At 41.8% G+C, this 72,089-nt stretch overlaps 1 protein-coding gene across 1 annotated transcript; it reads left to right on the top strand.

Moving 5' to 3' along the window:
* The first annotated feature begins 14,290 nt into the window (after positions 1-14,290).
* Positions 14,291-48,788, top strand: cabp7a (calcium binding protein 7a). The gene is made up of 5 exons (XM_030105138.1): positions 14,291-14,399; positions 43,310-43,453; positions 43,599-43,711; positions 45,769-45,919; positions 48,508-48,788. Exons 1-5 carry the CDS (start codon positions 14,291-14,293, stop codon positions 48,636-48,638), a joined length of 648 nt encoding a protein of 215 aa, XP_029960998.1. The 3' UTR covers positions 48,639-48,788.
* Positions 48,789-72,089: the final 23,301 nt, after the last annotated feature.

Consider the following 72,089-nt stretch of genomic DNA (forward strand, 5'->3'; position numbering starts at 1 on the left):
TCTCTTTGCGCATGCGTAGTTCGAGTATGTATACCAACACACGTCACTCATGACTCCCCGGGTAACCCCGGAACTATATAAATACCGGTTCCCTGACCCGGAATCGGCTCCTACGGAATCTTCTCGCGTACTATGAGGATTCCGAGTGACAGAGCATTCTGGCAGTCATCCGGGATTCATAGAATCGTAGTTACATACGTAACTCTCGTTCTATTTCATCCCTACTGACCGCCAGAGGCGGTGCTGAAAGCACTGGAATGACGAATGCCAACTCAGTCACGAGGAAGCCAGGCACCCACCTTACTAAGACGCCTCTGTAGGGTCCAGCACCACTCGCAGCGGATGTGGAGGCACAACATCCAGCCTGTAAAACCAGGAGAAGGTGCCAGGTGTCGTCCAGGATGCGGCAGCACACAGTTCCTCCAGGGGCACCCCCTTCAGGGCGGCCCACGATGTAGACACCGCCCTGGTGGAGTGGCAGCGTACTCCCTGGGGCACAGACAGGCCCACGGCCTGATAAGCGTGACGTATAGTGTCCACCACCCAGTGGGACAGGCGCTGTTTGGACAGTGCAGAGGCCTTACGACAGCCACCGTAGTAGACAAACAATTGATCTGACACCTGCACATCCGCCGTAGCTGCCATACAGCATCACAGGGCCCTGACTGGGCAGAGGAGTTCTGACCGGCCCCCCGCGTCATCCGAGGGGGGGTCGTATCGAGCGAGCCAAATGGGCTGGCCAGCTCGCCGTGACAACACCTTAGGTAAGAAGGTGGCGTTCCGCCAAAGCGTGATGCCCACCCCATTCCGGGTGCCACCGGAGGCACGTCGGGTGGATAGACAGTGCATGCAGCTCCCCTACACACTTCGCTGTAGCAATGGCCAGCAGAAACGCCGTCTTGCGGGACACCCACTGAAGCTCCGCTGTCACCAAAGGCTCAAAGGGAGGCAGGCACAAAGAGTCCAGCTACCAGATGTAACTCCCAGGCTGGTGCCCGTGGAACCCTAGGGGGCCGAAGCCGCAAGGCCCCCCGGAGGAAGGCCGACACCAACGTGTTGCCCCCAACCGTGCTGCCTGCAACCGGCGCATGGGCAGCCGAAATTGCTGCCACATACAGGGTGGACGGGGAGCGGCTCCTGTCCAAGAGGGACTGCAGAAAGTCCAGAACCACCGGAACCGGGCAAAGCACCGGGTCCGCCCCGCTGCCGTTGCACCGCTGCGCAAATAACCGCCACCTGCAGGGATACAGCAGCCGGGTAGACGGCGCCCATAGCATTGAGAATGGTGCACCGGACTGGCCCCGAACAGCCGCTCAACATCGGCTCGGTCCCCTCAGAAGCCAAGCGCAAAGGCAGAGACGGTGAGGGCAGGGATGCCAGATCCGGCCGCTGTGCTGGGACAGCAGATCCCTCCTGCAGGGAAGGCGCCATGGGCTGCTGCGGGACAGCCTGTGGAGCAGGGGGAACCACGCCCGGCCCAGCCAGAAGGGGGCCACCAGGAGCAGCGTGTGTCCCTCCCATAGCACCCGGAGGAGTGTAGGCCAGATCAGGGGGACCGGAGGAAAAGCATAGAGCAGGGCCCGCGGTCAAGGGTGTGCCAGCGCATCCTGGCCCAAGGGCCCGGGGGGCTCTCCCCGAGAGAACCAGAGTGGGCAATGGAACGCCTCTGAGGAGGCTAAGAGGTCGACCTCGGCCCTGCCAAAATGCTCCCAGAGCGCACACACCACCTGTGGGTGGAGGCGCCACTCCCCGGACGAGAACCCCGGGTGGGAGAGAGAGTCTGCCAGCTGATTGCGAACCCCTGGGAGATACACCGCCCGCAGGCTGGCTAGGCGGGGGGCCGCCCAGCGGAGCAACTGCCGAGCAACCTCCAGCAGGCGGGCAGACCTGGTCCCGCCCTGGTGGTTGATGTAGAACACCACCGAGGTGTTGTCGGACCGCACAACCACATGCCGCCCCTTCAGGAAGGGGAGGAAATGCCTGAGGGCCAGGTGTACAGCCCGCAGCTCCAGCACATTGATGTGGTCCGCACCGTCCTGGGCAGACCACCACCCTCGCACCACCCTGTGGTGCCAGACTGCACCCCAAGCCGTGAGACTGGCATCTGAGGTGACGGTCTTGTGGCGGGCAGGGGCCGCGCCCAGCGGAACGCCCCATAACAACCAAGCCCTGTCCCTCCACAGGGCCAGGGCGACAAGGCACCGCCATGACACTCTGAGCCTGCGGTGGCGATGCCACTGAGCGTCCAGGTGGAAGCCGTTCAACCACCTCTGCTTGGGGCACAACGACAGCAGGCCCAGAGGGACAACTGTCGTAAGGGAAGCGAGCTTCCCCAGCAGCCGAAGAAGTGTGCCGTAACGCACGACAACACCCCTTCAGAACAGGCCGAGAAGGCCGAGAATGTCATCCACCCTGCGAGAGGACGGCCAAGCCCTCATGACCGTAGCGTCCAGTGTCACCCCAAGGAAGTCTATCCTCTGGACAGGAACCAGACAGGACTTCGGGCGGTTGACCCTGAGGCCCAACCGCTCCACGTGGGCAAGAAGCTGTGCAGTGGATCGGGCCACCTGCGCCTGCGACGGTGCACAAACCAGCCAGTCGTCTATATACGGGAGCACCGTCATACCCTGTGCCTGTAAGAGGTACAGAGCCGCCTTCACGACCCAGGTAAAGACCAGCGGCGACAGGGAAAGTCCGAAGGGAAGCACCCGAAACTGCCAGTGGCGGCCCCTGAAGGCGAACCGAAGGAATTGCCGGTGCTGAGGTGCAATGGGGACATGAAAATAGGCGTCCTGTAGATCGACAGATGTGAACCAGTCTCCCGGAGAGACGGCTTGCAGGACCTCCTTTAGCGTCAACATGCGAAACGGCAGTACCCGTAAGCAGCGGTTGAGATGTCTCAGATCCAGTACGGGGCGAAATCCCCCAGTCATCTTGGGCACGAGAAAATACAGTGAGTAGAACCCCCCCAGGTCCACCAGGGGGTCCACAGCCTCGATTGCCCCCTTGGTCAGGAGGGAGGCCAGCTCCTGGTCCAAAGCAAGCGCCTGCGCCGGGTCCCTGATGAAGGTCATGGTGACCCGGCGAAAGGTGGGGGGCCGGCGTCGGAACTGCAGCTTGTACCCCTGGGTCAGGACGGACACTACCCAGGGATCTGCGGCCGTAGCCACCCAGAGGTGAAGCTGCTGACGAGAAAAAGCTCAGACGACCGGCCCCCGGGCATCAGTCCCTGGTCCTCCGGCCCCTAGGGGCGCCAGAGGGGTGACCACTGGGGTCCGCACACCGGGTGCGCCGAGATGCCTGTCTAGGGGGAGGGGGCCGAAAGGCCCCCGCTGCCCCCTGCGACACCCGTCCGGGGGCGTAGTCCACAGCGGGGTGGGGTCCTGGAGGCGGATGAAAACAGGAATGACCAGAGGGACCCCCAGAAGCCCCGCAGGGGGCATGGTCCCTACTGATGCCGACCAACTGTCACCTAATCTCAAGCGCCCGGGCCAACCTCTCCAACACCTCCATGGCGGCTGAGCCAAAGAGCTGTCCGGGCTCCACCGCCAATCCCCGGAGAGCCCGACGACAGGCCTCCGACAAGGGGGACTGCGCCAGCCACACCTGGCAGCGCGCCAAAACCAGCAACAACATCATCCGACCCAGGTCCCGCGTGATGAGGGCAAAGGCCTGCAGCGCCGCATCAGAGAAGCTAACCGTGGCAGCATCAACGACGCCTCCCTACAGGGAGGCCGAGAGTGCAAGCATGAGGTGGGCCAGGGAATTACCCATCCGCCCAGCACACGCACCCGCACTGTAGGCCCATGTAAGGAGGTCGTCCGTGATCCGGCACTGAGGACGGGGGCACCGCACCTCAGACCGGAGGGACTCCTCCGCCGACACAATGAGAGCCGCCATGGCCGGCTCAACATCGGGCATCCGCTCCAAGCCAGCCGCCGCTGCATCATGCATGGCTGCCAAGGCTCGACCATTCGCAGACACTCTGGAGGGTAGTACCGCTACTATCCCTCCAGCAGGAGTGCAGTTCCCTCACAAAGTCCTCAGAGGGAGGGACCATGAACGCAGAGGGAGGGCGCCTGCGTCTATAGAAGGCGCTCACTGCGGCAGGCTGGGTTGGTGGTGGAATCTGTAGCTGAAGACGCTCCAGAGCCGCACGCAGAATAGACCGCATGGAGTCATCCCCCGTCTCACCGGTAGAACTCTGAGACGACCGGGCAGACTCCTGACCCGGCACCACAGAGACTTGGTCACCGCACACCTCACAAAAGTGTGAGGCGGACTCCGCCAAGGACATCACGTCCTCCTCGGAGGGGGGTGCAATCTGCGTGGATGGCCTCGCTGCCCCCTCCTCTGCAGGTGAGGCAGGCGCACGCTCATGCAGGAGAGACCTCATCTCCACCAGCTCCCGGTGCAGCTGAGCCACCTCCGTGGCGAGCTCCTGCTCTGACTTTGGTCTCTTCCCCGGCGGTCAGGTCTCCGTCGAGGTCTCCGCGCGACGTTTAGACCGCCATGGTTGAGGGGCAGGGAGTGGCCCCGGTGAGGAGGACTCCTGGCTTCCTCTGGCCGCCGCAGACACCTGTGCCAGACGAGCAGCTCGCTGGGCATAAGGCATGAAGCTGCAGTTCATACAGGGGTCGTCCGAGAGCGCCTCCCTGAGGTGAACAGGGCCAAGGCACCACGGACAAAGGTCGTGGCCATCATCCGCCTGCAGGGGAACCCCACAGGCCACACAACAGTGGGAGCCGTCCATCACCAGGCACTCGGGTCATCCTCCACCTGAAGCCAAGCCAGAATACGAAGGGTTGTGGGAAGAGGGCGTACGCCGCCTGCACAACCCACCGTGAACACCAGGCACGAAGCACCCACTCCCAGCCAGAAGGGGGAACAGCCACCAGGCGGCCCCACTCGGCTTTGTGCAGCGCAGCTCAAGCACACGCAGCGGGTCAAAAAAGCAACAGTGCAGTAGCCGAGGGAAGGAGGCAGACGCCGCCTGCATGGCCACACACAACTGACAAATGTCTCGTAGTGCAGAAACCGAGGGAAGGAGGCACACGCTGCCTGCACGGCCACCCGCAACTGACCAATGCCTCTTAGTGCAGAAACCGAGGGAAGGAGGCACACACCGCCTGCACGGCCACCCGCAACTGACAAACGCCTCTTAGTGCAGAAACTGAGGGAAGGAGGCATACGCCGCCTGCATGGCCACACACAACTGACAAATGTCACTTAGTGCAGAAAACCGAGAGAAGGAGGCATACGCCGCCTGCACGGCCCGCACCACAGTAGCGAATAACATAGGGGAAGCTAGCTGCCTAGCTGAGCACACACGGGAGAGGGAAGCGGCCGCCTTGCGGCACCCGCTCCCACTGCCGACAGCGGCGCTATCCGCCGGAAACAGCCAGGCTAGAGAGCCGGCATCCCGACCGGCAGGCCAACACACGCCACAACGAGCAACGCAGTCACGGCGTAGCGCCCAGCGCCGCTTCCCCAAGCCCGCAGCACAGCCCCAGTGCTCACGGAGCGGCAGCGGCATGCGTGCGGCAGAGGAGAGCTCTCCGGCTAGTCCTTCAATCCGCTAAGTCCAGACAGAAACAGCAACCTTACCGTGACGGTGATTGCACAGATCCTCCTGCCGAGGAAACGCGGCGCCTGGTAGTCGCCGTGGCGTAGATGGAAGAGGTTAGCATGGTTGCAGCCTTTGGAGGGCGTCCGCAGCTCCGACCAACAGGGTCTCAAGGCTCCCAGCAACCAAGCAATAATATGCCGAAAAAAGGAAAGTTCAATTCTTCAAGCCTCGAACAAACGCAAGAAGAACACAGGAGCCGATTCCGGGTCAGGGAACTGGTATTTATACGGTTCCGGGGTTACCCGGGGAGTCACGAGTGACCTGTGTTGGTATACATACTCAAACTACGCATGCGCAAGGGGAACATTCCAGTGCTTTCAGCACCGCCTCTGGCGGTCAGTAGGGATGAAATAGAACTCTATTGCTTTGCAGATGATACACAAATGAAACCAAGTTATACTGATCAGTTTAAACTAAGTGTAGAAAATTTATCAACATTTTCTGGAATGAGTTTTTCTGCTGCCGAAAATGCATCAGAAAACATTGTTTGGTACTACATATTTTCAGGCATGTTTTGGTAAAGACCTCTAATCCTCACTGAAATCCTTAATCTGTGGGGAAAAAAGGCTAATCACATTTCCATTTAGTCCTTCTTTAGTTCCTCTACAACATTGTATTACTGGATTAATTCATTAGACAGTAACAACAGTCTATGATCCAAGTATGAATCCAGATCTACCTTCTGTAGCATAAAGAATGACTGTGTCTCCTGCAACAGTGAATAATAAATCACACAGAAAATATTTTTACAGATATAAAGTACTTTTTTGGAGCTTCCAGTTTTGGATAGACCAGCTTATGAGAAGATGAAGACAGCAAGCCAAGCTGCAGTTGGTTGATGATTAGTGAAATCCAGCACCTAATGAGAAGAATATTGGACTCATGAATCCAGAGTGCGATCACAGAACTTCAGACCACTTTTGTTGTTCTGCTGAGTTGTGCCAGCTAATTTGCAAGTTATTTTCTTGCATGTTGGGGACTGGAAAAAAAAAAAACATCCTCAGTTCCACTGTATCTGATTCATTTTTAAATTTGCATAGTTAAACTGTGTAAGAAAAAAAAAGCAAAGGCAATAATACATTTAGTGGTTGCACAATGCACTCTCCACACAGAAAGGCGATGATGCAGAATCGAACCTGATCATTGAGGTTGTATTTCTCACATCATCACTGTGCTGTTTAAAAAACATAAAAAATAGAAACAATCAATTTTTCTGTACACTATGCAATCGAATTGAACTGAAACAATAAAGAAGATAATACTTTATTCATCCCATTAGCAGGAGTTTACCCTGCTGCATTTATCTAATGTTACTCATAGTTAACCTCAATTAAACACTCGAAGCAGAGAAGGGCCTTATTCAGGGATCCACAGTGATCACCTGTCAGCTCCAGGATTTGAACCTGCAAATCTCTAAACCTAATCTCACATCTCCAGACTCAAGGTAAGTGGTTCTCAACAAATTAATGACAAGCTGTGACCCACTTTTGAATTGTGAATGAATGAAGATTTCATTCATAACACAAATAAATATGAACAAGCAAAGAAAACTCAACATGTTTGAAAATTAATAGGAGCTGATTGATCCCACCCCTTCTCCAGTCGAACTGTTTACATCATATAATGACAACTCCAAACGCTCCACTTCAGTAACTTTCAGCCTCTATCAAGTAATACAATCCTGATTTCATGCACAAATGCAAAATAATATTGATCTCTATTCACATGTACTTCTGAAAGCTGCTTTAGTTTTTCAGACTCCGTCTGTCCATTAGCAAACCTGACTGCACAAAACACACTGACCTTTTTATTCTCTATCAACAAAATGAAAGATCACGCCTGACTGTCTGCCTGACTGTCTCAGTTAGCAGATACAAATTTTGTGTGTCTTCTATGATGTGAAATGACAGTTTTCAACCCATTGGCAAACCATCTGTTGCAGGACTCCTTGTTCTATTGTAACTGGGGTTTTTTTTTTTTTTTTTTTTTTTTTTTTCTGTTTTTGGTCATGCTCCAGAGAAGATTTGGGCAGATCAGTTGCTTCACTGATGGTAGCATGTGGTGGATAACAAGCTTAAGTGCCAAAAAACCTTATGTTTTATATATAGCTTTTCATCACACATCTCTTCCTCATTTTTTTTTTTTTTTAATTTTTTTATTCACGGATACAGAAGCGTTTAGTGACCAAACAGAGTGTGAAGGCGCAGCAGGATCAGCTGACTGCATCCTCAACACCATATCTCCTAATGCACACATGCACAAGGTGCATAACTGGAGCTCCCCAGACCTCAACCTGTGGGGGGGAATCATTAAACATTTCCAGTGACAAAAGAGCCTGGTGGCACATTGCAGTCTGAACATAGGTCCTATCGGATGTGAAAGTGGTCTGACCTTCAAAGTTTCCTCCTGTTGAGAAGGCCTTCAGTGGATCGTTTTAGTAGAAATAAAAGGTGCCACATGTCACCTGAGGTTACAAAGACGTTGGTGCCCTTTTGTGCCCAGCCAACGGTTTGCCGGACACTGTTAATACTTTTGCACTGACCAGTGGTCTGACGAACATTTGAAAATGCCAGCCAGCACAGTGGATGCTTTTCATGAGTGGAATTGGGCGATGCTGCTGCTCAGTGACCGGTTATTATTGAAAAGTGATACAACAATTTCAGGCAGTTCTTACTTTAAATTGCTGTCGACTAAAAGACAACTTGTCAACTAAACAACAGCAACAACAACAAAAAGTCAAACATTTTGAATATGACTTCTGAGATATACATTTCTGTTTTCACTTGAAATGTGGTCTGATGGTAATTTTTCACCTGTTCAGGTACAAAAATATTGTTTCTCAATGCTTTTTCAGGGTGAAGTGAAGGGAGCTCTTCTGCTGAATTGTTTTTATTTCACGAGGGATAAAATCTCTCCTTTTCTCTGTGATTGAAGCTGCTCTCCCTTTAGACTAGACAAAGGCATCAATAATTTAAACTCTTTTACATTCAAAGCAAAACAGAACTGCCAACTCTCATTCATCAGGAGTCATGCCAATAACTCCAGGATTAGTTTATGTTGGCTTTCATGTGGAAATCCAAATATTTTGTTGGTAAATTCCTAAGAAGAGCTGCCATTAGAGCTCCTTAATATATTTTGCTGATTAGAGGCTTTAAGTCTGTAAAACAAAGCCATTTTGGTGTCACAAGGCACTCAGGTCTATCTCATTGAAGAATTAATAAATAGAGGATTTTAATTCAAAAAAGGAAAACAGGTGGGATGATTCACTCATAAAGGCCTGCAACTGTCAAACTTGGTCCACTTATCGTCATTGTATATCATATGCTATCTTCATATTTTCAATATTTGTTATTATTACAACAGTTACTTTTAAGTACCACTTTTTCCTTCTTTATCATGATATCTCATTACAAATTTCCCCCTTCAGAGTATTTCTCCTTCTGTTTTCTACACAGATTGTCTCCCGAGGTCATCTGATAACTTTTTATTGTTATAAAATTACCAATACCTCTTTCAGACTATTTTTCATTAGCTGGAAACTTCATCGTTCATTAATTTGTAATGTCTGGGGCCATGTCCATTATACTTTAATATCGTGTGAAACTGTTTCTCTGTTATTGTTGCAGTTGCTTTTATAACAGATAGTATTGAAACCAAGCATATGGGAGATGGTGTCCTTTCTCTCTTTCTTTCTTACATGGGAACTGTAATATAGCCCCTGCTGATATGTCCCCTGGCACAGTTCTTTACAGGCACGTCAGTCAGCACAGCCCAAACAGCAGTAGGTGCAGTTTTGCATCACTGCAGTGGTTTCCATGAATAGTAAGCACGTCACAGTCATGGCATTTGGTGTACAGTGAATGAAGAATAGTTTTGACCTCGTCACATGACAGAAAACCAAATTAGGTAGAATTAAATCAAGTGTGTTTTTTTTCTGCTTTTAAACAATAATATGTAACATAAAGAGAAACCGGGTGCTTGAAAGTGTAGTCCCAGAAACGGTGACTCAAACAACTTGAGAAATTCTCAGCATGAAGGAATTATTTAAATTCATTTTCTCTTGCTGTGGTCTGTGTTGCGTCCTCCATGTCTTCTTCTGTATCCATGGTTCTCTGCAGGTGTGTCTGACTGCAGCTGGAAATTCAGAAGACGGAAGTGCCTTTCTGATGACTTGTTGTGTAAATCTATGACAAAAAAAATGTTCTTTCTAGTAGTCTTAATGACCTTTTTCTGCTTTCCCACAGTCTCTCTGTCGAGCTGGAAGTTTCAGATATATGTACATTATGTCAGCTTAAGGTATTTTTTGTTGCTGTTCTCTTGGGTTTCCTATTTTATTGTAACCCCAATCCAGGCAGGTAGAAAGATGCCATCTCTAAATCATCTGTCTTCATTGTCTAAATATGTGGGCATATAGAATACTTATTTTTTTTTGTATGTGTATTTTCATAAAATATAGATTTGTGATTTCATCTTCTGTTCTACGTGTTGGATCAATGGAAAATATAAGTTGGAGCAGTTGGCAAACAATAATATCCAGCCTGTCCATGGTTGCAGACATCCATGCTGATTACTTGACAGTGACTGTCTTTCTCCAGTAGAAACTTTTCTCCCAAATGCAACAACAAGGCAATCTAGAGTTATGCTGATTTTTCTTGAATGACTGAAGAAAGGAAAGTTACGAATGTAACTATGGTTCTATAAATCCTGGATGACCTCCAGATGGTGGTGCTGAAAGCACGGAATGTTCCCTTTGCACATGCGCAGTTTGACTTTATATACCAACAACATCACTTGTGACTCTACAAAGGTTATAAGTTCCGGTATCAACCACAGGTTCGTTTCCTAAAGAGTCATCTTACGTGATCTTAGACAGAAAACTTTGGCCATCACCCCTGAGCAAGGGGTGCATGCAGCACATCAGAAAACAACGGTAGAGCGATAACCTGAGGAAAGGGGGTGTATGGTGCCTACACAGCCGGGGGAGATAGCCCAGTGTGGTCTCACAGGCAGTGGCAGTAACACTAGAAGTGTTGCTAACTGGTCCAGAATAATTTGGTTTTCTTTTTTTCTGATAAACCGGGGGAGAAGTGCACCAAGGGCGCCTCCACTGCATCAGCTAAGCTAATACCAACCGTGTCGCTAGCAGCCGTGACCAGCACATCAACAAGGCCAGGGGAGAGTGAGGCCGCTGTTCTCCACCACTCAACAAGAATAAGAATAATAATAGATTCAGCAACCTTACCGTCTGCCAGGAGGTTACGAATGAATCTTTCACCTGAAGGAGACGCCACAGCAGCATCAATCCGCCTTAGGTGAAGGTGAAAACGAAGTAGCTACCATTGCAGCCTATGGCGGTCAAATTCACTGCTCCGAGCTCTGTACACAATCGCAAAACTTCCAGCAACTGAGCTTTATGATGCCGTATGGGCTCATCCCATAATCCTCAAGCTACGCGAACTGCAAGCGAAAAGAAAAAATAGAACCAAACCTGGGGTTGACACTGGAACTTAGCTTTCTCGGGTCACACAGGAGTCACTACCGTCGTTGTTTGTATGCATACACAAACTGACTGTCTTGTAAAAGACACCTACAATAATTATTTTTAAAAGTTAGATATAGATATAGTTATATATATGACAAGTTAGACATTTTATTGAAAACTGTCTGGCTTGCTCTTCTCTCAAATGATGTGTGAATTTCAAGGTATTCGCTGGCAGGCTACTTGTGCTCATCGAAAATTCAAGTGGTTTCATTGAACATCTCTTTACTACATCTTATCTAGAATGACCTACTGAACTATGTTGACTGAGAAGCTGAAATGTACAAACATCCATTTCAAAGGGTCAGAGCAAACTGCACAGTAGAAGATGATGACACTGAAAGCTACAGGGAATTTCTACTTTGTTTCTCCCATCTCTCTTTCACTGTCTCTTGCATACACACACACACACACACACACACACACACACACATTATAAAGCATATCCCGCTTCAAGTCTCGAAGCTCAATTTCCATACAGACACATCAGTCCAGGCAGCTCAAAAAGAATCTGTTTTGCCCTTGTCACACAAAAGGACCAACAAAATCCAATATTAGGTTAATTTGGATATCTCATAATCTTACATTTTAGCAGAAATTGGCATAATATGGGGTTAACACTGCTAAATCTGGTGGTTTGAAAGATGAACTGTTCTCCCAACTGGACCTGGACACCCAGTCAACAATGTAAATGTTATATGTGGAAGACACATGATTGAAAGATGTGATAATCAAGGCTATTCACTATTTCTTTATAAACAACGCTTGAAAAGATGCAGGGACTCACAATAGACAAGCCAATTAAAAACTTAACCCATGCTGTCCTGTTTTTTTTTATTTGTTAACTTTATGATGAATTGTTCATCACTGATTTCATGAAAGTGGGCATGAAGTGTCACGGCATGAAGTGACCAGTGCAGATGCAGGTACAGATGGAGTCAGTTCTCTCTGTTAAGGTCTTCTTCAACTCTGAAGGCACAAATGCTAGTGTCATCCTCATTCCTAGTAAATGGGAATTACCTGTGTGTTTTTGGATAATGGCAGAGGGTAAATGTGAAAATTATTAAGCAGAACAAAACACATAGACATTAATTTTATTTTTTTAACAGTAAAATCCACTTTCTCATGGTGGGGTCAGCTAACAGCAAACTAAACTACTTACATGACTTCAGGACATTCCTGCAGAGCTTCCAAAAAGTTGCATGTTGAAAAAAAAAATCTCTTTAGATAATCTTGAATATATTAGAAATTTATGGAATGATCCTGATAATGCCTGTACATTTATTAAGAAGAATATTTGGTCAGACTGTATATAAAAGTATGATGAGTCTGACTCCCTTGGTTTGAGTAGGGTGACCTCTCACCTCTGGCAAACACCCATATGCCATCTTCATATTTTGTTTCATTACTTTTTCTTGCACCTGTGTGGTACCTGTGTGGCTCACACAAAAACTGGAATTTAAAATTCAAAACTGACTTAGAAACAAATGGAAAAAAATGCTAAACAATTCCTGATCTGAATTTTGAAGCTCATATTTTGTGCATTTTGTAAAAAGACTGAACTTTTAAGTAGATCCTGTTATCCAATGTAAATTTTCATTTGAAAGGAAAGAACTAACAAGCAAACCTTAGGCAATATTCTTTGGCTTTCCAATCAAAAAAAAAAAAAAATATCCCATGGAACATGTCAGTTCTGAACAAAAAGCACAATAGACCTTTATTCATACAACCACATGTGGAAAGAGCACAGAACATCCTTAATCAAGCCCATGTACTACAAAACTGTACAACTGAAACTGAAAGTGTTGTTGAAAATGTCATACATATAGAAATAATTTCGCTGTTTTGAGGGTGCCATTAGTTTATCAAAGCATACAGCTGAAAGGTTTGAATATCTATTCCAATCGTGGGCGTAAACTGTGGACATTTCCGAATTTAAAAGTATTGAGGGTAGGCTACGTTAAATGTTTCACGACTGTGCTATAAGGCACGAGATATACGACAAAAGAAATGCTCAGTACTCAAAAAAAAAAAAAAAAAGGTACGTAATTACGTTTGTAAGTAGTAAATTTCCAGTCCTGCACCAGTCACATCCATCGGTCTCAACCGGTGGGTTTAAGCGTAATGCGCACGGTGACAGTAATTGAATGTTGGGTTAAAGTGGAGGGTGGGTGTATTTGTGCGCTATGCTGAAGGGATTGCCTATACAGTGTGTATGTATGTGGGAGACAGAGAGACGGGGGTGAGACGAGAGAGAGAGAGAGAGAGAGAGAGAGAGAGAGAGAGAGAGAGAGAGAGAGAGAGAGAGAGAGAGAGAGAGAGAGAAAGCGAGAGAGAGGAGACTGAATCTCTATCTGATCCACAGAGAGCTTCCTGCCTTGGATCTAATGCGCCCCCATGCCCACGACCAATTAAGACCCAGCGAGGATTTGGACATGCGTTCATCTACCGTCTTCTCAAGCTCACAAAAGCCACGTTTAATGTTTGTTACCTCGCTTGTCCTTTAGGTTTCTGTGGATTATCAGACCGCTTGCTTGCGCTTGAGGACCGGGAGTGCGTCAAGTGAGCGCACGGATCCAACAAGTGGATGCGCGAAATATTCTCGCAGCAGACACTTTAGAAACAAGGGGGGAAAAAAGGAAAAAAAAAAAAAAAAAAAAAGGAAACACGCGTAACCAGCGGATCAACCAGATAATTCTGTACCAATCGGTCAGCTCATAACAGAGCGATAAGCAGCTGTAATCAGCTCAGATGTGGAGGCTGTCGGAACTGTCGCTGATGCATATGCGTGCACGTTTTCTCGCCCTCAGGTAGTGTTCCTTTATTCTCTACTTATCATCTTTTTTTTTCCCCCTAACTCACCATTTAAAAAAAAATGCAATGAGGTAGGATACCTCCCACATTTCCTCCCTTGCTCCCGATCCATTGACCAAAAGGGAAGACTGAGACGGACACGCTGCAGAATCCACGCGCCTCACCCCTCTCTCCCCCCCATCACCCACGGACTCTCTTCTCTGCTCCCTTGGCCGTGGTGGCCGTGTGTTTGGGGGGGAAGTTGGGAAGCTCTCTGGAAGACGTTTTCTGCATGACGAGGGCGCAGGTGGCGAGCAAAGGTCGCAGCCATGCCGATGCATCCGGTCACCTCCACGTTGATGTACAGGGGGATCTGCACCATCCCTGACATCCTCTCCTACAGCGCCCCGGTGAACCTGCCCGAAGACGAGGTGGAAGGTGAGATGATCGCCCGACGGTCTGAGCGCACAGCGGGTGTTGATTGGTGCATGTGGCGGTGGATGCGGCTCGTGCAGGGGGAGTCCCTTCAAACAGAGCGCGGTCAGCACCTTGGACAGCGCTCAGAGAGCGCCGATCCAAGCGCTCTGCAAGAAATATCGCCTGGGTTTGGTTAGAGAAAACAGATTGATTTAGGATCACCTACTTTTTTAACGCTTCAAAATCACTTTCACACTTGTCCCTAAGTGTGATGATGATGTGGTCAAAATAGGCACACTTTCTCTGACCGTTTTCTTTCTTGAATCGTAAAAGTTGGATCTGCGCAATTCCTGATTATGACTTGAATAGCTTAAAAAAATTGTCGTTTTCCTGAAAATCTTTGCACAATAGATCCAAGAATAATTCATCCAGAAGTAGAATGTTATTATTCTGCTGGCAAGAAGTCAACAACGACAGTGTTTCAGTTCAGCACCGCATTGGCACCGATAAGAGGAAAGCGTGTCAACCCCCTAAACAAGCATGACAACTATTCTGGGCAATTCCTCTTTTTTATTTTGACAATTTGTGACAATTGTAAGGTGAGTCTGTAACATCTGCATGTAGACCTACAGCAGCACTCACCAAGCCATTACTGAGGTGTGTGTGTGTGTGTGTGTGTGTGTGTGTGTGTGTGTGTGTGTGTGTGTGTGTGCGCGCGCGCGTGTGTGACAGCAAGCTTCACATTATTGTATTGTTTTGGAGCACAGTGGTTTATGAATCTCAGCTCAACCTTGTCACCTTCAACAATGCACACTTTGAATACACACAGATTTCACTGAATAAATTCAAAAACATCGTGCAAGTCTTGATTAAAAAAACAAGGGACTGGATCACATTATTAAAGTCTTGTCTGTGGGTGCTTGTGTGGGATTTCTTTTCTGTCTTTTCCGGAGGAAAATCTAGAAAAGAATTGTCAATTGTTCCTGCAGCTACACACACTCGGCTGTCTCACACAAAGGGGTGTGCATGTGCAGAGCCATACTCACACACATGATAAGGGTGGCAGGGTAGTGCTATTCACCGCTGGGGTTGATATTAATTAGAAAAGCTAAGCGGAAGAAGAGAAATTATGACTTTTTGTGGCTCACAAAAGCAATAAAAGGCAGGCTTTTCTTCTATTTTTCCACACAAAACAACCAAAAAATGTGCCACAATGTGTGTTTTTTTAATATTTTACACCCTTTTGTACTTTCTCTAAATTTTAAAAACCAAGAATGCAGACCTGCAGTAGAAGAAAGACCGCCTAGTGTCAGCTGTGGATCTATTCATGATGTCAGGCCCCTAATGATGGCCCTGCATCGCTCCGCTCTTTAATGTCAAACAAGATTTCCAGCATGAAGCTACCTTCACACAATAGCACACAACAAGACAAGCATCTCGGATTTCAGGTGACTTCAGGTGAAAAATGAAGGATTCAATGGTTTTTTTGCCCCTCCTCACCTTCACAATTTAGCTTTGATGCAGTAAACAGATCCCACTTCATTTTCACTTTAATTACTTGAATCCTCTTGTACTTCATTGGGAAGGCAGACTGAGCCGCTTTGGGCTTTACAGCTGAAGTTACAGTGGCTGTTTGAGTGGAAAAGCATTGGGATGCTCAGCGAAGGGGAGAGAAGAGCCCGGGGTGATGCACAGTTAACTGCAGTGACAGAGCCTTTTTCAGCTGCTGGAGAGTATTAGTAATCCCGTGTGAGCGATGTCTCACAGGTTGTGAAAGAGGCAGACTTTAAAAGGTAGTGTCACTGAGGAGATTGAACGTTGCTGTTGTTGTCAAGAGTGAGTGGAACGGAGATTCACGGCTTTTCTTCCCTGCGAGAGAGCGCAGAATGGGAGCGATATAAACACGACAGGACAGATTGGTTTGCTGATTAATTTGCTGAGACAAGTGACTGCTGTGCATGCTGATGCGGCAAGATCCGTGCTTTTGAATCTGACTTTCTGAACTTGACGAAAACAATACTGCTGATCAGTTTTTTGGTGGTGAGACGATGGAGGGCAGTCATGCAGTCTGTTTCTATTATAAGGCAGCTTTGTCTTCAGGAACATTATGCTACTGATGTTGGGTGTGTTTTTACTCTGCTTGAATGACCCATTGTTTTTTAGGGAAATTAAAAAAATGAAACTTTCATCATAAACTATGAAGATCTAAAGAAGCTGAACTTTGTACTTGATGTAAATTACATCTGATTGAAGGAAAGCGCTTTTGTGTATTTTTATATTACCTTTTATGTGTAAGAATCCCTCATTGTTTTGAAGGAAAAGTGATCAGCAGAAAATTAACTTGTTGTATTTGCAATTTAAGTATTTTTTTCCATCCAACATTGCATTAACACATCGAAGGACTAAATAGAACCCTAAAACAAAGTCAATTCAAGCAAAACATGTGTTGTTGCTGTGGTTCCTGAATTGCTGACCAAGCAAACATTGTGATGTTCTGAATTATAATCTTCAGTCAACAATGTTGAGCGCCTTTCAATTAGCCCTTGACGGCACGTCACTCATGATGTCTCATGAATTACTTGTTGATGAGAAGCATGCCGCGCCTCAGTGTCTCGTCAACGCTCTCGTCTCTGGAGAGACGGGACGAGAATTGGCTGGAAGTCTGAAGTGTCACATACATCAGCTCGGGGGCCGTCAGGGAGAAGGGGGCTTTGTCATGAAGCGAAATTGCACATTAGTGAGAATGTGCGTGCGACCGCATGTATAGGGTATGGGACTCTGAAGTCCTATGGCACGCATAGCCAAAGACTTGATTTTCAATTACTGGCTTGGACACACTGGGGAACGGGCCAATAGCACTGTATTTTGTGGCTGAGGAGGCTGTCAAAGCTATAATTGGAACAAAACGCTTTTTTTTTCTGATGCTCGATAAGTGTGTATCTGTGGGTGTGTGTATGTGGGGGAAAAAGTGGGGGTTAGCAGCAAGTACCTTAATGTAAACTGATGCAAGCATAAATTGAATTGGACTCTATATTCTCCATTACGACTCCTACACAGGAGGGAAAAAACAGTGGGTCATATTGCAGGAGCTCAATATAGTTCAGACCTCCTCCACCACTGGACACACACACATGCACATATGTACACAGAAGCATACACACAGGCAAAGCTCACTGTCAATATCGCTGCAGGTGGAATTAAGTGGGTAGCCCATTTCCACACTGCCTAACAACAGCCCTATTCAGAGCAGCCTCAAAGCCGTCCCAGGGCTGAGCTTAAAGTATCTGTAACAGGTCCCTTAGTGAGGCTCATGTAAACAGAAGCTGGAGGTTTCCCGTAGACACAAGACACAGATAAGACACAGGCGGAATGTTTGCATCTCGCCGACAAAGTTGTGATCAGTGCATCTTGTTTACTGTTGCAGTTTAAATCCGCTCTGACTTTCCTCTCCTTTGTTTCTCGCCGTTCTTATTCTCAGACTTGCACAATTACAGAGTTTACTTGCTCTGCTTTTTTATGTGCAGTCATGTGGAAAAGCTTCAGTGGGCTTTCTGAGTGGACGGCGTGTGTGCCCTCCTAACTGACATTGCAAAAAGGTTACAATTCATCATTGTATTCCAATAAAGACATAAAAATCAGACCTTCATTTACCCAACCCTCCGCGATGCCCTTTGAACCATTTTTGCATTACAAGCAATTAGGAGTTATGAAGGCAACCATGAAGGCATGATATTTGTCATGTTTTTTTTAAATGTGAGAAGAATGCAACCCCCCCCCCCCCCCCCCCCCCCACCCCCACACACACACACACACACACACACACACACACATATTTGCATGTTTTTCCTGAGCTCGCATGTGCTATATCTTTTTATTTCAACCTTCTGCAAGTCAAAAATATTTGTTGGGTGCTTTGAGATTTCATATTGAGCAACAGTACATGATGACTGTGTGTGACTGTTTTTAGTTTCTGACAACTTCAGAACTGAATTTTTTAAGCAGTTTTCTTAAGAGTAGCAGAATCAACACTGAGATATATGTGATCCTGCCAAGAAACTAGCCATTGCATTGTGAGCAAAATAACCTCAAAGCCATGCAGTCAGGGTTAGTTTGTAAAAACATACATAATGCAACAGCTATAGGAGAAGCTTTTTGGAAGTTTCACACCAGAAGGTTTCATTAAATTTCCCTTTCCTGTTGAGCTTGGAGTCATTTTTAGTTCCAATTGTTTGGCTTTGTGAAAATATAGACATTTTCACCACTTATACTTTGTGCCACAACAAAGCATAACTCTGAAATGTGTATTTAAAGGTTATTATAGCACAATTTTACCAATCCAGCTCATTCTAGATGATATTGTGCTGTATGTGGCCCCTGAACTAAAATGTGTTTGACACAGCATGGTCTAACCACCACTGCTACTCTGACTTGATGGAGAGTGTATGGAGTGATGAATGGCCGGGGGAGTTGAAGGCTGGTTGACAGACGTCATGTGGAAGCTGACATTTTGGCACTACTCTTCTCTCTGCTGTTAAAGCATGAAGAATCATCACACCACAAGCCAAAGAGCTCAATGGCGCCATCAGAGGAAGGTTGAGTGATTTAGGGTGCTTTCACACCTACTAGTCTGCTAGAGTGGTTCGGTTCGGACATAAATTATTCATAAATGTCGCAGCCGTCAACTAGTTCGGTTCTCATTCACACCACTTGTTTTTGCAGATGAACTCACCACTGTGACCCTCCAGCCCCTTGGTGGCGCTGCTCACACAATATTGTGTTTTGGGTGACGGAAGTGAACCCTGATTGGCCAGCATGTGTGACATAATGCGCCGCACGGCTTGCTACGGAAGCCTCCGCCGACCAAAAAGCCTTCTCCACAACAGAGCGGACAGGACCGAGGCTGGTCAACATTCACACCAGCAGCGGACAGCACCGAGACCGCACCGAGACTGCCTCCTCGAGGAGGTCTCGGTACGGTTCTTTGTCCCGGACCAAAACTAACTGGTCCGCTTTCACACCAGCGCATACGAACCGAACCTGCAGGAGTTGGGGACTCTAGTCCGCTTCAAGCGGACCAAATGCTGTAGGTGTGAAAGCACCCTTAAAGCAATCTTCAAATTGGATTTTATCTGACTGTTATGGTGTCACAAAATCGCAAAATCCATGGCCGCGGGAACATGTTGTCTACAGGGGGTGCTGCGCTTTAATCCAACGGGGGGGGGGGGAGTGGAGACACGAGCGTGGAGCGTGCCACGCCCTCATCCAGCAGGGATACCAGCGGCACAGCAACGGCGCACCAGACAACTTTATCGGGATTTTTTTTTCATTGTGAGAAATACAATATGTGGCGTGACTGCGTGACAAAAGACCGGGTGCTGCAGCACCCCCCAGCACCCCCACTTCCCGCGGTAATGGCAAGATCTGAAAGAAAATTTCACCACAGTAACTGCACATAGGTCTTTTAGTGCATTAGAGCCATATCATCCTGGTAATTTTTGTTCAAACTATTGTGTTGACATTACTATTCTTCCAAGTTTTTACGGCTTTAGTCTGCTTTGCATACCTCTCGTGACGTTTGTTGTCCACAGCTACACAGCTAATACCAACATGTCCTCTCCAGCCAACCAAAATCCAGCCGAAAGTTATGCAACCATCATCACGACAAAGACACAACAGCCTGACAAGGTGACAGATTTTCACAGAGGTGAAATGGGTTTTAATGTGGCAGCAGAGGCCTTGTTTATGAAGTGTTCCCAGCTCTGACTGACTGTGGCATCATTGTCCTTGTGTATTTACACGCAACACAGCCAGCATATCCAAGCTGCCATCCATTGACACTGCGCACTGAAATGTGTGTTAAGACAGTAGAAATCATGCAGTCTTTGACAGCTTTACATGATCAGCCATAATTGATACATATTGAGTCAATGAAAGTGTTGTTTTTCTGTTGAGACTGTTTCTGTGTCGGCTTGATCCAGAGAAAGAAAATGACTCATTAAAAAGTTCAAATATGAAGTTAAAAGGATTTATTGCAGACAATCGAGTTAAATTTAAGAAACAATCAAGCCAATACTGTGCTCTTAAAACCAAATGAAAACAATGTTAGAGTTCTACTTGGCCAGACAGGGTGCAGTCCTCTCTGGTCACACCCTGAATCCAGCAGTCCAGACAATTAAATACAGACATCAGAAGAGGCGTTAGAAGTTAAAACCCTCTGGCATCAGGTGTCCATACAGATGTACTGTATTTGTTCCGTCCCATAACCAAATGCAGATCTATTGATCTATTGAAAAGGATATGGTTAATGTTAGTAACCATCAACAGTTCCAGATGGGGAGTTTCAGGTATGAACTCTGAGTTGACTTACAGTAATATAGAAAATCTCCTTCACACTTACTTTTACCGTGACCACACATATACTGAGATGTATTCTTCCTTTTGAATCTATTCTGTTATATAACCATGGAGGAAACCATAGGAAGCTGAAATTGTAATTTACCTGTGTTTTCTTCACAAATTAATAGAAATTGTCAACAGACTCTCAAGCGCGTCTTCCCAAATCCTCCAAACAACTTTTATTCATATGGGGCCAAACTCAATCTATTCCTAAGTAGTTAAAATGTGACACCAAGGCACAATAGTTCATTTGAGGTAACTGAGGAAAAAGAAACTTGAGCAAAAACAGAATTCAGCAGTTGTCGGATAACTTCATTTAATTCTAAAAAACAAAAGGTTCCTGAATGGAAACTAATCAAGTCACATTTAAGCAAAAGTAACTTCTGCATTATGGTCATTATACACATGCATCTGAATCCTTTTGGAAGCAAATGTCAACAGCAATTAGTCTCTGCTATTTTAAATGCTTGCGGGCAATATTTAAATAGAAAAACAGAATAAATAAAGAGGAGCGAGATGAGTGGACAGAGGAATTAGCTTTATTTACAAGACAGTCATATTTGACGGACATCACATTTAGAGGAGGCTCTTACTGCCAGTGCATCACAAGAATATCAAATGGTTCCTGGATTAAAACGTCAATTAAAAAAAAAAAACACTTCTTTTCATTCTGTATCAGAGCCATGTGTTTAATGAAACTTGTTGTTTCTACACTCGCTTCTGCTTCCAGCCTGTTGGTTTCCAGCATGACAGGCTCCTCTTAATCACTGTCACAGACACATGAAAGTGTATCTGGAGCCAAACCCGTCGCCGAGCCCCAGCAGGGAGGAAGCTCTCCAGGAGCGTTTTAAAAGCACCGAGTAAACTGTCTTCCGTAATCGCCGTCAACCCAGTCCTCTAATGCGTCTCTGAGAAGCGGGGGGTTTCCTTATCAAATTCAGATCGTTCAGTCAGCTCAAACAGTAATTAGAAAAATGGGAGTTAAGTCATCTAAACTCAAAGTGAAATGTGAGTGAATGTTTGTTTGTTTTGAAGGTTTTCCTTCTCTTAGTGTACTTTAAATATCAGTAGTGGCAGGGTACTAATTTATTCCATGTTTTTGGAGATAGAATCTTTTCCAAAAAGTAGTCTTCATAGTCACTCATTTGCCAACCTCTGCAAATAAGGGCTATCTTATAGAGGATACGAGAAATTATGCATTGATAAGGTTATTACTTAGGTTATTTTTAAAACAGCAGAAATCCTGTTTAACTAATTTAACATTTTCAGGATTATGTGCAAATGGTAAGGGATTTGGTGGGGCAGGTCTGTTGGATTTAAACCTGAGATTACGGTATGCTTTTCTCATTGCAGTGTGCAGTGTGGCTCCATTAGTAAAGCAGATTCTATATAAATCCCAAGCATGATGGTGTCCTGTTCCTGATTTCTGCCAGTCCGTTCATTGATGAGTCTTTGATGAACTCCAATTCTTTCTCAATGATAAAGGAAGGCCTTGGATTGCAGTTCTGAGTGTGTGAGTGTGTGTGTGAGTGTGTGTGTGTGTGTGTGTGTGTGTGTGTGAGCGTGTGTGTGTGTGTGTGTGTGTGTGTGTGTGTGTGTGTGTGTGTGTGTGTGTGAGCGTGCGTGCATGTGTGTGCGCGTGTGCAACAGAGAGAGAATCTGACTGATCATGTCAAGCCCTTTGAGAATCCTGCATATAAAAAGAAACAAGTGAATCTTAAGATCTTAAGAACTCTGCGGCCTTCAAATGGATGATATTAAGCTTTGAGATTATCTTGATGACGCCACCGACAGAAACTCAGTTCTCATGGCAAGAGTTTGCATGTTCTTCTTCTGCACTTGTGTATTTTCTCTGGATACTCTGTTGCGTGAATGTGTGTTTTTTTTTTTTTTTTGATGTGTGTTTGCTCTGAGATGGACCGGTTGCTTCTGGCTCCAGGGTGAGTAGGATAAAGCAGTATGTAAGACAGATCTTCATTTCAGGGAACTTTCCCGAAGACATAGATCGGTGTAGTGCTTACCAAAGTAAATCATGAAAAAAGAAGACTCTGGGAGCCCTTGAATGCATCACAAGACTTGAAGGTTGTTCTTAATTTACTTGTGTTTTCTACAAGAAAGATATTGAACTTATTTGACTTGCATGTGTGAGGGATGAAGGAAACAGACACTTGAAGTAGAAACTAATCTGAAACCACTGATTGATAAATCATGCATTAATCTGTGAGTTATTTCATTAAAACTTAGGGGAAAAAAAGTCCATACAATTGTTCTTAGCTTATAAACAAGAATCTGCTGATTCAGTTTGCTGTGTCAAGTTCTCTCTTTACAAGTTCTCTGAATACACAAGCTTCCTCCCGTGACCCAAAAATACAAAGTCCATGTTAACTTGACTCTTAAAGCTCAGGGATATTTTCCTTTTCATTACTCTTAAAAATGAAATTAAAAATAATCAGAACACCTTCACAAATGCAAGGCCAAAATGACAAGCCTTGGACTGCATTGATCAGAAACACTTGAGAGAATTTGGTGATGCATTAAGTCTCCTTGAGGCCTTCACAAAATCAGAGGGAGATCCAAAGAACTGCTGCAAAAAAGAAACTTTTCTCAGGGGTTCGTTGATGCCGAGAAGACCAATAATGCCTCCAGCTTGTGGACCAAACTAAATGAAGAGTTTGTTTCTTCTTCTTGTGTCTCCTTGAGTCTTAAAAAAAATCATTATGGAACATTTTCTTAAACTGCCTAAAACTCCACACCGCTTTTCAATGCCGTTTTACTTTCATGAACAAAGATTACACAGGTCTTTTTCATCATTTTCAGTTGTTCCCTTGGTACTTTTTGGAAGGTGAAACAAGTTTGACTGACAGCTATCTAAAAAAAAAAAAGAGCAAAACACTGACACCACAGTGTTACTAATGGCATAAACTGCCTGTGAGGCGTTGCTGATGTTCCTGCTCGACTCCTACTGTAGCAGCGGCAGCAGAAGCAGCATTGACTCATTACTTTTGCCCTGAGGTGGAGGGTTGACTTCCATTCCTTTGGAAATACTTACATGAATACAAATGAAGATATTTAAAGATGCCGGCATCTGTTCGGCAAGACAGAAATTATGCACACAGCGTATCTCTGGTGCAGAATCAGTGGGCGTTGCAGAGGTGTACTTCTGAGGGGTCAACTGAGACCGTTTTCAAACCACATGCCGTTGAGCAGATCTGGACGACAACAAAATGACCGATCATAATGCATGAAGTTATCTTGGCTCGATATTAGCAGTGCAGAGAGACGGACTGGTACAGATGTGCAGCTAAAAATTAAACACATTTTTTCCCAACTTCTTTTCTTTAGCTATTGATTGCCATTAGCAGGGTCCTCTCAAAGGAAGCTGGAATCAATCCAATTATTGCTCCTTTGCAGAAAATAAACCTTGGTTTCTCCTTAAATTGGATCCCACAAACAAACGCTTTGTTTCCCTTTAAATAGAGGGCAGCTTTAATTTGTTCTCACTGACAAGCTTTTCTTTTAATCTTGGAATTTTCTCTCTTGAAAATAATTGAAATAAAAATGAACAATGAATTGAATCAAGCTAAAAAAGCATGAAGTGCCTTTTCTCTGCCAACACCATCACACTTCCACTCACAAATCAAATCCTTTTGACGATGCCATAAGTCTGGCAAACATGGTTGCATAACTCAGACGGGCTTTTGTGAATGATTAACAAAGAAGAACGACGGGCAACATCAACAGCGCTGATGTCTGTAACTCTTCAATTACTCCAAAGTTAAATGCCCATAAAGCATTCCACATATTTAGATTGATTTTGAGAATTTCCCTCTGATGTTCGGTTGAAAGACGGCAGACCTGGGGAGGAATCCGTTTGGTGTGTGAAATGCCTCAGATGCCGTCCAGATTATTTGTTCAAAGTGTAAGCTCAGCCCGAGGTCTTAGCCCGCCATCCCGCAGGTACCAGGGGAGCATCGGGTTTCCAAGAGGACTGAAAAGGGATGTTTGTGTAAAACTTTGCCTCACATGCAGTCAGTATCGGAGTACAGTCTTAATCTGGGTTGTGTCTGTTAAAGACATTCTCTACAGCTTCACTGAAGCTGTTTGGATCAAGGTGATGCAAGTAGAGGAAATGTTGAGGGTATTCTAAATGTCAGTTTACCCTGAGAACTCACATTTGAGGTTATTTTGGTAACCCAGTTCTGAATCACAATGAACCAAGCAGCCATGGAATGTTGTTGCACAGTAGTTTGGGATAATAGGCTTTACCTAGCATGTTGGATTAAGAGTTCCCCTTCAAAAGTGATACTAGCAAGCATCTTGCTAGACATCATTAAAATAAGTCATAACTGTTTATCACTACTTGAATATCAGATTATGTTAGTCAGAATCAGATCTTTGTAAATGCTAGATATTATGGGAACATAGTTTTATACCGAGCATAGAGAATGAAGAGCTTCATGTGTAAAACATGTGCATGGTAAAAAAAAAAAAAAAAAAAGAGTCCCTTTCTAAAATAGAGGGTGTAAATTTTGTGACATTACACATGTCTACCACACAAGGAAGCCATAAACAGCATCCACCTTATGTGTAAGCATAATAAATTCTCACCCCGCCTGTCTTTCCATCGTGACTCGGTTCGTCAATCAGTCCAGTCTTTACCTAATGCGGGGCAGGCTTCTACACACCCTGTCAGACAAGAGGACAGGCAGGAAGGAATGGATTTCCAAATAGCTCTCTCCAGTGTGTCACCTGCCTGGATGCGGCATATGAAAACGCTCTACTTGACACTGATGGTGATAAAGATGTGAGCCGAAATGAGCCACTTCTCTGAGCATGAGGTGACCCGCCGTCACAGCTGCTGAACCGCAGGGTGTAACGCTGCTCTTTAATGGGAAGAAAAATGTATTTATACAGCAAGGCTGATTTTTACGGGCTTAAATTTGCATTAATGTGTTGTTACTTTAGACATAACCAATGTCTCACTTTGTGAAATAAGTATTTTTACTCAATGGAAAGAACTGTTACAGCTCAGACAGTTCACAAAGATACTGGTAGAAGACGTGTAACCATTTAATGTCCTGGTAACAACATTAAAGACATGTTCAGACGCAAAAACTGCTTGAAAAAAATACATAAAAAATCCAAAAGTCAGTGCAATGTGAATCAATTAGAGTACAGCTATATCCCTGGATAAAAAAGTGTTTCCATTTGTTTCTGGAACACAACAACTTACCACACTGTAGCACAATGCTAAATATATAAAGAAAAGCAAAGAAACTACTCTTAAGTGGAACATTTAAATATTACACACAGCTGTAATGTTTTGAGCTGACAGGATAACCTTACAGGTTTCTATATTGGTCAGTTGAGATCTGAAAAAATAATGATAACTCAATGAAAGTACAAGTAAAATTTTTGAAGCAGAATAGCTCACAAGGGCCCACACACTGGTAGTGATTAGCCTCACAGTGAGACAGATCTGGGCTTGATTCCTGGGCCAGGTACCTTGGTTTTCTCTGGGAATGTGGGTTTTCTCACGCATTTGAACGAGGAAACATAGGAGACACTCACACACATGGAATGTCCCATCTGTTTGTGCTGTGATGGATTGGTGACCTGTCCAGGGTGTTCCCTTCCTCCTCACTGCTTTATCCAGTTCAGAGTCAGGTAGCCATGAAGATGGAGAGATAACACAGAGTTCAAGTGTAAGTACAGCAGTGCTTTAGAAATCCTATCCATTGAATTTTAAAGCCATAAAACCTTCAACATTCAGAACTGAGGTAGGCTATTTCAAATATCCCAATCCCTATATTTAAGTAAAAAATGCAGGTGGTTGCACATCTGGTCAACGACCAGCTTAGAGGTTTACCGCACTGCTCATGTTCGCCCACCGCCTTCCAGTTACCGCTCACAACAAATTCAAAGCTCTGCCACTCGCTTACAAAGCGCCAACAAAAATGACTCCCACATCTGAACACCCTCATTCATGTCTACACACCTTCCTGCTCACTGCGCTTGAAAAGCGAAAGGCGTTTGGCACATCCACCACAACAGCGCTCCAAGTCAGAGGCTTGAATAATCTCCCCTGTAGTCCCCTGGTGGTGAAATGAGCTACCGAGCTCGGCTTGATCTGAATCCCACCCAGCTCGTCATCACTTTTATACAGGCAGAACATACATGATCAGTTCAACAAAGACAAGAAAATACATTTCATGGTCTCTGAACACTTCTTGTTGTTACCTTCATGTTTTTGGCCTCAAATTTGACTAAATTACATATTTTCATCATCATTCAGGCCTTCGCTTGAATTTTCATGGTCACATCATCAGTATTTTTGTAACATGTAGTTTGTTCTGAATTTTCCCGCTTCATGAAGTAATTTATTTTACAAATGTGCGAAGCAAAAGTAAATTCAAGCAACTAACTGTTGGTAAAATCGTTTTTGTGAAGATGCTTTTTACGGGAGGTGAAGTACTTCTGAAACAATTCCACTGATCCAAAGGCAGTGCAGCTTTTCAAATCACTAATGCATCATTTTGTGCAAATTATCAGCAGTTTTTCATGATGTAGCATGTTAAATTAAGCTCAGCAAATAGTTAACTTCGCACTGAGATTTAAAGCAAGATTTAGAAGGCAAGAGGATTGATTTAAAATGCACCAAAGTCTTTTTAATCACCTCTGACAAATGAACACTACATGTTATATTAGTTTTTGGCTTTAACATAACAAACACAAATCGTCATTAGCAGACGGACACTGAAGATCTACGCAGTTGCCAAGCAACAAGGACAGGCTTGAAGTTGCGATTGCCTGGATAACAGATAATATGGCACACAATCCCATGTAAATTTTATTTTTTTTAATCATCTCAGTTCTCTTTTTTATGTGTAAAACGAGCTGAAGCATTTTTATCAAGGAGCTTCTGAGTTTCTGCAATACAATTTAGCTTCAGGCAAATCTAAATGAAGTGATTCTCACGGTTGCTTCATACTTGCTGTTTATCTCAAGACTATCCTTTTTCTGAAAAAAAAAAAAGACAAACTACCCAATCGGAATGAAAAACAGATGATATATTTGTATTTCTTTACACTTATGAAACATGTTGCACATGATGAGGCAGACGATCAAGTTTTTGATCCTCTTGACACTTTATAATTTTATATTTTGATCACATCACTCTCCCACAGCCTCATGTATAAATCCCCAGTTAATCAGCCGCTGTAATCTGGCATCCCACCTCGCCAAAATGGGTTTTGATGGAAAACATGCGGAGCAGATTAGCGGGGAATATCGTGCCGTGATTACGGAGACAAGTCATTTATTTCCATTTTGATCGATTGCCATGGAGGAGTGGATCCAGCAGACTTTATTACCTGTGAAATGAACTGTGATGAGTTCTGGAAGGTGAAGTGCTCTTCCTCCGGGGTAATGTTTCCTCCCCCTTTTATGAACAACACGGTAAAGTCCGCACCAGACAATGGCGGCGTTTGAAAAACAGCCTCCCATGAGCGAGGGAGTGTTTCCATTAGCTTGGTGGAACTGATGAAGGGAGTGTCGGATAAGCTGTAACGCATGGAGGCGGCTTTTGAGAGTTATTCACTCTTGACCTTTGTCTGAGGTGCTTCTCACGGGTGGAGCGAGGCCCCGGCGCAGCACCGAATCAGCTGTGATGATGAAAACTTGCTTATGAAATCTAAAAAGAGGTGAAGGGTAAAAATGGAGGCAGACCAATGACTTCCCGTTCTGTCTGGAATTTAAAAAAAAAAAAAAAAAGTTTCACAGCCTCTCATTGACTAATCATTCTGGGTCAAGTGAGGTTTAGGAAGTTTGTTTTTTTTTAATCTTATGCAACACAGCATCTTGACCTTTCCAGCTTTTTTGTCCTCTCATACTTCTGCCCTGTGGTCATGTGAGTCTTGCAGCAGTGAAGTTAATGCACCTGAACTTCATATCGAAGGAAGGAGCACCAATCCAAGCGCAGAGATGGGATTTTTCCTGAACACACAGACGACAGAGACTCCTCCGTATACCCCTATTCTCCAGAGCCTTGTTAGAAGCCTGTTATGGTAATATTCAAATCTTTCGGGTGTCCAAGTCGGCCCATATCCAGCTAAAGATGGATTAAGGTTGCTGTGGGTGTTTTAAAAATAGTCGCTGCCCGGGGTTCACACATACACACACTCAAAGTAAAGCTGTGTTTTAATTTCCCACACTGATAAGGTCTTATATAAAGAGTGGGTGTGCTGCAATTACTGTTCCAAAGCAGCTCTAAGCAGATGCAGGTTTGGCTGAGGCAGGGAGAGGGGGATATCCAGCGCCAGTAAACAAGCCCTGGATTACGTTCACGGACACTTCACTGCCACAAAAGCCCCAGCATTAGCCTGCTCCGCTCAACGCGCCCCACGTGTAATTGGCAAAAGTTTTTAGTGATGCTAAATTTAACCAGGAATAATTAAAAAAAAACAATAACAAAAAAAAAAAAAAACGTAAATCCCTGCCTGGGATATGCCTTAAAAATCCAAGTAAATATTTCCCATCTGATGTGCTTAAGTTCTGTGAGGATAATTTGAGCTATTTAATTTCCACATCATTTAACTGTTACGTAAGAGCGAGAGATAATGATGACATGTCTGCTTCACCATTACAGATACTGAAACACTGCACAGAAAGTGAACATTAAACCTCATTTCCATAGGCGATTAGTCTGGAGTTCACAGGGATTAAAGCTGGGGTGTCAAACTCATTTTAGTTCAGAGGCCTCATACAGCAGAGTTTCATCTTGAGTGGGCTGAACCGTTGAAATAATGGCATGACTACCTTTATATTTCAACTCTAAAATGATTCTTTGATGCGGCATGGAGTATCTATTTTGAAAAACGTTTATTTTTCCAAATCTGAATAATTAGCATAAAAAAATAGTGGAATCTCAATATAAAGCCAAATTTAATGATGAAAAATACAGTGAAATGTGAATTAAAAAAAAAAAATCTATATTTGTTGCATTTTGCAGCCTTTTGCATGCATGTTTATACAAACTGACCCTGACGGCATGGTTTTGAGGCTGATGCTGGTATGAAGACATCACCGATAGCTGGTTGTTATGTCTGCTACTCTTAAGAAAGCTGTGTTAAGAATTTAATGGTTTCTTTGCAATTTACTCGATGTGTCCGTGGGCCCGATTGCAGTCTCTTGTGGGCCGATTTGGGCCCGTGGGCATTATGTTTGGCACCCCTGCTCTAAAGTCATAGCAAGGGTTGTAAAAACCAAGTTCGTACTTGGAAGCCATGTTGGAACAAAGCATTGTGGTTTTACAGCGATCAGCTGTTGCTGCTCCTTTTCCCAATCATCAATAATCACAACAGCCACACGTGAGGCATATCTGTGATTGGCTGAGAGCAGACTGATTGACAGGTTGAATTCCATGATTGTGGCATTACTGCAGTGTCCTTCTGTTGATTTCAACCTGTTAGCATTAGCCTGCATGCTGCAATCAGCTTAGAGAAACACAGTCACCGACAAGTAAATTACTCATGACAGTGAGTGAGAGTGACCGGTGAAGATAGTGCGGTCAACACGGATCTAGTTTGACAACTGAACATGCCTCGTGAACCTTCAAGATTCCTTCATAAATGCCGCAGTATCTCCACACAGATGGACAGGCTGCATTTTCTGCAAATACCTCCTCTTCTTTTTTTTTCTTTTTAACGTGGAAACATGTCATCTGTATAATTGTAAGTAAACGAGTGCTTTCCATCTCTGCTTTTGTTGCCCGTCACACTGGAATCTTTGAAATCGGCAGACGTCAGAGTTGTTCTGGGAACAGACCACATGCTGCTCTCTGGCTGCTGCTGACCTGCCCAAAAGGGATCAATGACAAATTCTGAATGAAATGTAAACGAGTGTCGACGATACATGCAATGCAATTTGTTTTCCAGTAGATTTCGTTCATTTCCATACATTTATTCAGCTTTGCTATGCTTGCTCATGTTGAAAGATTCCACTTTAAGTCCTATAAACTCTTCAGAGTCGTGTTGCATATTGCTTATACGTAGATATTCATAGTGAGCTGAACTTCTTTGCTTGTAGCGTGCCTCTAAAATGCAGGCACATGAGCTCTGCTTTTTAAAGGAAGTTAAAAAAAAAAATCCCATTTAGTGCCCTGGTGGGAACAAACACAAGAGAGAATGGAACTTAGATTTAAGTGGAAATATTCTAAGAAAAAGACATTTTATCAAATTTGGATTGTTCAAAATAGAAGTTTGTTGCCCAGTAAGATGTAAAAAGTGACCTATTTGTTGTACTTTCTGTGCAGAAGGGATTTTACTTATTTCATTTCAGAGATGTTCAAAGTTGTTTTCTACCACTGTATAAGAGAGACAATTTTAGACATATAGCACATCGAGTGACATATGAGAAAGCAGTTTTTGGTTTTAAGCTTGCATTCTATTCTATTCTATTCTATTCTATTCTATTCTATTCTATTCCTTTGTGGAAATGAAAATATGGATACTCCACTGTTATACCTGTTGTGCACTCAAGCTTTTATGGTTGGAAGTTTCACTTGTCCATCCTTTCCTGATTTCTTGTGAAGAGTAAAAGCAGCCCCCCCACCCCCCCCCCCCCCCCCCCCCCCACCCCCACCCTGCCCTTTGCTGACCTGTTGGCTCCAGTGCCCTGATTCTTCACCCTCAATCAAGCATTTTCCCGTTTGTTCACATGAATCAGCCTTCCTTCTGAGTCGTCCCTCACCTCGTTTGGTTGAGTTTACAGTTCACAGACTTTTCTGGCGTGTTTGTGCTGCAGCAGGGATCTGCTGCACCTCATTGATATACAGAAGGGGAGCACGAAGGGACCGCACTGCACCTTTCTCCTGTATGAGTTCAGATTTGGACACTTCTGCTTCCAGTCTTAACCAGAGCTTTTCATCCTCAGATCACACCGCTGTGGGAACTGTGTGCCATTCCATCTCTGAAGGCCAACGAGCATCTCTCCACATCAAAGCAAATACCACATGCTTTCAACAAAAATAAACTCACCTTCCAGGTGGAGTGGCAGTCCCAGACTACCCGAGTGGAACTGCAGCAACAGCAGCTTCTATTTCAGTGTTTTCTTAAGAGTGTTTATGTATATTAATAGCTCCGTTATGTAAAATGAAGCTTTAGTTAAAGTTAAACTCGACAGCAACAGAGCATGAGAAATTAGACGGGGGACTTCAATAACAAACAGGACCTCAGTTATATAGTTTTTTTTTTAAACATTTATTTTTACAAGGCACTCTAAATAATAAGTCCAGTATGCTGAAATTGTGCACATTTAGTTTAGAAAAGTGCAGTTTAATCACCTGAGGCATTCAATCAGCAGGGACCTAATTTCATACAAATAATGTCCAGAAATGCAACAAATTACAGACAGAATATCAAGCTGGTATTCTCAATAGATTCTGACAGTTTGAGGCTATAAATAAGTTTCTTGGTCTGCAATAAATGAGTTATGTTTAAAAAGGTCACCTTTTCAGCTATTGTTCTCTACTATTAGACATCTTATATTACTCAAATCATTTTTCCATGTCAGATTTCTGCTCATTCTCTGTTTGGATTCCAATAAACACCCACTGAAACAAGAGATTTGGCAGAGTCGTGGATTACCGACTGTGGTGCATGAGGGTGCGATGGGAGTCCAGACTCAATCCCCAGCAAGTATATTCTTCATCTTTGATGCCAAAGTTGAATTTAATTACCTTAAATATGTAAACAACTTAAACGGTCCATCATACACAGTTTCTCTGAGCGGACAGTTGCTCTGGTAATGGAAGGAGCTTGAAGAGGTGCGAGTTCTGTGTCTGACCAAAACTTCAGAATTGCCCAAACGGGATCCGATATGTACCATCTGCCGTTTGGATGAAGCTATGTTTCAAGTGACGGACTCTGGGAAGGAACTGTGCTTAAGAAAGGTTTAATAATGTGCTATTTTTGAGCTTCTTTGAATGAATCATAACTTCCAGCTCAGAATTCCAGCTAACAAAGGGCGAAGGCAGCGCACGCTGGAGACAGTCACCGGCACTCCGGTTTAGTTGTACCTCAAATCTTTTTTTTTTTTTTTTTTTTTTTTTTGCCTTCATTGGAATTTTTTTTATTCAGGTCCAATGAGTGACAAGGGATATGAATAAATTATGTAAATTTGTTTCAATAAATATAATTGTTTTTTTTTTTTTTGATCCAAAGGCAAAGTAAATGTGTTTATTTAGCAGCATTCACACAAACAAGGTGCTTGACAAGAACTTAGAAAACATAATAAAATAAAACATTTAATGAATATTAAAAGCCATTAAACAATGTCGAAATCATAAAAAACAACAGCTGAATGTATGGCAAGAAAAAAATGTAAAAAATTGCTTGAAAAATCAAAGCCAGGATTTTGTTGAGGTTATCTACATATATTCAAATCCATTATATTTAAGAAGATCTTGTGAGATCTGTTAATGTGGCATGAAATGATCCCACTATAAATGACTTCAAGGATAGAAATCTTTACTGTCAAGCTGCCGTCACTCAATATTGAGGGTTCCTTTGATTTTCCCTGGCAGTACATTTCCTTTACCATGTCTCGGTTGTGAAGATGAACAAAGAAAAAAATGATGGAGGGAGGGATTCCTAAAACATCTTAATTCCTTTTGTTCCAATCAATTTCACAAATTCCTGCTCGGGAATGTTACTTTTTTGCGAAAATTGGTTGGCACAGTCACTAAGTTGTCATTTGGCAGCAACTTCAGCTACAAAGCTTTTCGGATGTAAAGCTGTTCTAATCAAATGCGTGCAATATGAAAGTGGTTGCTTGTAGGCGTAAACCCACAGGGAAAATAGCCCGACTCTGCTGTTGGGCTGTTAGTGTTTTGGGTTCTCTCATTAGCTCGTTTTCCAGCCACAGCGGGAAGCCTTCTTCTCCTCCCGATAAACCCAGGGTGCGCTATCTTCCAGCACAGAACAGCGGACATTCACATGGTCTACAGAAGTATTCCACAGCTTAAAAAGACAGATAATTTCCTCATTAGTTTGTGGAGACTCAGCTAGAACTAAGAGAAGAGGGAATATTCAAGCTACATTATTACATGGACAGAAACAAAACAATAAAAGAGTGACTGTGTTGTTCCGCATCAGATGAAAGTGTGAGACTATAACAGGGCTACAGTGTGTAATCACAGGTTGTCATTGTAGTTGTCTGCTTTGCTCAGATGAAAATTGAGTGTGTCTGATGCTCACTGGCTTCACAACAGGGTAAACCTCCAGGAATCTCATGATTTCACTTTAAAAAAAAAACAAAAAACACATAGTTTGAGTATTTTGGGAATTGTTTTCATAAAGCTGCGTGTGTTGGTAAAGATGATAATGAAACTGTTGGTCTACAGCCAGTTTATTTTTTATTTGGGCTTACAACGACAGTTTTCTCCATGAAAACTGTTTGATCTGATGAACCAACCCCACACTATCGCCTTTATGTCCAGTGTAGGAGCTGCAAACATCAAACATACACTTCTCACGCAGATACATGTCATGATTGCAATGTCCTTGTTGTCATATTGAGACGGAAAGAGGCCAATTTCTATCTACCTAAACTGCACTCTGTTGGATCAATACATACAAAACAACATGAGACACATTGACAGATGTGCGGAAAGTTACAAAATAATATTTAGACCTGAAAGTGAGATACAAAGATTTTTTTGGGGGATACTTTGCAAAAAGAAGGTGGAGGTTGTTTCTAATTTATTCAATTTCATGGAAGTACTTTGAAGTTTCTGCTTTCCTGGTGTGTTTTTCCATTATGTGTTTTCTGAGGTTCCAAGTTGTCAGTGAATTGGGTTTGCCCTGTGATAGACTGGAAACCTTTTCAGTGGACTTTACCTTCACCCATAGTCGGTTGGGATAGTCTCCAGTGCCATGTCAGTTGGATTAAATGGTTTAGGATATGGATGGATGGATGGATAGAGATTACATTGTTTATGCAAGGAGCCTAGTCAATAGCTCAGTCAGCCTGTTTCTGTTTGACAAAGCACAGCTACCTGCCTTACCATGACGGCCTGCTGGTCATTAGTGTGTCCCTGATCCCAACTCCCAGCTCGTTACGTCGCATCAAAGCAGGCAAAATTAATTACCACAACTTTACAGCCAGCAGGATTTTGATTAGAGGAATTGACATGATTAGATCATAAATATATGAGGTCAGCAAAAATGAAGCCACACTTTAGAATTGTGATTGGTCATTAAAAGCCATTAATCAATTTGAAAAAGGCAAATACCCAAATTTGGAATTTAATTATAATTGGGTTGTGGACTGTTGTTGATTATCAAATTGAAGCCACTTATCTCTCTGATTAAGAAGGGTAATTTAGGTCATTTGTGCATGCGAAGACTGTTGTCGCTGCTGCACAGATAACGATTTTTCCAGAGCTTCTGTGACAACAGAGTCACTTTGGGGGCATATTTGTGAATGAGCCTCGCTTTTGCCTCACAGAATGATGTGAAAATGGCTGAATATAGCGGTCCATCCAGAGGACAATTAAGAGTGTTATCTCTGTTGCAGTTTTCTTTAATGTATCTGGATTGTTTGTCTGTGAGTGTGTGGTCACAAAAATGTAATTCATTCATATTGGAAGATGATCAGTCTAATTTAATGAATTGCTGAAGTGAGGATGTTTTTACTTCTTACTACAGTCTTGTAGTCCTCTGCCCTGATTCTGAGTGAAGCCAAGTGCTTTTGATGACATACTTGTAACGGTTATACATTTTCCATCTTTACCACCCTGCCTCTCTCTCTGGACTCGACAAGCAGTTCATTAAATTTCTGGGTGATGCGGTTCTCCACCATCAGTAGCTTGTAAATAGTTTGCCACCTCATAAAATTCACCCACAGTGGCCATATTTACTACACCAAACTTTCCATGTCAAATATGTTTGATGTGATACACAATACTTGCCAACTGGGATGTTTTCCTGGCCTTTGAGCTTTTAAAAAGATTTCATCAGCGGCAGTGTTTGCTTAAACTACCCCGCCACCTTATTCAAGGGCTTTTTTGCCTCCTGTGGGGAAGCACCATGTTTTCCTCCGGAAAGCCCCATTTTTACTAAAGTAAACAGATGGAGTATGGACCTCAGGTGGATACTGAGGTTTTGTTATTTTATAAACAATGAGATCACACCCGGGGAAGAAAAAAAGGAGATGGAGCCTCTCAGTGTACCTCCAGTAAGAAAACCAATGCGGAATAACAGCTGTCGTGAATGTCACCAGGCTTGCTTTTCTCAAATTGCATACCCAGATGGAATCCATTGTAACACATGATTGCAGAGTACCGTCGTCCCCGTTTCATGGCGGTTTCTACTCCATGGACATGCAGCGATTACAGCAAACTATTTCCTGGAGTTCTGTTACCACGTTACTCGTGGAGCGACAAATTGTTTCTTGTCATCACTGATATTTTATGTTTTGTCTTTCGAGTGAAGGATTTGTCAGACTGTCACGCTCTGGATTTTGACCCGAGGCACGGCCGTTCGACGCAGTTGTGACACACCGGTAAATCACCGCAGCTGCGATTCCCATTTATCAGACTTTCAGCTTTGCGGTGGATTGACAACGCTTCTTTAGCATTACATTTCAGCAACTTAATAGCAGGTAATTGACTGTAAGCTGAGAGGAGAAAGTCATTTAAAAACACATTAAATTGCTTGCCTTGAAGGTTGTTCAGTCAATTGTGCAAGAGGAAACAAGTTGTACATTATTTACTGAGGGCTCCTTTTGGTTAATTATTTCACATTTCTCCCATGTACAACTCCAGCTCAAAATTCTGTAAAATTTGAATACACATGTAATGTGTTGCTCTGCTTACAGGAGAAGCTTTCGTTGTGCTTTGTGTGTCCATTTATACAACTGTGCTTGGAGTCACTGAACATGGAACTTTTTGACAACGGCTCCCTAGATGGGAATCTTTAATAATGAAGTGGAAAATAGGGAAAATGCAACTTTTGTGAAATACTGTTACTATGCATGCATGCACCCCACTGTCATAGTGAATAGTTTTCATGCACATGATAGACAATAACAACAGTGGTGGCTTGACTTCCAATCAAAATTCTTCTGGGACTTAATAGTTTTACAGCATAGATTCACCCCTTCAAGTCCAACTGTGTGGTCTGTCCATCCTCATGTCAGTGTACTTGTTATTGTTAATGCTTATAGCATGATGTTCTATCTCTCTCTCTCTGTCTCTCTCTGTCTCTCTCTCTCTGTCTGTGTGTGCTTTCATGACAGAAACCGCACCAACTCGTGACTTGGCACGTTAACTACATCGTTTTCAGTGTTTCTGCTGTTTCTCTGAAAACACACATCATTTTCAAAATGTAAAAGGGAATCTTTTCTGAGACAAAAACCCCAGAGTGACGCATTTTCACCCCAGTGGTTGACATGCAAATAGAGACTGTGATAATCTAAAAATCCATTTCAGTAGTATGAAGATGAAATAACTGCTGTCTTTCAACATTGGAGACTGAATGTGAATCTGCTGATAAATTTAAAAGGTTGAAACAGCAGGTGTCATTAAATGCAGATTTTTTTAATTGTTATTATTAAATCAAACGAAAAGAGTTTCTCACTGATAGAATCTGGGTGCTAAACTGGATTGCCTTAAATTTACTTGATGTTACTCTTAACCAATGCAATTAAGTGCCAAAAGAAGTTCATACATAATTGAAGATACATCTATCACACTTTTTATGTAATATGTTCAAAACTTAAATTCTGGACTCCATAATACTTCCTTGTCTTCCAGTCGAAAAGAAAAGAAAAAAAAAAGCTTAAATCCACAGCTTGAGCATGACCTAAATGCATATTTGCAGTGAGCCGTCCTATTCTACCAAATGTGAAGTGATTTTTTCTGAATGTATAAGCTGAGCATAATCTATATTTTAGGATTCATCTCTGACCCTGCTCCTTTGTGTGCTAATCAGACATGTGACGTGACAATGTGACAAGTTGAAAACTGTAGGTGACTCATTTTGTGTCTGTTCCTGCATAATAATGAAGGGCAACAAGCTCCGAATACGGATAAATGTGCAGTTTGGCTTAAAGGAGGATTTAACTCCTTTAAGATTCTCCATAGTGATCATGACACTGTAACAGCAGGAGGCATCGTCTGCACTCTTATAGCCTTTTCTAAGAATTCAAAGTCTGTCTGGCACAAGAGCATCTTTTCATTGGCTTTCACACTGTATTGGTTTGAATTTTTAAAGACGATGTTTCCTTTGTATTTTTTAGATGCAGGTTGTTTTTTTTTTCCCCCCACATTTTTTTCCCTGCATTTCATAAAGTTACTGCTATTGGTAAAAAGTTTGCCTCAGCTGCTTGTGAGTCTGCTGCATTGATTTACTTTCATAGACGCAAAGTTATTCATGCAGTTGAGATGAATTTTGGAAAAGACTTGTCAGTGAGACAGTTGCGTGGAGTGAATGATGGAGGCAAGATTTGATGGCAGAGTAGCTAAAACACAGAGCAGCTATCAAGTAATCAAAAAGCAGAGTAAATGAAAAATGTAGCGTTAACCAGCCAACACACACACAATTCATCTGCTGCAATAAACCAAAGTGGAATATTCTCTCTCCAGAGGATTTAACGGACTTGGAAGATTTTATTAATCACTATTAATACTACATTGTATGGAGTCCAGCTTAAACAAAAATCAATCCTTCAAAAATAGAGCTGTATTTTTTCAACATTATGATTGTCAGGAGGAGTGGACAGAGGACACACACACTGACAAAGATAATGTTTAACAGATTCTTGAACCAACTCACAAGAATTACATAGATGACAAACAAAGACACATAGGAGACTTTTGAAAATGCATCAGGAGGCAGGACTTGGGATAGAGGTGGAAACAATCACAGTAAACACATGAAGGGTCGAGCAGAAAGACACAAGCGGCCTGATCTACTGACAGGAAGTACGAATAAAAATGAACACCAGTGGGATTTCATGAACACTCTGAAAGCTGATTTACTAATAGACGACACTGAGGTTGAGTCTGAAAGACACAAACACCGTTTTGCAGATTTTCCTCCCTGAATGTGAAATACTGAGTCTGTATATAAAACAAAATAAAAGAATAAAGTAATATATGTATTTATGAACAGCATGCAATTGGATTTTCACCTCTGAAAACTGTTTTGTTTTTACTGTGCATTAAAAGCTGTTGCAAACCAGCACAGCCTTCATAACACTGCAGTTATTTTTATGAAAGGCATTTCCTCAGTTGGCCCACCATAATTCTTGTTTGTGGACATTATAATATGCCTTATGAATATTATAAGATACCTCAAATTCAAATTATAAGATACCTCAAATCATTTTGACAAATTATGGTTATTTCATTGTAATTCTCCCATATGTTTAGAAGCGTCCTCACACATTTAACATTTAACTCAGCCTCTCTGTGATGGCGGGTTCTCAATAGTTCACCTGGTCAATCAAAGCAAACCAACATGGCAGCTATACCATTTTCACGTGGTTATTCTTATGTAAATATGACCTTAAGAAAGCTCAACAGCTAGAAATTTAGTCAGGCTAAAACAGTTCGAGAAACTCTACAAGCTATATGAGAGAATGACCCAGACATGAACCCAGACATGAACATCAGCCAAATCCAGAAACATGAATTCTTAAAGTGAACCAACAAGAAACAAGAACAAGAATCGTAAAACTAGAATCATTAACAAGACATGATAAACCCAGAATCACATGGAAGCACAATGGAATGACTCAAAATGAAAAACACTTAGAAAACAAGTCACAAAGGTCTAAGATACAGAGCACACAAACATAAACAATGGACAACTAATATGTAATTTTCTTTCACCTTGAATTCATGCAGTCTTCACACTTGTTATTTCCTGGTTTGCCTCACAGTATCATTTTAACCGTGAACCCAAAGGTCTAATCAAAACACATCCTGAAAATATGTGGTGAAGACAATGCTGTGTGGCATGCTAATTGCTGGATGATTATTGAGGGATTTTCACCAGCTAAGAATTCAATGACAATGTACCAAATGTATAGAGGATCAAAACATATGTCAGAATTCCTTTTGCTGTGCACGTCCAACACAAAGACCAGCCGGGGCACGATGTTGTGTTCCTTCCACACCTGCCCAACCTGTATTCACACTCCTGTCTGGCTTTAATTGAACCTCTTAGAAGGAAACTGGGACCTGCCTTTAAAAGAAATCAGTCTGCTTGGCAGTTTGTGAATGACTGACTTCACACTTCCACAAATAAACAGCTATTGTCCCAGAATTTTATTTTTTTTACAACCGCAGCGTTTGTGATCAGAGTGAATAGCTACACTCTAAAGGGGCCTCTGAAGTTGTTTCTTTGTTGGACACTGCTACACTGCACAATTTTTCCTTCAGTGAAGGATGAAAAACTCCTACAGAAACAAAGCAATGTAAGGCAAGATTCTCTGGTTTCATACACTGGAGAAGTCGTCTTGTCCTGAATCAGTGCGTTGAGTCTCAGCTCTAACTAGAGGCAAAAAGAAGAAAACAGCATCTGAGCAGGGTTCACAAAGTACAAGTTTTCAACGCCAAAAATATATATAAAAAAAAGATAATCTGTCAGATCATTAAGGTTATTTTTCCTTCAAGTTGTGAAAAAGCTTGTCCTTTACCAGAGAACAGATAGAGCCTTTTTTCAAAGATTGAGCAATAATTTCAAATAAATGTGAATTCTTATGAAAGTGCCAAGAATCAATAAAAGCAGAAAACAGCACTTTGTGGAGATGTGTATTCTGAAGTAGCCAGAGCATTTCCTAAGATTTTAAGCTTTGACAAAATGACTAGCAGCCTCCTGCAATACAAGTCTTGGAAATGATTAAAAAAAAAACAAAAAAAACTCAAATGCTATTAGTTTTTATTTCCACGTTATCAGAAATGGATTTTTCGTTTACGTTTTGGATATTTCTTGGATTTGTATGATGTGGATTCAAAATTCATTTGAGTACAGAAACTATATTGTCAGATTTGGAAAAAAACCCCAGTTATTAACACACTATAGACATTAACAATGGCAAGTACACAGAATGTGTATGGACAGATGACAAGCTTGGATTGCTCTTACAAGTGACTCAACTATAAAACTATCAAGTCCCAGGAGAGTATCGACTGATAGTCATGACACTCTGGAAGCCGCCATTGTGGTTACTATCCGTCCACTCATGCATGCATATGAGCGATTTACTGTGGCCACAATGTGCATGCGCAGCATTTCAGAAAAGTTGTATTTTCCTTCATATTGGTGTAAAAGGAGCAAAACACAACTCTTCGAAAACTCTTCAACTCTCTACGTCTCCATGGAAATGGAGCTTTTCGAAAAGTTCCACCTTGGGTGGAAAAGTTTTCAGTGGCTCTGAGCACCAAAAATGCTGTGAAAGTTTTCCTTTTTCACTTGAAGACGATGTGTAAATAGAGCTTAATGTTTCCCAAACTGAAAGCTTATCATTCAGTACTTCCATTACCTGTCAGTTCAGCTCAAACTCAAAGCATTTATCAAAACTTTATCATCTCTGTGTCGTTGTATTGTCAAAGGAAATTAATTTTTCTTTTCTCAAATTGTAGAGAGTTTGTATTTGTGGAAGCAATATCAAGGATTAATCTGTTCTCAGTAGTGTTGCTGTCAATTTTATAATTTAGTTTCCTTCGAATACCAAGATTACTGGGCTAAGATGGGAAAAACAAATCACTTAGTTTAGTTAGCTTGTGCCCCTCATAATCCACTTCCTGTAACAGTGCAGCCAACCTTGTCATCATGTTGTGTTTTTTTCCTCTCCATCTCTCTTCTTCTATCCAGTAACTCCAACCACAACAGCAGTAAGTCTCCATCTGAGTCCAGTTCTGCAGGTTTCTTCAGGTTTAAAGGGTTTTTTTTTTTTTTTTCCCTTTCCATATTGGCAGATGCTTGCTCATGTGGAATTGTGGCATTTTTCTCTGTTAAAGTTCCTTGAGATGACTTTGGTGCACTATCGATAAAATTGAATTGAATTAATTTGAATGAGTCACATTACTTGTGGGTCTCACTGAAGAAAAACCTATGTGACTCTATTTACTTCACACATTATTTTTATTAGTTGAGTTAAATGACTCCTACTTGCCTTTGCTCAGGAGAGACGAGTATCAGTGACGCACAAGGGAGGGCGACTTGCTTTTCCCAGATAGAATTGGATTTTCAGCAACGAACTGAGCTGAATGTAAGTGACACAATCGTTGTGAACTCAACCTCTGATCCGATGCCTGCTGCATTTGGTGCAGGGGAGACGTACCTTGCGCTGTGTGTGCGTTTCCATTGCAGTTAGTGAACGTCATCTAGTGCAGAATGAGTCATTCGAAAGCTTGACTCAGAACAGTGAAAGAGTGCATTCAATAGGGGTGGGGAAAAAAACATTATTTTGGGGGCATGTATGTGACATATCATAAGAGAAAACTGAACTGTTGAATCCCAGCAGAATGTGCAGCTGCAGGATCTACATGCCTCTCCTACGGCTGAAATTCACTGTCCTGTGTCCTCCTATTCCTGTCAGCAAGCCCACTGTTTGGACGTTCACTTCCGTCCCCATGTAAGCCCGACTTACGTCAATCAGGCCGTCGCATACAAGACAGCCCCTCTCTCCATATATTTAGATCTTGTCCCGCCATATTTCCCACCCACTAATGCCCTGTCCGACTCACAGCGGCGTGGCACTGCCCTCTCTGTCAGACAATATGAAACTAATGAGGGCCACCGATGGTCACAGACTCACAAAATTAAAACTGGGACAAAGTATTTTACATAATTTGGGGACCCTAAAGCTCTCGTAAGGTCAGTGTTGAATTTCACCCATCCTACTTCTCAGGTTTAAATATGAGTTATTATTCATCACTTTTTAAAGATCCAACTTGCTATGCACATCTGTCACAGTGACTTGATATAATTCCCTTCTGTTAAATGTAGCATTCATTTAGAGTTGGTGGTTTTCAGTTATTTTAAACAGTGGGTTTTGTGCTCTAACGTGTCGTGCCATCGAAATTTCAGTCTTTCTAAGAAATAAGTGGAAAGCGAGGAAATCTATCCAGTGAGCTGTACTTTTCTCTCCTCGTATACCAGCAGAACATCTTCTTTTAAGGTTATTTTTGGTATTAAAGCTTTTCAGCTTTTGGCAGCCATGAGAGTAAGACTCAAATAGGTTTGATTCATCTTCTGAAAATTCTAAATACACAGCAAACAGGACTGCCCTTACAATGTGTCCTGAGCTCAGCTTGTTGTTTATGGGTATTTATTTCATTTTGGCTCTTTCTTGTCAGTTTGCGGGTAGAATTTGTTCTCCTGAGCTGCCAGCCTCCATATAACTATGAGTCAAACACTGATACGGCATGACAAATGCATCTTTGGTGTGTGGAACGTTTCCCACTTTCATATCCTGCTTCGCTGTAAGACTTCAGCTGGCATGTGTTTTCCTTTCTGCAGAGATTCGCGAGGCTTTCAAAGTGTTTGACCGCGATGGAAACGGGTTCATCTCCAAGCAGGAGCTGGGCATGGCCATGCGCTCCCTGGGCTACATGCCGAACGAGGTGGAGCTGGAAGTCATTATCCAGAGACTCGACATGGATGGTGAGGCCGGCACACAGCTTGTTTTTTTGTTTTTTTTTTCAACTTTTATTATTATGATTTGCCCTCCATTCACCCTCTAAACTGGTCTGTAGGGGGCAGTAAAGGGGGCATTAATAAACGGCAACTGTTTTGTCTTTTTCTCCAGGCGACGGCCAGGTGGACTTTGAGGAGTTCGTGACTCTTCTGGGTCCAAAGCTGACGGCAGCCGGGATGCCAGACAAGTTCAACGGCACCGACTTTGACTCCGTGTTTTGGAAGGTGCTCATTAATTCAGACATTATTTTCTGCTTATTAAGGAGAAGATGGAAAAAGGTCACCAATGTAATGAACTTCAAAGAGGCTAAACGGTTAGACTGAAACTTTAAAGAAAGCTGTTTTAATTGTCACGTCCACCAAGTCTTTAATGGGAGGATTTTAATCAAGAAGCAGTTCGAGTTCCTCTCTGAGTGGTCTCCTCCGTTGGTCTTTGAGCTGATATCTTTCCCTCTTTGTGTGTGGCAACGGTCTTATTACTTTGAGGATTAAAGTAATTTTCATGCAAAATAGATATTAATTTATTTACCGACACCTCATTAGATAATCAGCTGTTCACTTAGACGGTGGGATGGAAATTAGCGGGATGGAGCTGGTGTCAGAACTGCCTTTGTTGCGGCGGTGTGATAACAGCGCAGGAGCGCCTCCAAATCGAGTGTGAAAGAGAAGGGGTTTATGGGAATTCTTGGCGCACTCGGCATACAAAAAAAGAATTGCAACCAAAGACACCTGCTGGGGGAAATGTGAGGCCCAGGGGACTGTTGTATAGCTTCACATAACGTTATATAACAGAATAGTAGCGCTGAGCCTGTGCTGCTGGATTGATCACACTGAGCCTCAAGTCACACTGGTGAGCCGCACTCGGACGGAGCTGAAGGAGAGAAACTCACACCGGCGCTTCAAACAGCTGCATGTACAGCGCTACCATCCCTGCAGGGATTCAGATTTTTGTTTAGTTTTTATTAATTTATCAAACTTTTGAAAATGTAGTAATATAAAATTAAGAAAAAAATCACATTTTTCTCCTTTTTTTTTTTCTCCATGTAAAATGTTGTTTAGCTGAGCTTCAATGAATCCGAGCAGCCCTTAAATGTTGTTTGGGTTTTATTAAGTTGTTGGGCTCTGGAGAAGTTTTCAGCTAGATGCTAGTTCCTGTGATGCTTGCATTTTGACACAAAGCTATGCAGAAGTAAGCAAACCTGTAAAGGAAGGAAAAGCATGCTTTTGAGTAAAATTATTAAACAGATCCTCATTTTATTTTAAGTATTCTTGTCAACTTCTCTGAAAAGAAACTGCAAAAACAGTGGTTCTTTTACGTGAAATGTTCTAGTGTGAACCAGACCTCAGTGGCTCTGATATTTCATTTGTATGAATCAAATATATCTGCAAACAATCTAAATAGGCCACATAAGATCTAACAAGATCGCAATGCTTGAAAACCACTCACAAACCTAATGTATTGAAATTGCAGCGCTATCCAATTATTCAATAGTTTGACACTGATAGAAACCATATTTCATCCTGTGTACTTCAACTTGTAATACATCAAGTAAATTCTGCTCATGTTTAAACATGAGATTATCTCTTTTCTCCATCATACTTTGCAATCCCATTCACAGATAATCCAGCATTTGCATTTTCTCCACCGATATGTCAGACAAGCAACGAGAAGTGAGAGTGAAGTCAAACATTTCCCTGCAGTCACTGAGTCAGAACGAAGCGCTTGGCCTCAGTTCATACAGTTCTTTCGCAAAGTAGGATTCGTTCAGCTGGGGTGGATGTTATATTTTGAACTCAGTTAGGAATCTAACATGTTCATTCACACCATTTTTCAAATTCAATCATCTGATAAAAACAAATGCATACGATAAACGTTTCAAATGTTTCATTTATTTTAAATATCTGAACTTCATTCCTGGTTATGGTGTAATTGCAGCTATTATCTCTCTACCTGTACACATCTGTACCTCCTGCAAGGTGAGGTTTGTCTGAAAAGAAAAACAAACAGGACAGAAATGCATTCCAATAAATAGCAAAAGGAGGAGTATAAAACCATATTTCATGAAACACAAACTGAAAAACTGAATGCAATAAGGAGAAAATACAACAGTGAGATTTCACAGCTGTAAGATTTGCAGCTATTTGTTTAGACCTAGTCACATACATTATTTCTTTTTAAAACATTTTTCCATATATTTGCACAACAGGAAGGCCACCAAAATGCAAAAAATAATTTTGTAGCATATAATTCTTACTGTTTGTGTTTTTGTGTGTGTCCCCAGTGCGACATGCAGAAGCTGACGGTGGAGGAGCTGAAGAGGCTTCTGTATGACACCTTCTGTGATCACCTTTCCATGAAAGACATTGAGAACATCATCATGACCGAGGAGAATCACATAGAGAACCCCGAGGACTGCCAAGTGGACATCGACAGTAAGAAGCAGCTTCTTAAGCCTTCATGTTTCTGCTTCATATGGCCAATTTGCGACAAGAATGAGTGGAATTATATATACGTATATACACAAACTGGATATCTCAATTTGACCTTTATAAGAGCATTAATCTTCCTTGGGACAAAGCCTATGTAAGGAATCTGATAAGTTAAAAGAGAAATGTGTCACCATGTTGTATTCTCATCCCAGGCTGGTAAGATGCAGAAAGCTGCATCAAAGCTGATGCAGCTTGTCGTGACTCGTTTGAAAGTTCATACAGCTACAGCAAGCTATCATATAGGGTGATGCATTATTTATAGTAGACTTTGGATTCATCAGCAGCACAGAAAACCTTGGGCCTGTTTCACAAAAGTGTTTTTCAACTGCTTACAAAGAGACAGCAAACGGTGCAAACCATTTTACAAATGACTGTCACTTTCAATTTGCAGTCAAGTTTCACACACTCTGCTCTGTGATCCACGACATAAAAAGTACTGAAAAAAACCCAGTTTGATCGTCTTGGGAAAAACCAAAACCTTGTCTGTGACCCCTCACTGCACCGGACCTCAGAAAAGCTGAGATGGCGCTTAAAATGCAATTAAGAATCAACCACAATGATTGACAAAGTTTTAAAAAATATATCTGCATTATATTTGCAAGAAAAACTATGAAATCAATGTGCAAATATTGAAATTGAGAACACACTGTATTGTAAACAAGGTTAGGTCTTTCTTTAAAGGTGCATTAAGGAGTTTGCACGTTTTATGCGAAACAGCGCCCCCTGCAGGCCTTGGGCGTAATGCAGCTTAGTGAAAAACTCGTGCCTGTGGCTCGCGTGCACGGAAGAGGGGGACTCCTTCCTCGCTCGTTTAGTAGCACTCAAGTAAAATTTAAGTTTCTTTTACCTGGTGGAGTCTGTGTGGAGTTGTGGCAGTGCTAGAAGCCAGTCTTTTCTTACTTTCTGGAAGATCCTGCTCAGTTGTTGCTCGTTAAGCATCTGGCGGAGTAATGGCGGACAAAGCGAAACTTAACGAGCCGGAGCGCGCATTACGTCATTCCTCTCAAATTCTCCCCCAAAAAATGCTGGTGCCGGACCGGCACTGCAACTTTCAAGTGACAATTTAGCGCTGTTAGAGGTACTTGTAATGAATATGTCAGGGCACATTGTACACATCATTAAAAATGTTTAACATATTATGGTGGGAAATAAGTATTTTTAAGGTTGTAAAACTCCTTAATGCACCTTTAAGGGTTCAGAAACCAGCTGTTATAATTTTCAGAGGTTACTTCATACCGTCCAAATAAAGGTAGAACTGTGATGGTTTTATCACGAGAGCAGGTTAGGATGAGGGTTACAACCAACAGTACCAGCTCACAGCCTATCGTGCTAACCACAATGATTTCAGAACAAACAGATTGCCCAGAGCTTCTTATGTACAAACAATGTACAACAATGATTTAAAGTTGTACGATAAAATCCAAATAGATTTTTTTAATTCTTTCACAATTTACAAAACTTTTCAAATTTCATTTGTATTATTGTTATTATGTCTTTCAAATTACTCAAAATTCCTCACAGTCAGGTCTCACTGCTGCCCAGCTACGTTTGGCACAGTGTGAGCTGAACTGCAAAGTTAGTAATTACTGTCCTCAGCAGTTTCAGGCCAATCCCAGGAAGCTCCAGCTCGCCACACTGCGCCTGTTCAGCCTGAGGTTCAGTGAGATGAGAAACTGTCGTCACCGCTCTGTTTCACCTCATTGTTAAAAAATGAGCAGACCAGTGCTGAAGCCCCTCCCGCCCACACAGGCTTAGTGTGGAGAGCTCTATGCTCCGGGGCTCATTTCAAAGTCATTGTCAGACATTGCAGGGAATCCCTGACTTAGAGAGAGGGAGAGGTAAAAATAAGTTTTAAGCTGAACTGCCTCAGTGGTAAGGGAAATTTCACCTCTCCTTTATGAGGAAGTAACAAATCGGTACCTTAAAGGTGGAATTTTTCCTTAAGTGGCTCATTTAGAGCTGTCCTTTATGTGCAGGTTTCCTGATCAGCAGATCTCGACTTTTGTGTGAGCAGTTTGTTTTTCTCCTCCTTTACCACCTCCAGCCTCTTGGAGAAAAGTAATGTGAATCAAAGCAAGATCAGTCATCAAGCTTTAGTGACGATCTTCTGTTTGGACAGACGTAAATCAACACAAGTGTGAAATTCAGTTTGAAGCATCATGTTTGCTCTCAGCTGCTCCGGCTGTTAGGTATAACTCTGTGGTATATGAAACCTTTTCATTGCACGCCAGTGTTTTGATGAGCGTGCTTTAATACCCTGGTCGGATGCCAATCCGTTTGTTTCTTCAAAGCTCCAATCAACATTTCAATCTCGGAGCGGTTACGCAGCATACAGGTGTGAAAACAAATTTTCCTTGGCTGCCTTCATCCGTTTTAACTGTGCTTATGTTGTTTTGTGGATTTTTGTGATGGGTTCCATCATGTGGAAATGAATATCCATATCTTTCAGGCATTAAATAACCCCTGAGTCAGTAGTTCTTCAGGTAATGTTTACTTTATATCGTTTTCTTCTTCTCTCTTTCTCTTCACAGGCTCCAGCCCGACGCAGCAGGTCAAACAAACTTGTGTGCGCAAGAGCCTGATATGCGCCTTCGCCATTGCTTTCATCATCAGCGTCATGCTCATCGCAGCCAATCAGGTGCTGCGGAGCGGCATGAAGTAGGAGCAGTGACTTTTCCTTTGCCTTGACCACCAACGAAAGGCAAACCTTCGAGCTAAAACAACTGTGCAGATCAACCTCAATAACAGACGCAAAGAAAACACAACAAGACAATTAAAAAAACATCAGACGGACCGGACAGATGACGCCATGATGGACACTTCTTGGTGGCAGAGAGACATCATCAAGCGACAATATCCAGGATTGCAAGACCTCACATTTAAAGAGACAGCAGCACGCTCAAAGTGGACAGCTGACTATACATATCACTTCATTTCACAACATTTAGTATTCATTAGCTATGTGCATTCGAGCAGTGTTGCATTGAGTATGGTGGCAGCTATAGAGAGAAGTGTTGTGACTGTCCAGTTGTGTATTTGTCCGCTGTGCCATGCGGTTTTATTGTAAATGAGCAAGAAAGAAACCTGGGAAATCGGGAGGACACTGAGGGGGAATGTATTACTGAGGCTGGAAAGTGTCATTATGTGCAGGGTCTGGAGTGCATGGTACTGAGGATGTACTGTATCGGGGTGTAACATTATCCAAAAACCACTGGGGAATAGCAACAGCTTGGTAAGAAATGGAGATAATAGGAAGGTTGGATGAGGCTGGAGGAGGGTGAGGCAGGTTAACAGTTCTCTGGAGGATGGGTGCTGAGTTCATAATGGACAGGTTACTGGCTAGAAAACAGCTGGACACTGCATTAAAAACACTCGACTCTCTCTCTTTCTCTCTCTCTCTCCTTCTCTCTGCTTTGCAGGCCTCAGAGGATGACCATCATCTATGCATGAAATGCATGGATTCTAAACAGTCGTCTTGACACATTTGTAGACGTTCTTATCAATGTATTGATCATTATGACTGTGTAACAGCTGTTTTTCTTTTTCTTTTTTTCCAATTACTTAACCACAACTGTGAGCATCTGTGTTGGGTGCAGGGTACGAGCAATCACAACCACAGTAAAGCATACAAGTGCATGAAAAAGAAGGGCTGCTTTAGTACATGCTCAAAAAAAAAAAAAAACAAAAAAAAAAAGAACCAAGTACAGATGAAAAATCTATGGACGATTTGCCTTGCTAGGTTGTTGATCATCTCTCACCGCCACAGGGCAGCAAATGATTTCAAGACGTGTCACACAAACATTTTAAGAATATGCATCAAGAAGGGATCGGCTTGGCAGAGGAGATTCAAATGTGCAAGAAAGTGTTTTGTTCATTTTAAGTTGCTTTCTGCTTTGGATGCATTGCTGCAGAGCAATAACTGCGTGTAAAATAGTCATCTCACTGTGCTTTGAAACAGAAAATGGTTTGCAGACATCAGAAAACAGATTATGACACTTCTTAAAAAAAAAATCTAAGTTTTAGCAATAGAATTTGTCTGAATGGGGAATAACCTTTGTGTTTAGTGAGATACAAAGACAGGAGGAGAGGAGCAACGACTTGCATGTAAAATGCTAAAGTTTGAGCCGGCCAAACGGTGTGAGCCATTGCAATAAAATAATGATATCTGTGAAGCACCACCTGAATTTGAATGGATGTAAGTTAGATTGTTGTGCATGCATTACGGTCAGACCTGTTTCTCAGTGGTGTGTGTTGTGTATTCAGTGAATATATATATATATATATATATATATATATATATATATAAACCAACATTACCAAAGCTACGGAGTAATCTGTGAACACAGAACTGGGCCAAATTCGAGAAATACACAAACCTAGTTACATAGACCTCTTATAGATTACAGATTGTTTAAATCTGAATGTTCTGAGCAGAGAAAAATACTTTAAAAAGAGGTTCACTCACTTTCAACTTTTCCAAAGCATTGCTGGATCAATTCTAAAATTTAATAAGGCACAGATCTAAATAAGATAATAATTGTTATTTATTATTATTATTTATTATTCATTATTAATAATAAATAAGATAATTAATAATCTCTTCAAGACATAAAAATATAAAGAAATGAATCATAGCATTTCTAAATTTGGATCTCAGAGCAACCAGACCCTCAAAGAGTATGGACTACCTGATGCACCTCAGCAATTTTCCAAACTTCTCAATTCTGTGTGGCATACACACACACACACACACACACACACACACACACACACACACACACACACGCACACACAAAGAAACCATTTATTATTAACAAGTACCTTTTGTTCCCATTTTGCACTTTAAGATGTGCTGCAGCGCACAACGACAACTCACCGCCATGATTGTTGGTCCATGTCCAGAAATGGGTTAAATGTATAGAATCACCTTAGCCATAGATGTATCTATTTTTGTGATAAGAATGTGACGGAGTAGAGTATAACAAGGCTGGCAAATGATACTGTCTCATTTGTTTTCTACATCATCGATGAGGGGACATTTTCATGGGGAATAAAGTTAGAGTAATAACAATTTGATTTGTTGCCTTATTCTTTGAGACACTGTTGGATACAAAGAAAATCCAAACATGGGTTTTAATTTTTATTGTCAGAACAAAAAAACAAATGTACAAATTTATATTTATTTTCTTTTAATGGATGCGAAAACTGTACAAACACGTTGATAGTCTACTGAATGTTAACTCGCCATCGTACTGTACTTTGATACTTGTCTTTGAATCTTGCAAAGATGTTAATTGAACCCGTGATCTCCGTTCATTGACTTCACCCGATGTTCCTCTATGTCTGTGGAATGGTATTTCCCATAAATAAAACCAGAGAGCAACTGTGTGTGTTATCTGTCTGTGAAATCATTTTCGATTTGTCAAATCCTCAATTCACAGAGCTGCAGACAACCGGAGGATCAGTTTCACTGCATTGATTGACATCCTGACATTTAAGATGGAATCCATAGAAAGCGATGGATTTTTCAAGGCCCGCTGAATCCATGTATTGCTTTATTGCACTTTAAGACCCCCTTTGGCTCAGCAAAGTGTTTTTGACTCCATCTGTCACAACAAAACCATCTCCTATCTTTTATGTTCACTTCATTTGATGTGCTCGCTCTATTCTGCCATGTAAGGTAGAGAAAACTCCTGAAAGGACATGTGGGGGATCCACAACATGACGATTTAAATCAAACTTAAACCAAATTTAGATTTAGGAAGGGGTAAAGGCGTCATATATGTCGCAACCGCTCATGAAATTAAATTTTCCTATTAAGAGAGTCAGTATATATCTACATAAAAGGAGCATTCAGTCACGAAAGACGATCAAGAATTAATTTTGAAACATTAAGACTGGAAATGCTGCTGCGATTAAAAATAATCCACACTGTTCTTAAGATCCCATATAAGACACGATAAATATCATGTTCATGCAAATAGACTGTGCTTTCAGGTCAGAGTTTTGCTGGTAATCAACTAAGAGTGACATTATGTAAATTTGTGCATACAGGAGGTTTTTGCATAAATTAGGCTCATTTACATGGGAATAAACTGCTATGTTCCTGTGGTTGTTTTCGTCATGAAGGGGCTGGATTGAGAGCTGAACCTCCATGTGCACAAATTCAAATGATGGGGCCTTAAACAAGATAGGATAGTTTTAGTTTTGGACTAACACCAAATGGACAGTGCTTTCCAAAAAATAAAATTGTACAAATTCACCTGGAAATTTTACATTTAAAAGCGTCCTCTGTCATTTCTTTCTCGTACCAGTCCTGATAGTAGCAACAAAGTAGCAGGTGTTGGTTGGCTACAGTTAGAAGAAGGGTCGTTTTGACATTTTATTCATTATAGGGCACTTTGGCTTGAATCTTTGTTGTTTCATCCTGGATAAAAGAGGGTTGAAGGTTGTCGTCCACATAAAATGTCAGGCTAAAAAGGGGACAACCTTCAGTGTGATGTTGATTCTGCAACCTCCGGCATCAAATCACTTTTAACCAATCAATTCATCAAAAATACACTGAACCATTAATCCAATAGACCACATTTGTTATTTGGGTCATGGCTGCACAGATTTGTCTGTTTACTGATGTATAACACTTCATAACTAGCATAGTGTGTCTGGTTCTCCTGCCCTGGTCATGATTCCTTTACAATCCTAAAATGAGTCACAAAAGTTGCTTTTCAGCTTCTAATGTTGTGAGATCCAAATTATTCAAGCGGCGATCTGATTGTGCCACATTTAAGAATTGTTTCATATTATGTTGGAGATGGGGAATGTGATGCTTCCCTGGAATGAAAATACAGTGTGACAGTTGTCATTGCATGATTCTCTTTAGTTGAAAATGTAGAAGAATAATTCCCACAAAAATGTTTTGTAGATGCATTCCAAAATACTTTTCAGTATAGTAATTCAATATAGTAATTTGTTTGCAGCTTCTCAAGATTTTTTTCCAAGCACAGCTGTGTATTGAACTACCAGGATAAGCAAGGAATACATTATTTTGGATGTGCCTAGCCACTACTTTTTCCACTTGATTGCACTGATCTACCAAATGTCTGCACAAGCCCTCGCCCGGGTGAGTAACGTTTTTCTCGCACCGAGCAGAAGAGGAAATAGGAAAGTATTTCATTTCTTTTGTCTTGACATTAATCAGTCGACCAAATGCCTCAAGGTGAAAACTGGTAATCAAGAAGGAAATAACGGGCATGACATTCATCTTGCGCTGCGTGAAAAACCTTGGCGAGTCACGCGGACAAAAAACATTATTTTCACCAAGAAACCCGGCACCGAGCGACGGACCGTGATGGTGAACCGATGATCGATGGAGGTCAGAAGATGAAGTTGCACCTGAACACATAACTCACTGAAAAAAAGAAGATAAGACAAGTGGATATCAGAGTCGACATGGCAGCAGGAGCCTGAAGTCAGGCGCCTTGTTTTCCTTTTGTTTTTATATCCAGCGTAGAATCCAGATTTATCCAAGATTCCCATGGGCTCACTGACTCACGTTACCTTTATTTCTCTGCTGAAGTGCAGAGAGAGCACTGTTGCATCAGTCCTTAAGGGGCTTTTACTAAAGTTCTGCATATCACCGGGGTCTTCGCTCCCCTCTGGACTGATCTCCCTTCCAGGTGAAGCTCAAAGATGTTCTGAAAAATGTTCTAAAGCTTTGTCAGAAGAACAAGGCAAGGCTTCACGTTTTCAATGAAACTCCAAACTCAGTGCCATCTATCTATCTATCTATCTATCTATCTATCTATCTATCTATCTATCTATGGGTTGAAATACTAACTGGGGCTTTCTGCATGCAGTTTGCATGTTCTTTTGCATGTTGTCTATCTCTGTGTCTTTGCCCTCTGATGGACTGGCGACCTGTCCAGAGTGTATCCTGCTATCACCCTCAGTCAGCTGGGATTGGCTCCAGCGCCCCACGACCTTGAACAGGATATTATGGACAGACACCAGCATCGCTTCAGTCACCTGTGATCACAGCTACATGTTTAGCATTGACATGACACCAAAGATTCTAATTGAATATTTTGCACACAATCACTTCCATCTCACAGTTATTTAAACTGGAATTGTCAGTCCACTAGGCCGAGCAATGTGATCTGTTTAGTGCATCAAATCTGGAAGCATGCTAACATCTTAGGCTGCTTTTTACACTGGAGTTTGTTTCTGATCAGTTAACTGCATGGGGATTGTAGTGTCCATGAATGTGTTAAAGATGTGACCAAGCTTTGGAGTGACTGCTTAAAAGCTGGAAATGAGTAGAGTCTGCTGCTACTCCGCATTGGGTATTGTTACAGCATAACTGTAGTCACTGGCCAGATGTTAAATCTTTTCAGGGGTTTTAAACTCTAACTTCTATTGTATAAGGTCATGAAACCCAGAAATCCCAAAGATTTGAAGTCGAAAGCATTTTTCAAAGACACCAAAGAAAAGAACTTTGTGAACCCTTTGAGGAAGTCACGTTAATCTCATCACAGCAACACAAACAAAAGTGAACAATTGAGTAAGTTTGTTCCTCTGCAGCAAAGCAAAAAGAAGCACTCAAGCTAAGCCGATGTGGTGCAGTAGCCCTGGAAATCAAATTTATTTATCTAAGGGAGGGAATAAAAGTGCAGATAAAAGTTTGTTCTGGGGAATCTGTACAATCATAACAGAAAAGTCAGATTACTTAAGAAATCTTGCCAGGGAGGCGGATCTCCATCATGCAGAAAAACACTGAATCCAATATAACTAAAGTATTTTCCACTCAGGTACACAGGGTTCGTGCGTGTGTGTGTATGTCTGTGTGTGTCCAGATGAATATGTTGATTCATTTGCAGGTTTAAAGTGAAAATTAGAAGTTGCATATTCTTGTCTTGGCTTGTTCTTTCGGTCGTCCTCACGCTGTTCGGGATTTAGGCACGTATGATCATTATCGTTTCCCGCTAAGATGTGAAACACATTCCCGCTCTCTGACTAAGTGAATTATCAGGGGACCCTGTGTGATGTTTGCCAATCATTATTAATTTGGACTGCCCAGGCTGCATACAGATTACTGGTTTGCTAGCTTCCTGAAATTGCAATGCTGTTGTTGTTTTTTTTTTGGTTATTTTTTTTCTATCGGTGCACACTGCAGCATCGGATCACATTGTTTTCAGCAGGGACATTAGCAGTCACGTCAGGCCATAATATTTTCCCATGGAGAGCGAGTGATTAAAAGGGCTGGTTTTCCCAGCAGCAGCAGTAGAGAAATGGAGACATTTCTTATCCATTACTGATGAGCCAGTTCAGTCTCTGCAGATAAAACCGGGAATGTGGCGCCATAGTGATTTTTTTTTTTCTCCTTCTCCTTTCATTTTCACATTTTACTGAAGGGAGGAAGGGAATTAGAATTGTTTAAATGCTTTTCGTGGAGTCATTATATCATCCACAGTAATCAATAGTAAACAAAAGTGCAGAAGGCCAAAGTCATTTGGGGAAGTTGTGGATGATCAATTGCATTGACCCGAGGAGCTGTGGCCACAAATGAATACACGACTCCACAATAGATTCCCTTTAATTTCATTACAGACACGCAGCTCCACAAACTTGGAATTTTCCATCATCCATACATAATTTTTCCCTTAGCATATTGTCTCATATTCTCTAGTCAGAATCAAGAGGTTGGCTTTAATTTTTTTTTTCTTTTTAAATAAGAGGGTAAAAGAGAAACAGTTTCTCCTGTGGAGAAACTAACAAAAACTTTTCACAAAAGGCAGGATTGCTGAAGTAGACGGAAGAAACTAAAACTTCCTATCTCCCAGCGAAAGGGGTTTGTCAGATCTGACAAGATAAAACCTACCCAACATAATAAGAAACAGTTCAAATCACGATTTCTCTGGAAACCATGATCACATGTGTAATAAACAACATATTACATGCACAGTGGGATTCACAACTGCAATTGCAGACAGGTTCAAAGGGAGAATATCAGAGACAGTGTGCTGAACCATAAAGAGAAATATACTCCTGCTATTTGAGGGCTCAAAATGAAAACTTAAACAAGTGAAAAACAGAGCATCTGTAAAGGAAAATTGAAAATGGGCACAAGCATAATGTTTGTGCTGCTGTAAATGCTGCGTCAGCAGAAGGACACACAGTAGGTGATTGTTTGAACAGATGACTCTTCTTTTTCATATCCTGTACAGATATAAGTCCCGTGTAAGCTGAACACATTCAGTAACATTCAGGGATTGTTTTTTACCTGTATTCTCCACAAAGCATTGAATTAATGGACTGTAACGTCATTTGGGTTGCTTGAACCAAACTGGTGTCTTCATACCTTGAACATTCTAGTTTTCTTGGTTCTTGACCACTAAAATTGTTCCAGAGAGGAAAAATAAAAGTTATGTAGATATATCTACCTGCGTGAGGTCCACTTTGCAACTGTGGGTGTTTGAAATCCGAAACTGTGTGGGGTCAGGATGTCTTCATGCAACCAGATGATTCTTCAGGTCAATTCAACCTAAAGAAAGATGTTGGTGAAATACTGAATGTGGGTTTTAGTGACATGTTTTCCCTGTGTGTGTGTGGATTTCCTCAGAGAACTCCGGTTCCCTCCCACGGTTCAAAAACACACATGTGAGGTTAATTCCTGATCCTAAACGGTTCCTATGTGTGAATGTGCTTGTCTGTCTCTGTTTGCCCTGCATGTGATGAACTGGTTACCTGTTCGGGTTGTTTCCTGTGCTTGCTCCTGGCACGCTGCCATCGGCTCCAGTGCACACAAGACAGAACAGGGGCGTCAAACATAAGGCCTGTGGGCCAAAATTAGTCTGCTCAAAGAGCCCATTTGTTCACCCCAGCTACCCAGTAAATTGCAAAAATGTCAAAAATAACTTAGAATTTTTTTAGCACAATTGATGAGTGGGAAACAAAACACTGTGATTCGAACTGAGATATCTATCAAACTGCTTCAAAATCAAGAAGTCTTACATTTCACTGTGTTTTTCCACCTGAATTCATGGTTAAAATTGGCTTCAAATTGGGAGTGCCATCCCTTTTGGTAGTAATGGTTTGGTTTTGTGAAAAAACAGATATTTTCATGAAATATTCTCCAAACCACAACACAGGAAAAAAACTGCCTGCACCTATAACTAGATGGGATAGTGCCTCTCGACCCTGAACAGGATATGTGGAATATGAATGGATAGATGCATGGATGGATGGATTCAGTAACCTTTGCTTTTATCTGGCAAATTGGATAAAATTCCAACAAGGCACTGCTGGAACCTTGTTATTAATAAACCTGAGCAACCTTGTCGCATAACAGTTCCAACCTAAGCTGTTAACTCAATGTTTTCAAGGGAAATTGGTCCATTCATAATTGATTTTTACTGTTTTCTAAAACGTGTGAGTCTCTGCATGAAGAGAGTTTAAAAATTGCTTCAAGAGAGGACGGTTTTTGAAACAACTCTATGTCCATTTCTGTCTCCATGTAAAACAGGAACAGCTTTTCTGTACTGCACATAAACATTGCAATATGCCTTCATGCTATCATGCATGGGTAGATCGACTGGAGGGATTCTTTTGTTGCTCAATATGCTGAATTCAACTGCAAAATGCATCTTTTTTACTATTCATTGCATGTGTTTTCTTACATATGCCAGATATAGAGTGAAACAGCGCTTGAAATTTGACATCTGTTCTTTGTACACATGAACATGTGGCTGCAATAAAAAAAAAAAAAAAACACACCCACTAGTGGCTTAGTATGGGAACTGCAGCATTTTCACTTTTTTCTTGAGGGTGCGGATTTATATTGAGTCTGCAGTCTGCATGTGTACTATTCTGAAACAAAAAATATTTCCAGCAGGTTCTCATGTACGTAAATCCATTCATACAAAGCCGCACATCTCCTCTCACCTTCAACCCAGAAATCACCGACAGCCTGCAGACCCCTAAGCTCAGGAAATGAAGAGTAATCAGCAGACTTCCAGGGAATCAAACAATGTTATATTTCCTGCCAAGAAGAGGTGTCATCTAAGTTGACCCCGAGGTCAAGGCCAGCCGGCTCATTTGAGCGAGGATCCAGGGACCTATTTGATGGAGCAGATGGAGCACTTACAGCCGCTGCTGCACCAGCTGCAGCTGCCAGAGGATTCAACTTTTATTTTCTCTTTTCATTGTTTCTTGATTTATTTAGTGTGTGTTCGCTTTTGACAGGTGGAAGTTGTTTGGTTTTGCTGGCTGCTCTCCTGTTGTGATTTCATGTGGCACAGCCTTTTATGTAAGGTTAGCATGAATCTCCCTTCTTGGTATGTCACTGAGATTTAATAATCGTGGTGAAGCAAAACAAAAAACAAACAAAAAAAACAAAACAATGGGAGTTAAAAGCCTGTGGTTGCAAAGGAAATAATTATCTGTAGGTGATTGTCTTCTACATACAGGTTTCAGTTTATTGGCTCTTCACAGAGTAAGCATGAACGTCATGTTAAAGAAAAGTTGATTCTTTTAGGAAGAAAAGACAAAAAAAATGACTGAAGAACAAAAGGCAAATGTCTGCCATTTTGATGTTTCATAAAGTGTGGAATGTGGGTTTATCAAGATTCCTCGCTGTGCAAGTGGAACTATACTAAATCGAAATAGACTAGTGATGGAGTTGGTTGGGCTGATGCTCCGGTCGTCAAGATGACATTTGAAAGCAGAATCCTTTCCATGTGTTTTGGGTGTCAGTTTACACGAAAGCAGTGCTCAGAGTCACTGAAAACGGAGCCTTTTAAAGATTACTCTGAAGGTGGAACTTTTCAATAATACTCAGGCTCCGTGCGTTTCTCTGTCCATCTGCTACATGCAATAGTCGATGGACATTAACAACAATGGTGTCCTCCAGAGTGTCATGACTCCCAGTCCATATTGTACTGGGACTTGGTGGTTTTATAGTTGAGAGTGCTGAAAAAGCAGCACTTTTCTGTGTACCCAGACATAGTTTTCTGTGTAAATGTGAAACTTTTCTGAAACCAAAATGCAAAAACGATGTGTTTTACACTAGAAACATTGTGTGAAAACTTACGCAGATCATTATTAACTTTGTTTTTTTTGTTTTTTTGTTTTGTTTTTTGCACAGGAGGAGTATCAAACACAGACACTTGAGGAATTGGAGTGTGTGATTATTTCAGTCTTTTATTGTGGAAACCACACTTGTCCATGACAGGGATATTATTCTGGCTGACCTGGTCTGGCCTGTAAATCACTGTTCCTCGATGATGTGTCTTATCAATAAAGTAAGAAACTATTGTCGCATGGTTGTTTCTTTCTCAACATACAGAGTTCATTACCTTGAGATGGGAGTGTTCCACACTCCCCCTCCTATTGAGCAGGTCGTTCATGAGTCTGACTCACTCCGTGCTATTTGAGAAGCAATAAAGACTGAAAGGAAACTCATGTTCTCTGCAGCATTTCTGCTTCAGCATTGGTAGAGTGTGACCTTTGGTATTCTATAGTCAAAACTGGAAAATCCTAAACTCAATGACCACTCCCATTGGTAAGGCTGCATTATGAAGGGCATTGCAGTGTTGATGCCTCATGAAAACTGAAGATAGAACCCAGAAAAAAGGCAGAGACAATACTTCTTCATGGTGCATGTACAGTCCCTCCATTGTCCCAAATGATCTCATTTGTGTTATTCACCAAATGCACATATCAAACTAGGGTGGATTATACTGTACCGGCATCGAGCTCTGTGCGTGCTGCTTTTTGCATCATTCATGACTCTTCCACACGCCAAGCGAATACTGAGAAGAATCCAAGTCTCCAGGCCTCAGCACCACTGCAGCACCTGTCACTGGAACTTCCACTGGGACACCTCTGTTGATGTGGATTAGTCATCTCCTAAACTGCATGCTTACCTTCAGCAAGAACTTGGTATTTTGTTGTTGTTTATTTGTTTTGGGATCTTATGTCACCAAACTTCTCAAATACTGCCACATGCTTTGAGTTTTGAAGGAATGAAGCAGTCCCTGAACTCTCATATTTTTCTGCAGCATCTTTGTTTTAAAAGTAGATTCCCTAATAATTTGCACATGATAAGCTACTGAGATCTACAAGGTGACAAAGCTTGTGTGTGTTTGATGTTTTACCTCTAAATAATTCTGTTAAGGGATATTTCACATTATAAATAGCAATATTTTGTATGCTTTTGTATTTTGTATGTTTCTATTGATATTCATGACTCCTATTGGCCATTGCTACGATATTGCTTCCTAGACTATTGCTTCTTCCTGAGACAGACTATTCGCCAAGAAATGGGGGTCCAGAAATTCTTGTTCCTTCATGATTTTTGTTGACAGGCGGACAACTCAGGGTCAAAATCACACTTAAATATTGAAGTCGATCAATAAGATAGAAATTCGGGATTGTGACTGCCTGTCATTTTGTTTCTAAGAAATACTGAAACGTGAAAAAACTGCCTCATAAGAAAAAAAAAAAAAACATACACAGACTCATAAACTTGTCTTTTTTTGAAGAGTCTCTACAAACTTGATGGATTGTATTTACAATGTGGTTCAACAGCCAGGTGAGATTTTGTTGGCAGTGAACCAAAACACTGTGCAGAGCTGTTAAAGGGCACCGCTTTGTGTGTAGAGGTGCTGCTGTGCCACATTTTGCACCAAATTTGGCTGACTTTCTGATGTCTTTCAACTAATTTTCAGCGCCAACATTTTTAATGCAATTTCAAGCAAAAAAAAAAAAAAAAAAGAAAAGAAAGAAAGAAAGCATTGGGAAAACAACCGAATAAAGCACCCGGGCAGAGAAAATTACAAGTTCACAACCATGTGAACTTTTTGCAGCTTAAAATAAGCTTCAGCACAAAAGTGTATGCTGAGAGGAGAGACCTTGTCAATCAAGGCCAGTGTGTTTCTGCCCACACAATTTCCTGGAAAGTCCACTTTGTCTAATAAAATAAAAAAAAAGAGCTAACTTGGTGCACAAGCAGCAATGTGTTGCTCCTGCACTGTTGAGGGATATACTATTACTTTAAATCACGCAAATGGAGAGTTCCTGGGCTGCATGATAAAGCATAAGTGGCACCACTCTCCCCACCTCCCTGATCACTTCACCTCTACAAAGCTCTTAATTAAAAGATTAAGGTCACAACAAGCGAAAGGCCACTTGTAGTCAATTGCATGGGCACTCTTTAATGAGAAAAGTAATGTAAGGAGCTCAGTTATCAGCATTTTGGGATACGACCCGCCGCCTGCCTGTGGATGTAATCTCTAGTCACATCCCTCTGCAGGGATGGATAATATGTCGCAAGTGGAAATTCAGAGGCTGTGGAGCTTTATACTGCAGGGGTGTCACACAGTGTTTCTGCAAGAGATGGCACTGAACGCACACACCTGTGTAATTTGTATGACTGCACACTTTCATTTATGCTGCAATGACAATCATTCTCAGCAAAAGTCTGGTTTCACACACAAAAAAAAAAATGCTTCCTTTACACCAACAGAAACTTTCAGTTTAAGCATTTATTTTCCCAGAATTGAGATCTCAGTCTGTCTACTCAAAGAATTTCTCAAAAAAATTACAGTATGTTTCCATTTTCTGGGGATGGACACTATTATATCAACTCTATGATTTTTCAGATTAATAATTCACTATAGGTATAACATATGGCTCTGTTTGCATTTAAAAAGCCCAGGCGTGACTTTGGAAACATGCTGTGCTGTAGTGGTAAGCAGTCTCACCAGGAGACTCCGGTTCGATTCTCGGCCTGGAGTGTGTGGATGATTTCTCCCACAGTCTGAAGCATACAGGTGAGGCTAACTGGTGACTATGTAGGTGTGAATATAATATGTGATTGTTTCTGTGTTGGTCCTGTGCTGGACTGGTGACCTTTTCACTCACCTCTCTGCTTTTACCCAATGTCAGTGAGACAACACAACCTTTAGTTGGGTGCAGATGCTTCAGGGATGAATGGATGAGCGATTAACAAATAATATACCTAGTTGCTTTTATAAAAGCAAAAGCTCCTTGAGGTGTTGTTCTGGAAGTTAAATTTTGTGAAATATATTTGGAACTAGTAGCTGTACTGATGTAACAAAACAAAACAAAACAAAAAAAAAACGACAGGAAAGAGAAGCTGAAAGTAAAGTTTAAGTCATGTTTTTTTCACAACACTCAGTGCCACACATGGCTGTAAAAGGTTACACACAACAATGCTTTAAATATGGTGCTTGATTTTCTTAGCAATTTGTTTGAGTTTTCCCTTATTAAGGTTGCCTCGTAAACCAGACCAATCAAAGGCCAACATCCCAGTTATTAATTACTTTCCTGAAGCTTTCACATCTCTCTTCATAATACTAATGCTCTAATATGATCCTAAATTCAATGTGACCGTTTTTCTGATCTTAAGCTCAAAACATTTGGCTGTTGTATCATAAGATGAGACTAACCACACAAATGATCTGATATTAAAATGGAGATGCTGGATTTTAAAATGTCAACGTCCACAAGCTCTGCAGGCTTTATATATGCACTGCAGACTTTTAAAATCAGCTCTTTCCTACTTCTTTTCCTACTCAAATGTAATGTGAGCACAACCTAAAACTCCCTGATATCCAGTATGTGTTTGGACAGTGTTGCCAGAGCCAAAGCGTTGTTCATGGAAAAAAGGATTATGAGCAACAAGTGGCTAAGTAGTGGTGTATTAATGAAGTGTCTTTAGAAATACAAGACTGCTAGGTTCCACACTACTCTATGTGCATGCATGAGTGTTTTTGTGGAGAGCCTACTCCAGGTTTCTCTCGTCATGGCTGTCTGTGCATGGCTTATTTTTTCCTCTCATGCATATTTTTGCAAAAGACCAAAAGCTCCAGGCATTTGATTTTTGGTTTGAGAGTCTCTCCATTTAATTCTTGCCGACACAGTGTTGAACATCTGGACAGCATGTCTTCAATTTGGCATGCATGCTCACCCGTGTTTGTGCATGCTATATGTCAAGACAGATTAAAACCTCATTCAGGGTGTATTAAGTCTGACCTTGCATTAAAATGAACTGCAACCTTGCTGCTGAAGGCATCTAGCGAAGTGGTAATTCTAGTTACATATCAACCCTTCATATTCTGTGGGGGGGAAAAACGTTTTTATGGCTCTACAGGAAGCAGAGTGAAAGCAGGCACCCTCAAGGGATGTCATTTGAGTCTGTGTCATTTGGGACTTCAAAAAAACAGTTTTTTTGAAAAAAAAAATGTGGTAGTGATGCTGTGGTGAAAAAAAAAACAGGCTTAGCGCCTCCTCAGCTCAAGGCTACATTAGGTCTTACTAACGACACACTAAAGTCACAGAATAGCATGTGTTGGCTGCAAAGTTTGTTTGCTTTATTTCCTACTGCTGTGGTGCATTGCTGGTGTTGTTGTTTTTTTTTTCTTTACTGTTTGTATTTCTGGAGTCACACAATGACATTTCCAAACACTTGTGTGCCATTTTTCTCTTTGCCGGTTAATGTTGCGTTTCCTCTCTCCATCAGAGTGACAGAGAGCAGTGCGGCACACATTGCAGCAGGCTTCGGAGAAACCCCCCTCTCCTCCTTTCACCCTCTACTCAACCCGTGCCGCCAGCCTTGGAACTGAAACATCACTGCAGTCTGGAGACATCTGGTCATCACACTGCGGTAACTTATAGACATATGCTCCATCTCATTGTTTTTTAATGCATGTTCTGCAATAAATTTCCCGGCCGCCTTTCTCTCTGTGGCGTTATGTCTCTGTCTGTGTCTGCAGTTGTCTTTAGCGGTATTATCATTCACATCATGGCGATGGACCCGAGCCAAGAACCTGATTGGATCAGGAGTCGCAGAACTTCAGGAATTAATTGAATTGAAGCTGCTGTCTCCCCAGGAGTCTACCAGTGGCCCGTGGGTAGAAAATACCAGGCAGCGTATTAAGAATATGCATGAGGTAGTTAAGTCTGCATTAACTGGAGGCTTTAAAGAGGGTAATAGCTGGTGAATAAAGATACCTTATTTGTCATCTTTGACACTGTGGTCCAAATATATATGATACAAAAAATCACTACTCTCTGTGAGCCTGTGTAAATATTTCAATACATAGGTAATGCACTATGAAATGAGAGCTGTGCCCTTATCTGAGCATAAATCGTAATCTTTCAGTCTTGATTGGCAAATATTTTTTGCTTTGGTGCACCGAGCTTCAGTCGTCATGAGTCTTCCCATCACTCTCAGCTGTGTTTTCCCTCCGCTGTTTGTCAGCTCTGAGGGAACTCCATCAGCCGGCTAAATACCACAGTTTGAGCATGTTTTCCCATGAGTGCCTGTGGAGACTTCTCAGACACTCGGCGCTTTCTGCTGCTTGGAAAAAAAAAAAAAAAAAGCTCACGACCAAAACATCCGTGGAGTAACGGATCTTGTTTCCAAAATTTGATTAATTAGCATGATCTCATGCGTGAGCACACACACGTTCGATCAATTAGCTGAACTTCTCTTTTCCTTCTGGAATCTTTGATGTCTTTGTCAGAACGCACCTCAAACAGATATCAGAGTGAAGAGGATGCTGGCAGGACTGTGACTGCTTCATTTCAGATTTCCAGCTTGGAAGTGAGACTCTGCTGCTCTGCAGTTTAACAGAAGGACCCAAATGAGCCTCCGCATTCATATTCACAGTCATATCATCAAAATGTCTTTGGAGAACAAAAGGAGGGATTAATCAAACCCGCTCATCAGCAGGAGATTTCACTGGAGGCTTTGAATGTCAAACTAAATATTAAATATAAATGTGACACCTGAAAAAAAACTCCCTCTGATATTAAAAGATAAAATGTTTTGTGCATCTTTAATAACTTGTCTAAATCATGATGTACCAACAACAATACACTGATATACCGATGACTGAAATCCTGACCAGCACCGCATTCCTGAAGTGACTCAGTCCTCCTGACGGCAAAATGAAAGATATTCCACTATAAGTGTTAACGTTACTCTTTCTATTCTTCCTGTGATGCAGTAGCTACTAGAAATCTGTAATAAACAATAAAACAGCCATGTGCACATTGTCAAGATAGGTCCAGTCGAAGGACAGAGGAGTGATACAAATGTTAAGTAGATCACACTTTTGATGAAATCATGTATGTTGCATTAAGAATGCCATGAGCAAATTTAATCAAATGCTAATTAACTATAATTAGCAGTTATTGATTTTCTTGGTTCCACGACCAAAATGTGAAACATTCAGATCAATATGCATGTGGATGGATTCAATAGAACTTCTGCAAAAACCAAAAAAAAAAAAAAAAAAAAAAAGACTAAAGATTGAATGATGGACGCCACATGGTGAAGCAGTCACCTCACAACGGGAATGTTGTGGGTTCAAATACCAGTCAGGCTTTTCTGTGTGGAGTTTGCATGTTCTCCACAGTGGATGCTTGGATTTCCTCCCACAGTCATGCGTTGAAATTGCTGTTTTATTTAGTGCAATAAAAATAAAATTGACATGAATTAAATATCAGTGGTAATAAGACAGAATATGGTGATGCCAGTCATGTTGCACAGTACGATGATTCTCACCCCACATTTTGAAGTTTTATTCCAAACTGTACTAGTGGTGCATCATGTTGTATGGATTCTTCATCCATGTTGCTTTTTTTTTTTTGTTGCAGAAACCCCATTCAACTCCTGACGCTATTTATCAACTTATTTTTAGATTATTCTCAGACATTATTTCCCATCAGCGACTCCTCAGAGCAGGAATATTTCCAATGTGATCATAAAAAGATGCTGTATGTTCAGTCAAGCCAACAACAGCAACCAGCTTGCCCAGCCAAGATTAGCGTGGATCCATCTGGTGTTAGGCTGAAGTGTCCTTGGGAGAGAAATGATTAACCCCCACCTGCTCACTCAATGGCACACCCATTGATTAGATAAATGGCTAACCTATAATTCACAGCCTCTCCAGTGCAATGTTTTTGTCATCCGTTCGTTTATGGATTCAACTCCACTCACCGTGGGTCAAAGTGGTTACTGTCTGGGAAACCTTGAATCACTGATGTGTCTACAAATTAAATGAACAGGCTCCGCGGAGAGGGCAACAAATGGTTTTAAATCTGCAGCGCAGTCCGAATGGAAGCTTTCAGTGACGTCAAATGAAATGGATAAATGAGAAATTTTTAATGCGAATAAATCCAAAACAGAAATTCCACGAGTTTATACATTTTCACAAATAACAATTTGAGCAAGTCCAGTTAGACAAGACGTTTGTCCGTCCCATGTGTCTTACATTACGGTGGCTCAACAATCAGCTGTCGTTAACCTGAGCTTAAAAAGGTCACAGACAGCCAGAGCATCTGATAGATCATTGATTTGTCGGTGTTTCACGTGGCTCCCACAATTAATTGTTGAAGTAATGACCGCCGCTTTGAGAATCCATCAAGGACAAAGCATTTAACAAGCAGATGGATCACAGTCATGGCGTAGTTAGATTTTTATGTGAAATGAAAATGACTGTGTATCCTGTAGTGCTGGATGGAGGGAGTGTGTGTGAGCATGGCTTTAAGTGTGTATCTGGAACATTCAAACCAGAATGTGGATTATCTGGTTTCTTTGACATTTTTTTCTTGAAATAACCTTAAATGAAACTGAAAATGGAGCAACACTATGTATTATACAGTATGCAATCATGAACCCAGTGTGTGTCGTTAAAAGAATGCTCATCATTTTCAGTGAGCGTCGAGGTGGAGCTGTTACTGATCGGTCCTGATCTAGTAAAGGTTTATGTACATAAAACATGGCATTAAATGCATGCACATCTGATCAATGACTAAAATAAAGGGAATTTAACACAGAAAACCACACTAATGTTGTGTCAATTTACATTTATACATATTAAATTTCTGTCTTCCAGATTGTGAAGAATACAGGGATGAGATTTTAACCAATTTAACAATTATACCAGTTGGCATGTGATCAACTATTTCTGAAAAAAAAATTGCAGAGCAGCTGCAGTTATTGTGGCATTTCCCTCATGATGCTTTATTGGCAATTTTAATTAAAAGTTTCTTGACTTTATGACCATCTCCGTTGTCTGAATTCAGACCTATTTGCAGTAAGTAAAACAATAAATGTTGCTGATACAAAGCTTCCCCCATCAACATTGCAAACACAAGCAAACAAACATAGAAACAATACAGTTTCCAGCAGATTATTTTGCGTGAGCAAGGTCCTCAAATGCTCCTCTTTGTGTGTGAAGTCACTTATTTTTTCTCAATTGAAATCCCTGAGAAACACACGCAAACTGAAAGCGTGATCTGTTAGCATAAGTGCGCATGCTTTATGCAGGATCCTAGAGAATCAGGCCTTCTGGTTGCGATGCTGATTGGACTCAAAACACCTCGGCTTCATCTGCATCCAGAGCATATGAGGTGAACACACTCTGAAAAAAGAAAAGGAGACCAGTGAATACACCATAACTGGAGCCTGTTGACCCCAAGACAAAGAACATTCTCTGAGAATATCTACAGTCTTGTAAAAGACATTGAACATTATGTAGAGGCCACTAACACAGAGGTGACTGTACTTAACATAAAACTAAAAGCTCATCCTCACAGACCGGCTGTATGGACTACTGATTTTTTATTATCAACATACCAAGAGGGGTTTTTTTTGGATGGTTTTCCTGTCACATATCAAGCAGAAATATAGTGCACCACAATTTTTATGTTTCATTTTTCAGTGAATTCATGATAACCTGACTGCAAGTGATGGAACCCCAAAAAAATACAGCAGTAGATTGTATATAAGTGCAGACAGGCTGTACTTATCCGCGCTTACTTTGTTCTCTGAGGAGTGCCTCATCAGAAAAACTGCTGGATTATCAGTTTTACTATGGCTGCTCAGTGAATTTTCGCAGTTTTGAATTAATTTTTAATGACTTTCTTTATTGTCTCTATTGATTTTTTAAGCTCATGTTCCCGGGAGCACCCTTGGATAAAAATCCTTGGTTTTTTTATCTGGCTGGTAAAGTGACTTGTCAAACATGATCAAAGTCAAAAATTCTGGTGAATGAACACAATGAAATGTGATGTTGTTAGTATGTTCACCTGACAGCAAAATCAAGACTCAAATATAGGTTGTTTTGAGTGGACTTTGCAAGTTTTTCTTGAAAACTAAGATGTGCATATGTTATTGCATGCATATATTATTTCAATCCCTAATTTGAGGGTAGTATGTGAGTGAGAATGATTATTTGGATAAACCATTTTTTTTTTTTTTTTTTTTACCCCACTGTCAGGCAGGATCAGCTCCAGCTCCCATAAACCCTAATCGGAATGATAAAGGCATGGAAGACAAATATATGTCATCGTAGCCATTTCAGTCCTGCAAATCGACTGAAGTGGCTTCATTTAAGATTTCTCATTAAATTAGATAAAGATATCCATCAAAGACCCTTCTCTGAAGACCATCGATTCTGCAGAGAGATCGAGATCTGCCGATATAATACTGTTGCTCCTGATAAAAATACCCCTCTGTACATTACGGAAAAGGTCCATTTAAGCCTCTGGGAGAGGTGAATTGCTCTGCCATCCCCCTCTCTGTGGTAATCAGACCCAAATTGAAAATATCCGGCCGCCAATTTCAGCCCGAGTTTCGATATTCCCTGCCTGCCAGTATGATGTTGTATTTTCTGCTGGCTGTAAAGGTGGACACAATATAAGTGGCTTATGAATGAGATTTGAATTTCATAACCCAATATCATTTAGAGTCAGTAATCGGGCAATATGTATTCTGTACCCCTAACAGGCACTTGAGCTTATTCCAATTTGAATGGCGTCGCAGCTGGGTCATTGCAATCGCACAGAATGATGAAACTCTGCATTTGTTCCCATCAACAACGACATTGTCATTTCTCTTCAGAGATCAGGTCCTACCTGTGGTATCGAGGGGCGAGAGTACGCTGAACATTGTCCTTCGGGGATCCACACTCCCAGGAGGCCGACAGGATGTTCTTTAAAGTGTCTTTCCTCTGTTGCTAATGGGAACAGGATTTGAAAAGGGCTGCAGGGGTGGGTCAGCTGTCCGTGCAGCTCTACTTTGAACTGGCGTCATAGTAAAAGAGTTCATACTAATTCAAATTGCTAGGATTAAAAGCAAATGCATTGGAAAGGTATTATTGTAATGTGAAAGAATTTCTGTCAGTTTATTTGAACCACTGCACCTGTTAAAAAAAAATCCCATCTGGTGCAAATGAACCCAAGTGCATTGTTATTTTAATTATTTATTTTCTTAATCATGCCTGTTTTCTAAAGGTGGTGCAATCATTATATTACAATCCTGGTGAAACAAGTGAGGCTAACTGTGATCTCAAAGTGCTCATTTCCGTTTATCTGTGCTTATGCTGTGATGGACTTGTCTTTGGTCAGTTGAAATAATTTGATTGTAAAAATTCAGTCTTCAAAATTTTCTTTGCCCAATTTTGCATTGAACTACTCCCTATTGATTTTAATCAACAAAACCGCAAAGTAATTTCACCTGACAAGACAAACCCGGCATTGGAAGGGAAGAATAAATATATTGAATATTTTACCTACACTCGATCCAGCCTGCTAGCAGATGGTGTCCTCATTACATAAAGCTGACTCCCAGAATTTGTTTGGCCTGTCTACATAATTTTTACTTTGCATATTTTCAGTGAATGACTCACTAAAGCAAGGTTGACACATATAATGTGGAGTATTCATATTTTTTATTGCTGCCTTTATGTGAAGCCATGCTGTGTTTGTGATCACTTTTTTTTTTTTTTTTTTTGAATGATAACCTTTTAAACTGAAAAATTCAGAACTTCTCTTTAGGAATATGAATGTTTGGATTGGGCTTGAGAGCTTTTCTGTGTGCAGTTTGCATGTTCGCCATTTATGAGCATGCTTTATTTTCTGTTTTCCTCCCACAGTCCAAAAACATATATTTGAGGTAAACTGGTGAACCAGAAGGATCTGTGTTTGTGTGTGTGTGCGTGTGCGTGTGCGTGTGCGTGTGCGTGTGCGTGTGTGTGTCTGCTTGGCATTTTGGATCTCAGAGTGAAGCCGACTGAGCCAAATTACAAAACACATTAATGGTTAAGTGATGGATGTGAAATGGACAATCATCACTTTTACGTCTAAATAGAAACCTGAATGCCTCAGGACTGCTAACAAGCTCACTTCTTTTAAATTAGGCCTTAAACATGATTATTTGCTTATTATTTCCAGTTTTCCAGTTATTTTATTATTCTTATCTTAAAGTATCTGCATTATTTATTCTCCTCTCTAATCTCTTTCTGTTAATGTTTTTCATAATCTTGATCTCTTAAGATTAATCACCTTGTTTTAATGCATTTCCTTCATTTCTTTTAGAAGCACCTGTGAAATACTGTGTCCAAATATGAATATGTTTGCCTTACTTTACAAATACTGACTACAGAAACTGAGTGACAGGTGTTTCGATGTCATGTTTTGGACAACATTAAATTTAAAATCCAATTCTGCGTGAGCAACTGGTGGAAACTTAAGGTGGCTGAATGTTCTGCAAGAGTGGGGGAAGGTGCTTGCAATATAATTTCAGAATCCATAACAAACTTCACAATATTTTATTCTGCGTAAAAATGTCAGTGTGAGCACAAAGAGAACCAGAAATTATTGTAATGCTGTTGAAATTTTTTTCTAGTTTGGACAATGGCACTGCACATCCAGTGTTCAGTGTCCAATGACACAGCCTCAGAGAGGCAGCAACAACCAAATTACAAACCAAAGGCTCCCCACAATGAGCAGCAACTACAGCAAAGTGTGTTTGAATCAAAGACTGGACTCTATCAAATATGAGACAGGGTGTAAATGTCACAATATCACTTTACACAAACTATTTGGGCTAATAAAATGGTCAAATGATCAGGGTAAATCTCCGAATCTGATCCCAATCACATACATTCTTGCTTTTGTGTTTCTTGGGAGTTTGTCCTTTAGATAAAAATGAGATTGATCAATTTTTTCATGCACAAAACTCTTCAGTCACTTGAAGATTCAGTGCACCAGTTGTCTTAATGACCAATTATTATATTCAAATTTAATGTCTTTTGTGAAATAAGTTAAATTTTAGAAGATGGGATAATTTTCAGACATCGTAACACAGTTGTCAAGAGCTCCCCCAGGAAGGATCACTGAATAAAGGCTTGAGGATGTCGCCGCAGTGTTTCTCCTCGCCAGTTCTTTGCACGGCCTCGTCAGCCACGTTGTGATTACTTCTGAGCTGCACCCATCCCAGTCATAATTATAGATGACGACAGATGTGCTAAAGCCCGTCTAATAATGTGTTACACTGCTGTATTGTGGAGCAGACAGGAATACTGGGGGCAGAAAGTAACTTCATCAGAAGTTATGAGGTCATAAAAAGCATGAGGCAAACAATACGTTCAGTGAGAAAGAACATTTTGTGCTCAGATTATCGCACGCTGCTGTTCGCCACCACGTCACCGGAGAAAAGGCAATTTAATGAAGGAGAAGACTTGAAGGAGATGCTTTGGATGTGACCATTGTGACTGTTTCGTCTTGACACCACCAGCTGGTAATCCTCCTCTCAGTACCTGATGGAGTTAGGACTTATTAAACCAGGATCCAGGAACAGCTGAATGGGTGAAGAGCGAGTGCTGGGGAGGAGGGAGTGTAAAAGCAATGTTCTAACACGGAAAACATATCAGAGCAGTCTCACAAGGATCTGGGACATTTTGTGGATAACACAATGAACAAACCCTGGTGTTCTTCAAGACACGGGAAAAAAAGTCCATCTTACAACAAAAACATAATATTCTAAAGTCTTTGGGCTTTCTCTACTCTTTCCTGAAAGGTTCATGTTTTTTGATTAAACCTTTAATTTTTGATGTTGAACTTTAAGCACATAACACATTGCATGTGTTCCAAGAAACTGTCTTTCTTTAATTTCTTTATGCAAAACTTAACAATGAAAAACATCAAAGCAAGAGGCTCTTTCAAGTCTCTTCTCTGCAGAAATTCGTACATTTAGGTATTTTCAGGCGTCCCCATCTACAGTACATGGAAAAAGTGG

This window comes from Salarias fasciatus, chromosome 12 (genome assembly GCF_902148845.1).
Source record: "Salarias fasciatus chromosome 12, fSalaFa1.1, whole genome shotgun sequence".
Lineage (NCBI taxonomy): Eukaryota > Metazoa > Chordata > Actinopteri > Blenniiformes > Blenniidae > Salarias > Salarias fasciatus.

What these genes read in the sequence shown, in the direction of transcription:
- cabp7a (XM_030105138.1), top strand. Translation starts at nt 14,291, where the DNA reads ATGCCGATGCATCCGGTCACCTCCACGTTGATGTACAGGGGGATCTGC. An exon ending in CCAGAGACTCGACATGGATG is followed by an intron (nt 43,454 to 43,598) that starts GTGAGGCCGGCA and finishes CTTTTTCTCCAG; the next exon opens with GCGACGGCCAGGTGGACTTT. An exon ending in TTGACTCCGTGTTTTGGAAG is followed by an intron (nt 43,712 to 45,768) that starts GTGCTCATTAAT and finishes GTGTGTCCCCAG; the next exon opens with TGCGACATGCAGAAGCTGAC.